This window comes from Hemicordylus capensis, chromosome 10, assembly GCF_027244095.1.
Source record: "Hemicordylus capensis ecotype Gifberg chromosome 10, rHemCap1.1.pri, whole genome shotgun sequence".
In the NCBI taxonomy this organism is placed as follows: Eukaryota; Metazoa; Chordata; class Lepidosauria; order Squamata; family Cordylidae; genus Hemicordylus; species Hemicordylus capensis.
In genome coordinates, this window is record NC_069666.1 from 27082223 (window position 1) to 27143170 (window position 60948).

The window sequence follows — 60948 nt, forward strand, 5'->3', positions numbered from 1 at the left end:
AAATATAAAAACAAGCAACTCATTAAAACAAATAACATTAAAACCAGTTTAAAATAATTTCAGTAATCACTAAATGCCAGCCTAAAAGGATATGTTGTTTTCAGGGCTCTTCTAAAGGCTGCTAAGACTTTTAAGCCTCTAATAATCCATGGCTGGCATCCTTCTGCCATGACTGTTTTACCTCTGGATCAGAAGTGATGTGGAAATGTCTTGCCTGCTGGGGTGCAATTCTCTGAACAGGCAGCCCCAACCCATGTAAAAGGGATGGGGCTTGGAGTAGGAAAGGCAGAAGGACTTGTGAAGACAATGCCAGGAACTAGATAGGGAGACCTATCTTCTGTTGACCTGAGATGGAGCACACCATCTTGTTGGATTTGGGTTGGGTGGGTCTGCCTACTAGTCTACCTGAACCCCTCCCAACCTTGTCCTAGTTCCCAGGATGTGGTGGCCCCAGCGAGAACCACGATGCCCTCCCCAAAATGGGTTGCTCTCCACCCACCTAGGCCACAACTGGCATGCACCGCTGAGTACCTCTGCTTCCTGGCTGTCTCATGGCTGGGCTGGCTCCAGGCTCATACAATAGGATAGGTGAGGCTGGGATTTATGGGGCAAGTTTCTGTTTGGCTTTGGCCAAAGAAGGCTTTGGCTCTTGAGTCGCAAGGAATGCTTCTCTAGATGACTAATTCAGTGTCACTATAAATCTTATACATTTTAACAGCAATAAAAATTGCCACATATAAAAATATTTTTTTTCTGTCGGTTTTGTGTTGCATTTGCAGCAAAACGGTAACTGATATGATATTTAGTATCTTAGCACGCACACACGGATTGTGAGCTTGTTAGATTTAAGAAATCTTCAACAGATGTCTTTAAATATTGTGTCTTTGCAAAAAAAAATCACCTTTTTGCATAAAGGCAGTAAACCCCTCTTTAATTTGAAAATATGATTTCACCAGCCTTTGAAATGGAAGTTGGCCTGCACAGAATTCCAAGCTGTTATTATATTATTATTATATATTATATTATATATATTATATATTATATTATATACTACAATATTATATACCAAGCTGCCAAAACTTGAATGTGTTCCATGTTCAATATTTTTTAATAAGAACTGTAAATAATAGATCATTTTGGATTGCAATCAGTGAACACTTCCAAATTCTAATGGTATTTCATTTTAGTTATGGCCTGTCTTACAGCCATTGGCGGTAAAAGAAACCATTCTTGCAGCCTACACATATCATTTTTAAGCCCTAGAATAAAGTTCTGGAGCAAGTTCATTCATTTAATTTATGGATGTCTGATGGGCCATTCTAGGGATATTGTAGATGATCTTCTCCCATCAATTTATTCCGACTGTGTGTTTTATTTTTCAGCATCTTGTGGGTTTGAGGCTTGGTTCAGAGACTGCCATTCAGCTCACGTCTTACTCACGTAATACTGTGGGCATTCTTTTCCAGACAATGAAATATAGAGGCTGGAAGGTCAGAACTTTAAGCCTGCTGGGTAGGCAAGTATCTTGGGTGCGTAGGCAATGGAAAGGCAGAGTCCAACCGGCACAATCCAACCAAACAGCTCAAAAAACTAATTGCCTAGCAGCACAGAGGGAGAACCTGGTATCAAGACCATAAGATGAGCCCTGTTGGATCAGAGCAAAAAGGTCCATCTAGTTAGTCGAACTCCCCACAGCAGTCAACTAGATGTTTCCAGGAAAAGCACAATAAAGGCATGAATGCAAAAAAGCTTTCTCCAGGGCTGCCCCCAGCAGCTGCTTCATTGTCTCTGAACAAGAAGGTCAAGATCACAGCAAGAGCCCTGCTGGGTCAGACCAACCTGCGTGCCTCTAACCCAGGATCCTGCTTCCCAACATGAAATACCCAATAATCTCCAGGATGCCCGCACAGAAGTGCACCTAGGTAATTTTGGAGCCTGGACCTAAAGGCTTTTGGAGCCTCCCTGCAATATATATATATATATATATATATATATATATATATATATATATATATCGAGAGAGAGAGAGAGAGTGTGTGTTTGTGTGTACATATTTTGTGTGTGTGTGTGTGTGTGTGTGTGTACATATATACATATACACACTGCAAGTTAAGCATCATATAGGTAGGTAGGTATACACACACACACACCCCATGACACATGGTGTCATGACCTGACACCCCCCCCCCCACACACACACACATGCACACACAAAGGTGTCCAATGGTGGGCATTTGCCCATAATGGTGGGCATTTGCTAGTTACAATTTTGTAACTAGCAAGTTACAAAATAAGGAGGGAATTTTGCTAGTGACAAATAAGGAGGGAAGTCTGGAAGAAGTCGGTAATCCCCCCCCCCCCCATTTGCAGGAGTGCAATGACATACCTCCTTCACTCCTAGCTCACTTATGTTTTATATACTTAAGGATAAAATTATTAGCTAGAGGTTTGAACAATCAGCAGAGGTGCACCTAGGTAATTTGGGAGCCTGGACTTAAAGGTAAGAGCCAGTGTGGTGTAGTGGTTAGAGTGTTGGACTAGGACCGGGGAGACCTGAGTTCAAATCCTCATTCAGCCATGATACTAGCTGGGCTCCTTGGGGGAAGAGTGGGTTATAAAATGTTTTTTTTTTAAAGGCCGTTGGAGGCCCCCCTCCCCTGCAAATTAAGCAGCATCAAGCTCTGCCAGACAACCACACCAACCGGGACAGACTATAGAGGATTTCCCCAGGGGCTGTGGAGGCCCTGGACATCAGCCCAGTAGTACAGGGGTACTACTGATGTGTGACAATCACACATCATTTAGCCGTTCTAGGCCACTTCCTTTTTCATTATTCTAAGCAAGGTTTGGGTTGGGATCCAAACAGATGCTTACTTGGGAATACAGGAAGCTGCCTTATACTGAGTCAGACCCTTGGTGCCTCTAGCTCAGTACTGTCTACACAGACTGGCAGCAGCTTCTCCAAAGTTACAGGCAGGAGTCTCTCCCAGCTCTATCTGGAGATGCTGCCAGGGAGGGAACTTGGAACCTTCTGCATGCAGATGTTCTTCCCAGAGTGGCCCCATCCCCTAAGTCAGAGTTTCTTAACCTTGGCCTCCAAGATGATGTTAGACTACAACTCCCAGAATCCCCAGACTTAGCCTTTGTGGCTGGGGATTCTGGGAGTTGTAGTCCAACAGCATCTGGGGGCCCAAGGTTAAGAAACCCTGCCCTAAGTGGAATCTCTGCCAGGGCTCAGACTTCTAGTCTCCCATTCAAATGCAAACCAGGGCAGACTCTGCTTAGCAAAAGGGACAATTCATGCTTGCTGCCACGAGACCAGCTCTCCTCCCAGGAGTATGTGCCTGTCGTACCTGCTTTGAACAAGCAAATTCAGGATTGAGGTGCTGACACTTTACAATGTGAAAAGACAGAAGGTAGTTTAGAGGAACAAAAATATTTATGATGTAAACAATAACGGATGCTCGGCTGGTCTGCAGAACATAATAGAGTTTTAATGTATTCCTCCTGTCTGCATAGTGTATCTGCATGATAATTTTATATGACAGTGTAATTAAATTGGAAAAACATTCCCATTTCCTATGTCTTTTATCTATTTATCATCATTTATTTCTTTACTTTCTCCCTGTGCCATAAATATTATTGTAAGAAGAGTTAAATAAGTTAAACCAATGCAATTACTTTTACAGATTGAAATTAACTTCATATATCAATTTATCCCAGTTCCCTTGCTACTTGCCCTGTGCTGGTTGCAGTATATTTACTGTGTCAGTGTGATTTCCGTGTTTGCATTCGTTTTTGACTAATGATCTGTGTGTTAAAAGCTGACATTTTAACAGTATTTTCAAACAATTTCATTCATTATCAAATAACCATTTATTACACTGTGGCAATTTCAAAGCATTTACCGGACCCCTCTGCACACTGCTAAACAATGATTAATCAACCAGTGTGCACATTTTAATGCTTATCACAGCAAATAGAGAAAGTAACATTAAATAGTGACTTGACAAGAGCTGGGTCTAAATTATTATTATTATTTTTAATCCTGATGAGTCATTCACTGAAAACGGGTTTGCATTTGTTTCTAAGACTTAGGCTGGAAAAAGAGGGAGTTTCCCAAACTTGGGTCTCCCAATGTTGTTGGACTACAAATGCCATCATCCCCAACCACAATGGTTGGAAGAATGCATTAATTCCAAGGTTCCCAAGCTTTGGTCCCTGGCTACAGTCCTATCATCTCCAGCTGCAATGGTCAGAGGCCATTAGAACAGCCCAGCTGGATCAGGCCCAAGGAAGCCCCTCTAGTCCAGCATCCTGTTTCACACAGTGGCCCACCAGATGCCGCTGGAAGCCTACAGGCAGGAGTTGAGGGCATGCCCGCCCTCCTGCTATTACTCCCCTGCAACTGGTACTCAGAGGCATCCTGCCCTTGAGGCTGGAGGTGGCGTTTAGCCCTCCAACTAGTAGCCGATGATAGACCTCTCCTCCATGAAGTTATCCAAACCCCTCTTAAAGCCATCCTGGTTGTTGGCTGTCACCACATCTTGTGGCAGAGAATTCCACAAGTTAATTATGTATTGTGTGAAAAAGTACTTCCTTTTGTTGGTCCTAAATTTCTTGGCATTCAATTTCATGATATGACTCCTGGTTCTAATGCTATGCGAGAGGGAGAAAAATTTCATTTTATCAACTTTCTCCACACCATGCATGATTTTTATGAACCTCTATTATGTCTCCCCACAGTCATCTTTTTTTTCTAAACTAAAAGTCCCCGGGTGTTGTAGTCTTGCCTCATAAGGAAGGTGCTCCAGCCCCTGATCGTCTTGGTTGCTGCCCTCTTCTGCACCTTTCCCAGTTCTACAATGTCCTTCTTGAGGTATGGTGACTGGGAATGATGGGAGTTGTAGTCCAACTACATCCAGGCACCAAGGCTTAGGACCCCCTGGGATAAAGGTTAAGCAAGATCCCCTCAGACCTGGGCTTCCTCTAATGTAATGTGTTGAAATCCCTTCTGAACACTAGCTGACTAAATTTACTTCACTTGAAATTTAGTAGTCCTTTGGAGTAACTCCTGAGTAGAGGCAGTCCAACGTGTCATGGAGAAAAGCAGTCTGTTTCCCACCCTTCATCCTTCAGATGTGTTCCCCTCCAATTCATTTGTGCATACACTCCGGCCGTTAAGCCTCTGCTAACTTGGGAGAGAAAGCTGCCATTTTTCAGGCAGTGACTTCCTCATATTTAGTAGTGGGGGAGCAGCTGTCCCTCATCTGCCTAGCACAACGGTCCCTCCCAGTGGCCGTTGTTCGCGTGTCTACCTTCAGGCTGTGAGTCCTTTGGGGCAGGGAACCTTCTTCCCACCCATTTTCTGCTCTGTAAGCTGCTCGCTCTGTTGAAAAGCAGGTGGGCAGCAACCCCATCAAGAATAAATGAACTCCCCCCTCAGGCAAAGGTTGGCCTTGTGAGGCGGGCCGAGGGGGGGCAGCTCCTCAAAATGGTGGCTCTCTCATAAATAGCAGGGGAAGAGCAACTATCCATGGTCAGCCCAGCTTTGTGCCTCTCCCAGTGGTTGTTTCTAGTTAGATTGTGAGCCCTTTGGGGAGAAGGAACCATTTTTTAAATTCCTTTAAAAAATGAGAGTAACCTGCTCTCTTTGTTGAAAGGAAGAGTGGACGGTGGCTCCATAAATAACAGATAGGCACGGCCCTCTCAGAGAAAGGCCGGCCTGCTGAGGACTGGGCCAAGCAGGAGCTCCTCCTGAAAAGGGCTGTTCTCTTGTGTTTCGCCGGGGGAGAGCAACTATCCCTGGTCAGCACAGCATAGTGTCTCTCCCAGTCATTTCTTGTTACATTGGGAGCCCTTTGGGGCAGGGAACCCTCTTCCCGCCCTTTCTGCTCTGTAACCCTCTCTCTTGGTGGGAGCTCTCTTTGTTACAAAGAGGTGGGCAGCAGCCCCATCAGGAATAAAGGAGCTCCCCCCTCAGGCAAAGGTCGGCCTCGTGAAGGGGGAGCAGCTCCTCAAAATGGCGGCCTCTCACATTGAGCAGGGGGAGAGCAACTGTCTCTGGTCAGTCCAGCCTTTGTGCCCCTCCCAGTGATTGCTGCTGCTGGGGTCTCCCGTGTGCCTTTTTGTTTTGGTTTTGTTTTTTAAAATAATCTGAGCCCCATTGGGAAAGGGAACCATATTCTAATCCCTTGTGCTCTATAAACCACTTTGGGAACTTCTTTTTGTTGAAAAGCAGAGTGGACAGCAGCTCAAGAAGTCATAAAAGAGCAGCCCCCTCAGGCAAAGCTCAGCCTGGTGAAGCGGGCCCTGAACCGAACCAGGCCAAGGGGGGCGCGCACCTCCTGAAAATGGCGGGGCTCTTGAATTGAGCAGGGGGAGAGCAATTGTCCCTTGTCAGCCCAGAAGAGCATCTTTTCCCGTGGTGGCTGCTGGTATCTCTTGCTCTTTTGCTCTTTTAATTAAATTACAAGCACCTATGGGGTAGGGAACTCCCCACCACCACCACCACACCAATTTCTCTGCTGTATATACTGCTTTGTGAAGTTCTTGTCGGAAATACTGTGTGGGTGGAGTGGAGTAGTCTAAATAATAATAACAATCCAAATATAAACATAACTATAATAGAAAGATACTATAAATATTATGTAAATAACTCCCATTCTACCAGGGATAAAATGTTTGTCTAAGCAGATCCCTCAGCTTTGGGCCTCTCCTCAAATGCCTCAGCCCAGGTTAAATCAGTGGCTCACATGAGGAGGAAAATTACTCACAGGAGTGCCATTGAAATGAAAAGGAGCCTCACTTTTTTTTTTTTTTAACATTTTATATCCCGCTCTTCCTCCAAGGAGCCCAGACATACTTAACTACATACTTAAGTTTCTCCTCACAACAACCCTGTGAAGTAGGTGAGGCTGAGAGAGAAGTGACTGGCCCAGAGTTACCCAGCAGGTCTCATGGCTGAATGGGGATTGGAACTCTGGTCTCCCCGGCCCTAGTCCAGCACTCTAACCACTACACCACGCTGGCACTTGTCCTTTTAATTTCAATGGGACTACTCTGAGTAATTTCCCTCATGTCAGCATGTCCCCTTTTTGTCTTAGTTTCTGCTACAGTATTTTTTATTATACCTTGTTAATTGTTTTTCATATGCATTGCAGAAGTTGTCCCTTTTCATGGCTTCTCTCCCTCCCCAGGGGTCTCCTGATCTCAAAATGGATGCCACATCTCTCCTGTCAGCACATGCACATTAATACCACGGCGTCCCGCAGCAAACTCCCTGGGCTTCTCCACCCAGCAGTGGTTGAGGTAAGTTTCTGAGTGGTGCCTAAGATGATGTGGGACAAAATTGGAGGGTGGTGTGTCTGTGTTTTCCAAGTGTAGCTCTGTACCCTCCTGACTTCTAAATCAATAGGAGATTGTAGAGTCAGGAAAGACAGTGCTTTGGCCACTATGAGGAGGACCACACTAGGCGTGACACTGGGCGTTGCACAGTTGGAACTTTTGCTGGGGTTTTTCAACTGACCAAAATAACCAAAAATAACATGCACACTACTGGTGTGAAGAAAAGGAAAACTGATGTAAAACTAAAATGCTATGGATGGCATTTTATATCAGTTTTCTTTTTTTCACAACCAGTAGTGTGCACGTTATTTGGGGGGGGGTTGGCCTGTTGTGCATGCACCCCATTTGTTTGTTTTTTGTTTTCCAGCTGGCAAATACAACTGTAGAGTTATTTAGAAACACAGGGAGCTGCCATATACTGAGTCAGACCCATGGTCCATCTAGCTCAGTATTGTCCACACAGACAGGCAGCGGCTTCTCCGAGGTGGCAGCAGGCAGGAGTCTTTCCCAGAGCAGCCCCCGCCATGCCCCCATGCCTGACATCAGAGAAAAACCTGTTTATTCCAGTCCCTTCAATATTTTCTGCCATGAATTTGTCCACCACATCTCCAAGAACTGCAAAACTACCCCAGGGTTATGCACCCTAACCAGTATGTTGCAAGGCTTCTAGGGTGCAGTCAGAGAGAAAACTTGAGGAGCAACACCTCCCTTAAACTTTTAGAGATGAGTGGAAAGACTCTTTTGTCAGGGGAAAGATGGGTTTTTAGTTTTTTGTTTGTTGGGGGGGGAATTCAGTAAAGTGAAGTGGGGGGACTCTTAAAATGCTTAATGGAAGATCTGCAGCCCTGAATGACCCTCATGTCTCCAGAAAGAAGCAAAAATTCAGTTGCCTGGAATAAGTTTCTCATTGTGTCTGGAAACTGGCGAGGGGGGGGGCGAAGGGTGAGCGACCCACTGAACTTAAGGTAAAAGACTTCACAGCCCTGGACTCGTTCCTCAGAGAGCCTGGCAAGTGGCTGTCATTTCATAATTAACCATGTGTTAGTAGCAACACCAGCCTCCTCTGCAATCATAACACATTGCTAATTACATTAACTTAGCATGCAAAGGAGCACAGGGGAAGCTGGGAAGAGCAGAATGGCCAACCAATTAGCAAGCCCACTAATATGGAGCAAAGCAACTCTCTGGATACACAGAGTGCACTGCCATGTTTTATATTAAAGCAAATACCATGTTAATTGCACTGCATGTATGTGTAGGGGGTGATAGCAAATGGGAAAAAAAATCCCTGCACCTAGAAAATTAGCATGGCAGAGACAAAAAGCCCTGCCTAAATGCTAATTTTTCATACACAAGGGATCTTCTGTGTGTGGAAGAATTCCAGGGATGTAGCAAGGTGGAGTGGGCTCTGGGACAAGAAGTGGAGATGGGTTTTCCACCACCCCCCGCTCTCCAACCACAAATGGCTGCTGCAGACAGATCGTAAGAATATGGTTAAAGGCAAAACATTTTGGGCATGACCTTTTTCTCACTCCTATATGCAAATTTTCATCACACTCCCCACAGATACCTTTACACACACTTGTGCACATGCTCAGAAATATTTAACATATATACCTCCTACAATCCCTTCATATGTTTATACATCAATGCATCTTTCTTATTCTCGTTCTCTCTCCCTCCCGTCAGTTTTGCACAGGAAACTGACCCAGATTTTGCCCCTGAGTGGTAGAGATAACCTGAACCCAGTTGTTGAGGAACAGTTGTCCAGGAAACAGAGGAGGAGTGCTGTATTGGTTTTTCCTGTTCTTTTTAATGAGTGCAGGATTCAAAAAGAGTCCCTGTGAGCCAAGAACATGCCAGGAGTCAGAGAGTGAAAAGGAAGCTCTTGCCCAGCTGATGGAGGGGCCCTCTCACCCTCCCTCAGGAGCTTTTCCCCACCACCCCTTCAGTTATAGCTACATCGCTGAGGACCAGTCAGTCATAAGAGCTGTCTGAAATGGTGCAGTCAAAAAGTAGGCTGTAAATTCTCCAGTAGTAGCCACATCATCTATTGCTCTGTCTCTGTGTTTGAGAGAGACACAGAGCATACATACGCACTTACGTTCTTCCAGCATCCTATTCTGAGAGCATCATCAATACGTATGTCACACAGGTAAATAAGAAGGTTCCTTCCTCAAGAAGCTTGCAATCTAACTACAGGGATTAATCTTCCAAGTTTGTTTACTTTTGTACAGCCTGATCCAACATATTTACTCAGGAGCCAAGTCCCACTGAGCTCATCAGAGATCGTGCACCGGTTGAACATAGAACTGTGCAGAGGCATTTGTGTAGGTAGAGGTCAGATTCCTATACTGCAGCCTTATTTTCCCCCACTTATTAGGGAATATATTCCAGTGGGCCTTACTGCCAGATTGCGTCTCATGCAGCCTTGCATGCCTGGTCTGAAGTTCCAAATGCAGAACCATTTCACATTTCCTCCAGTACCACTGACAAGCCAGAGCAGGGGAAAACCCTATGGCTTTCTTTGAGCGCCCTCTGATGGGAATTGCTGTCTCTGCAATGCTTTGCCAACATATTAGGTCACCATCACAGTATCTACAAATCATTGGGTGACTGAACTTCTTCCCAATTTACTTTTCCCTCCTTAATAATTTTTAAAGCATCTGAAAATTGATGCCACATGCAGGTCATTTATTTACTAGATGCATAGCCTGGAGTGGTATAGTCCATGGCAGTGAACAAGCAAGCTATAAAGCTCAGGAAGTAGGTAAGAAAAAAATCCCATCCCAATCACAGTAAGAGAGACCCCATTTGATAAATGCAGACTCACATATGCAACTTGCGAAGTGGCCCCACATTTCCTCTCTTACCAGCAACTCTGACAGGGCTTTGTTGGCGGGGACATGAGACTCCGAATATCCCAGTTTATTTATCAAATTTGTGTGCCACCTCAAACTTCTGTCTCTAGGCAGCTTACAACATAAAACAAGTTAACACAAAAATAAGAACCTTAGAACAATTTAAAACCACAATTAAATTAAAAGGCTTGGGTGAAAAGGTAAGTCTTTAAGGACTCTTTAAAAGTTGTCAGAGAAGGAGGCTCTCCTCTCAACAGGGAGTGCATTCCCGCATCTGGGGGCAGCAACAGAAAAGGCCCATCCCTACGTAGCCACCAAAGAGGCTGGTGGCAACTGCAGACTGACCTCTCTAGATGATCTCAATGGCAGTGGGACTCTTAGCAAAGACATTCTCTTAAATACCCTGTTTCTTCCCTGTACCCATTTTCTTCCTCTTGTTTGGTAGTTAATATGACATTATTGAATGCAATACAGGGTTGACAAAAATCAATGTGTTTTTTTAATTAAATCAGTCTATTTAAAAACATCAGCATAGCATATTGGTTAGAGTGGACTAGGACCGGGAAGACCTGGGTTTGAATCCCTATTCAACCACAAAACTCACTAGGTGACTCTGGGCCAGTCATGTATCTCTCAGCCTAACCTACCTTCACAGGGTTGCTGTGAGGAAGTTGTGAGAATAGACATAACCATGTATGTGCTCCTCGGAGGAAAAAGCAGGATATAAATGCCTGGATATAATGCATAGGAGAGGGGAGGGGAATAGAAAGTGAAGGAAACGATACTGGAATCTTGGGGAAACCTTCTTGGAGTATAGCCTCCATTATAGAAGGGAAATATCTATCATGGTAGGAGGCAGTAAGAGAGACCCCATTTGATAAATGCAGACAGTACAACAAAAGTAAGGTAAGGCCCAGTTGCCTGAATAAAACAGCATTATGAGAAGTGTGTACATACCTTCTAAAAACAAAACCTATAGCTCTGAATATGTATTAAGGTTAGACAAGAATGTACTTTTACTAGAAAGTTATAGAACCTGACTAATTTAAATCTTTAAGAATGGAATCCTTCTGTGAAGTCATTTAAATCAAATCAACCCTGATGCAATATATGTTAGACATACCTGCCAAAATGGCCCTGTTTTTTCCATTCTCCTGAAAGGGAAAATAGGGACATGTTGGCAGGTATGTTAGATTGAGCTTCTACTTATAACCCTTCTCAATCTAACATACCTGCCAACATGTCCCTATTTTCCCTTTCAGGACAGGGGAAAAACAGGGCCAAAAGATGACATTTTCATCAAACCATGATGCCAGAGGTGGTTCTAACAGTAAACAGGCTTGCAGCAGAAGAAGCTAAGAAGGTGTCAATCTGCTCTGCTGCAAGCCTGTTTACTGTTAGAACCACCTCTGGCATCATGGTTTGATGAAAATGTCATCTGTTTTACTTTTGTCTAGTCACAAGGATTCCCTAAGCAAAGAGCAAGGCCTTTTCATGCCTTTCATATTATGTGACCAGTTAAAACTAGGCAAAACCAATAACAAATAATCTAAAGTGTAAGGGAATTTTTTAAAATCCAGCACATCCTAAAATGCTAAGACTGAGCAATGAAATATTAACAGGGGTGTTTCCATTGCTCAAGCACCAAGTCTGAAGTGGAGCTACTGTGGTCACACCCATGTAGACCTGAGCAGTTCTTTGGATGGGAGACCCTAAGAGTCCCCCTAAGTGCAGAATTAAAGAGGTGGGGAAAATTCTAAAGAATCAAGTTATGAACCCAGTAAAGAGATTGGTGTCATACAGAGGAAGCAGAGATGCCACCTCAGATCCTAAGAAAGGCACAAGGACACGTCTCATTTTCTTACAAGTAAAAATTCCATTTTATTTGCAGTATCACCAGGAACAGAACACACCGAGGCAGAATTCATGCCAGACACAAGTTTGCCTCTCTCTTTTTGGAATGTTAACCTCTTTGGCCTTATTACATCTGCGGAATTAGCCACTTGGGTAAAAGCCAGGCAACAAAGAGCCAAGGTAGGGGAGCTATATGGAAGCAACCAATCGTATCAGTCTTGCAAGGACCGGATACAGAAGTTAGAGTTAGCAAGGCTATTGTGTCAATGGATCTAGTTCTGGAGGAGGAGAAAAAGCAGGGAAGAAGCATATTGCTGGGCAAGGAAGGTTTATCCCCCATCACAGTCTTCAGTCTTCTCCTCCGCACAGGTTCAGCAGCGCCCTCTGGTAATCTCCCTTTGTGTCTTGCTGCAAGGAGACCAAAAAGAAAGAGAATGCAGATTAAACTTTTGGAGGTTTAGGATGATCCCAAATGTGTAAGAAAGTAAAAGTTTAAAAAAATGGAAAGCCATAAAACCACTTCATACACTATAAAGGTAAAGTGTGCCGTCAAGTCGATTTCGACTCCTGGCGCCCACAGAGCCCCGTGGTTTTCTTTTGGTAGAATATAGGAGGGGTTGACCATGGCCTCCTCCCACGCAGTATGAGATGCCTTTCAGCATCTTCCTGTATTGCTGCTGCCCGATATAGTACCAGCAGGGATTCGAACCGGCAACCTTCTGCTTGTTAGTCAAGTGTTTCCCCGCTGTGCCATTAGGTGACTCTCATACACTATGTATACCCATATAGTATAGGGGTCAACTGTTCAGTCATTTTCAGTCTCTCTCTCTTGCCCTCTCTGTGGTGTGTTTAAATGCAAGGATACTAGTTATCACCTCCAAGTGTGTGGAGTGCACTGCACTGCACACATCCAAGGTGCTGGGGTCTCAGTGACCCCGTGCATGGTGAAAATTATACCATCTTGTGGTGCAGTGTAATTATTATCCTTGCTTATCTTATCCTGTGACATCAGGTTAGTAGCTCTTGTGCTCAACCCCACAGTGACTGTTTTGCTGAGGCACCAATTAATATATTAATGATTGAGTATCCACGTCTATGGAGGCTTTGGGTAAAGTTGAGGTTGAATAGGTCAAAATGTGTGTGGGGGGGGGGGGGGGAGGTGGCATTTCTGTTCAATCCTAGATCCGGACTTCAATTTTTTTAAAAAATGCATGGAGTACCAGAAGTCTGTGGGACTGTGTAGGAATTAACACAGTGGAGTCACTACAGATCCCACCTTTACTATAGTTGCATTCCTTTAGTATAAAAATGATCTCTAGCACAATTTCATATTTTTATGCAAAGACGGACAACGTTTTTGTTGCTTTTCAAATCTGATTCTTAACTGAGGCCTATCAGACCCCAATTTCAGATTCCTAAAGTGCTCTGCGGACATAAGAGAGTAAGCATCCGGAGTCAAGTGACTGGGAGGGAGATACTGAGGTCATTCACACCATCAAAAACAGCTCCCAAACTCGGGCACAACACAATTTTGGATTGTGTGAATGACCTTATTCAGTGTGATAGAGATCGGGAGCCCACAGGCAACAAAAGGAGGACACTTCCGAAACCTTTAGAGAGCCTTCATCAGCAGCTTCTGGGAGCATATAAGCTGCCTTGTGCTGTCAAAACACTGGTCCACAAAACTCTATATTGTCTACAATGTAGACAATATATTGTCTATATACAGGTGGCAGATCCCTCAGCCCTACAATCGGAGGACTGTATGCCAGGGATTGTCCCGGGATCTCCAATGCATGTCCTTTACCACCACCCACTGACTTCCCCTTCACTCACCTGAATGAAGTAATAAAGGGACTTTCCATATTTCCTCTTGAATTCACTCTTAATTTTTAGCATGTCCACCTCAGAGCGGGAGACCATGATCCTGATCAAGATCTTGTCTTTTGTTCCTTTGCCCTGGAAATTATTTTTGAGATTTACATTTAGTTGTCTGAATGCTTGAAGTGTTACACTTAAAACATCTGCAATGTTCCCCAAAATCTCAGGGACATTTTTTTTTGGAGGGGGGGCCATAGGATGCTGCAGAAGGAAGAGCGGATTGTTGAAAAGGGCCAATCCTCTCCCATCTGGATGTCTGCTAATAAATATAATGGCATTGCCCTGTATGTCCTTTTAATTTCAATGGCACTACTTTGAGTAGTTTTATCTACTTTATTTCTCTGGATAAAACTGCTTTGGAAATGTTTGTTGAAAAGTGGTATATAAATATTTGTATTATATTAGTAATTTTCCTTATGTCAGCCAATAATTTATTTAATCATATGTTTATACCACCCGATATGTACATCTCTAGGCGGTATACAAAATTTAAGATACTAAAAATCAGATTAAAATACATGAAACAATAAAAAAATAGTATAAAACAAATTAAAATTGTTAGAATTAATTCTAAGTAAAAGCTTGTGAGAACAGGAGAGTCTTGAGGTTCTTCCTGAAAACAGAGAAGGGGATGCTCTTATTTCAGCAGGGAGCATATTCCAAAGCCCTGGGGCAGCCACAGAGAAAGCCCGGTCCCGAGTTGCCACCAGACGAGCTGGTGACAACCGTAACCTGATCTCTCCAGAAGATTGCAACAGGGTCCATGACAAAGGAGACGCTCTCTTGAACAGCCTGGACCCAAGCCCTTAAGGGATTTATAGGTGATAATAATGAGAGTTTTCTTTTTGAGATACTGAAGGAAGTAAGAAATAACTTGCAGTTTAACAAAAACACAAACCCACCCACCACTTCCTGTTAGAAGGAAAAGCCTTCTAATATTTTATCCTAAGTTCCCCAAAGAAATACTCCAACACTTCACATGGCTCTGGGCTCCACTGATTAAAAATTGTCCTTGCCAACTAAGATAGAGGACGGACACTGAAAGCTTCCGTTGATTAATATATAGATTAAACTCGCTGAAGCTTACAACCCTAATATTTGCACAACCTATAAAGCTCCTAACCTTACAGAAGATGGCCCCAATCCAGCTCTGCTGGGGCGCATCTGGTTAAGAACGTGCCTTTTCCAACCCATTCTGTCCTTTAACACACAGCAGAATGTCAGCCAGGGACAATTATTAGGAGCATCTAGCCAGCTCTGGAGAGCCTCCAGTTTAATAAGAGCCAATAACCAATTAAGCAGGAGTGTGAGTACAACAGAAAGAGGAACATTTAGTGCAAGGAAGTAGAACACAGCCCTCTGGGGGTGCCTCCTGCAAAAGCCCCATGGAAGTAAATAAGAGGACTATAGGAGAAAGCTCTGACTCTGCCATTTCAGTGGGGTTTACTCAAGAGAGACTAATCCCAGGGAACTGGGATGCCTCTCAATCCCAGTTGCAGGGCAGTCACAGCAGGAGGGAGGGCAGGCCCTCAACTCCTGCCTGTAGGCTCTCAGTGGCATCTGGTGGGCCACTGTGTGAAGATGCTGGACAAGGTGGGCCTTCTTGGGCCTGATCCATCAGAGCTGTTCTAACTCTGCCCCTAGCCTGCTTTCTGATATTGACTTATAAGATTTAAGGCCATGCTGCCCAAGTGTAAGGCAGTCTTCAAAGACAGTTACTCTACCTTCATTGAGTCGTATAGTCGGTCAGCAAAGTAGAGCTGCTTGTTCTGGATGCACTGGACTGGGGAGAGAGAGAGAGAGAGATTGAGAGAGAGAAATCAGGAGCAGAGGCAGCCCACCACCAGCGGCCCCTCTAGCCACATCTCCTGCATCGGACGTCAGACACGACCAGGGACGTGGCTGGGGAGTACCGTTTGCGCGTTCTTGCCCCGGAAAGAAACAGAAGTTGCAGACACAACCCTGTTTTCTTCTCCTCCTCCTCCAGACTCCCTTTAACCCATTCACCCCCAACGTTAGTCAGTCAGCTAGGCTACATCTGTACATGTACTTACCAAGATTGAGGAAGGCAATCTCAAGGTCCCCTTTGACTTCCTTCTTGATGCTCTCCAGCATATCGTAAGGGCTGTAACTCTTGTACCTCTCAAACACTATCAAGGATAGGAGGCAAACACAGAGCAGCTAGTGAGCTTAGGCAAAAGGCAGGATAACATGTAAATACAGCAGACACTGCTACAGACTGTGGTCTTGTGGTAGCAAGCAGGAGTTGCCAAGCCGGGTCCACCCTGGTTTGCATTTGAATGGGAGACTATGTGTGTGAGCACTGTGAAATATTCCCCTTAGGGCAGGGCTGCTCAGCTTCAGCCTTCCTGCAGATGCTGGCCTACAAATCCCATAATCGCCGGCTACTGGCCACTTTGGCTGGGGATTATGGGAGTTGTAGTCCAAAACAGCTGGTGTGGGGGTCTAAGTTGAGCAGAACTGCCTTAGGGGATGGGGTCACTCTGGGAAGAGGATCTGCATGCAGCAAGTTCCAAGGTTCCTCCCAGGTACGGCTGAAAGAGACTCTTGGCAGCCATCCTGGAGAAGCCGCTGCCAGTCTGTGTGGACAACACTGACCTAGATGGACCAAGGGTCTGACTCGGTAGAAGGCAGCTTCTTATCTCTCATGTGTCCAGGAAAACAAGCAAGCTGTCCTGACACCAGATCTCCAGCTCCTTTACAGCCTCTGTTCTTGTTGGCGTAGTCATAGGAAGACTACGGCCATGCGACCCTGAACACACCCGTCTGATCTCGGCGGCTAAGCAGGGTCAGGCTTGGTTAGAACTTGGGTGGGAGAACACCTAGGAATACCAGGTGCTATCAGTCTGGGATGGATATGAGGGCAGTTGCTTCATACACAGGAGTTCCCAGGTTCAGTCCCTGGAATCCCCAGGTAGGGCTGGGAAATGCCTCTGTCTGGAACCCTGCAGAGCGGCTGCCAGTCAGCACAGACAATATTGAACTAGGTGGACCAAAAGCCTGACTCAGTAGACAGCTGCTTCCTAGGTACTCTTCTCTGATTTTTACTTCAAGGCCCTTCCATAAGAGACACTGCCTCTCCACCCTAACATATCCCTAGTACTGACCCTCCTCTCTTTTACTTTCCTCCTTAAGGAGTCTTTAACTCTTGGTTTATATGCCTGGACCATGCTGTGTTTTAACTTCTGGACCAAACTCAGATATGTTGGGTGCTCTACAAATTAATAATATCAACCATCACCTTAGTTATCAGGCAACCATTTGAGAAAACAATTTTCTCCATGGTCCATAAGCCAATTTGCAATCAAGTGAGAGTGGGTCATGGGAAGCTGCTGTCTACTGAGTCAGGCCACTGATCCGTCCAGCCCAGGATTGTCTCCACTGACTGGCAGCAGCTCTCCAAGGTTTCAGGTAGCAGTCTTGCCCACCCCTACCTGGTGATGCTGGGGGTTGAACCTGGGACCTTCTGCATGCAAAGCAGATGCTCTACCACCGAGCTTCAGCCCCATCCCCAATCACGTGGTTCTCTCTCATCCCGTCATAGGTGGAAGGGGATTGCATGAGAAAGACCCATTTGACTGACCCCTGCCCATGCAGCTGCTTTCTTAACATATACTTGGCAGTGGCCTAGGACTACACCAGACTGTTTCGCGCTACCTTTCTGAAGATGGGGAATGCTCCTTTCCGTCATGATGTTGATCCATTTGGGAACATCCGTTCCCTTCCTCTTCACACCAGCATCATACAGATCCTGTGGTTGGAATGAAAAAGGAGCATCACTCACCAAATAAGGATGCAGAGTTTTGTATGTTCAGTTTAAAGCAATAGTTATGATAGGACAGTCAACACTTTGTATGAGTAGAGAAGAAAAGCAAAATTTAGCAGACACCCAGGCCAATCTAAGATGGATGCAGATTATAGATATTCAGCGTCACTTACCCTGGCATCTTGGTCAATCAGCTCATAATTAACCACCGAAGCATCCTCGCATCTTCTGCCCTTTTAAAGAAGAACAGAAATATCAAGTAAGTTTGAGTGCCAGGCACAACACTTCATGGACCTTTTAACATGCAAAGGGCTTTGCGAGATCTTAGTCAGATCTGAGCTTAGTTACAACTATTCCCATTTTATGCACTGAGCACAGACTGAGAGAAAGTGTGCAGCATCGATCCTCCATTAAGAACTGAGCAACTTCCACTTGCTGCTCACTCCTGATCCCTTAGCTTGGAGATTCTCAGCTTCTACCTAGCAACTGCCAACAAGGGAACACTTGCCACCGGGGTTCTCAAATTTGGGTGCCCAGATGCTGGACTACAACTCCCATCATCCACAGTCACAATGCCAGCATTCAAGGATGTGAAGTGATGAAGACCGGCTTTGTGATTTTACTTTGACAGACTTTGGTAAGCCCCTTCAAGAGCCTCTTTGATACAAGTTTTCAAATGCACAAATAAATGGCTTTCAGCGGTTGTTAGCTGGGTTAATATACAGACTGGTGCATCCACTCTTGGATGCAAGCTCTCTCTACCCTGCTTCGGTTAGCTTAAATCAATGTGCGGCAGCTGTGAAAAAGGACAATTCATCATTAGGAAGGAGATTGAAAATAAAACTGCTAATATTATAATGCCCTTATACAAAACTATGGTGCGACCACACTGGAGTACCACGTACAATTCTGGTCACCACATCAAAAAAAGGACATTGTAGAACTGGGAAAGGTGCAGAAGAGGGCAACCAAGATGATCAGGGGCCTGGAGCACCTTCCTTATGAGGCAAGGCTACAACACCTGGGGCTTTTTAGTTTAGAAAAAAGACAACTGCGGGGAGACATGATATATCATGCATGGTGTGGAGAAAGTGGCTAGAGAGAAATTCTTCTCCCTCTCCCATAACACTAGAACCAGGGGTCACCCCATGAAATTGATTGCCGGGAAATCTAGGACCAACAAACAGAAGTACTTTTTCACAGAACGCATAATCCACTTGTGGAATTCTCTGCCACAAGATGTGGTGACAGCCAACAACCTGGATGGCTTGAAGAGGGGTTTGGATAACTTCCTGGAGAAGAGGTCTACTATAGACCTCTACTAGGACATCCTACTACTAGGATGCCTCTGAGTACAAGTTGCAGGGGAGAAACAGCAGGAGAGAGGGCATGCCCTCAACTTCTGCCTGTGGCTTCCCGTGGCATCTGGTGGACCACTGTGTGAAACAGGATGCTGGACTAGATGGGCTTCCTTGGGCATGATCCAGCAGGGCTGTTCTTATACCACCATGTGGTGGTAAAACTGCCGCCCTGTAACCAGAAGGTTACAAGTTCGATCCTGACCAGGGGCTCAAGGTTGACTCAGCCTTCCATCCTTCCGAGGTCGGTAAAATGAGTACCCAGAATGTTGGGAGCAATATGCTAAATCATTGTAAACCGCTTAGAGAGCTCCGGCTATAGAGCGGTATATAAATGTAAGTGCTATTGCTAATGCTTGCGATGTTTATAAATGGTCTCCAGGGGGCAATATTGTGCAGTTTGCATCACTTGAACTCATAGAACCAGGAGGCTTCCCTTGAAAACAGCCCATCTGTCTCTCATTCTCTATGGCACCCCGCCCTCCCCCCAAAAAGCAACTACACCAGTTCTATGCAAAAAGATTGCACAGAAGTAGCCAAAAGGAAAAATTCAGATGCTATCTATCATGAGAGGTCACTAATAAAAATGACTGCTTTTCATGGGAGGGATCTGCTCAACTGAACTGAAGTGAAGAATCAAGATCAAACTAGGTGATACTTTGGAGATTCATAATCAGGTCCCTCAAGCCTCTTTTAATTTCTTTTTTAAAGCAATATCTGTGAGTTTTCCTCAGCAAAGCAAATAGTAGCTTTTGGGAAGAGGAGGACACAATCTACACTGGCAAAGTGAATTGGGAATAAGTTGTCCCTCCAGCACCATCGTCCTGATCCAATTCATCCCTAGGGGTGTGCACAGAAAGAGATTTGAGCTCTGTTCTGAGCTCAGAACAGGATGCAAATCCCCAGAACGTTCCACTGGTCGAGCCGGCTGTTCCGATGGAACAAGCTCGGACTGTTCTGAGTGCCGGGGGGGGGGGGCTGTTTTCCCCTTTGACTCGTTTTGGCACTGGCCTCCAATTGGCTCACAATCTCCTTGCTTTTTGGTTGGCTTGTGATCATACAACTCAGCGATTTGAAGTTAAAATAAGCATAGGAAGCAACTGCCAGATCACGAGACTCATACCTTGGCTAGAGCAACCATCAGCTTGCGGAAGTCGCCAGATGTGTCGGAGATGATGTCTTTTTCCAGCTCAGTCTTGTACACTGGGGGGGGGGGGGAGAAAAAAGAAAAAGAATACCATAGGAATGAGAAAACAGCCTTTTTGGGTTTCGTCAGGGGTTCCCAACCTTCGGTCCCCTCATGCTGTTGGATCACAACTCCCACCATCCCCAGCCACAATGAACCATTGTGAGTGAGGATGATGGGAGCTGCAGTCCAACAGTATCTGGGGATGCAAAGCTGGGAACCCTTTGGTTAGACCAATGACTCAGGATCATAGGTAGGAGAGCTAGGGAAGCCCGTTCTCTGCCCAAGACCTTGGAAAGCTGCTGCTAGTCAGAGTAGAGTGCATCGGGACAGATTCTAGGAGGACCAATGGCCTGACTCCGTAGATGGCAGCTTCCTATCTTCATACAAACTTACTTTCTTTGTAAACCTTATTGATTAAGGCAAGCTCCTGGTTTGTACGTGAACAGATGATCTCGATGAGCGTGTCTTCGTCCGTTCCCAGACCCTGAAACGCAAGCAAATGGATTTAATTTGTATATGAACAAGTTTGTTGCTACTGCCCAGTTTGGTTTGTTTTTTTTAATGTCATCCAGGTATAGCTTGAAAATGTTTAAAAATGTATTTTTAAAAGATCAGTGAAAAAGTCCCTATGTAGAGAAGCAGCAGTATCTTACAAAAGGTGACTGGTGAGAAAGAGAGAAATGGAGATGCCACTTTTCAGGTACTAGAGGTTCAGGTTCTTGTAAACCACCCAGAGAACTTGCATTTTATATAAACAGAGCTAAGCTCTGGTACTGAGAATAGATTCTGGACAAGAATTCTAGGGAAACCTATCTCTTGGAATAAACCAAAATGCAGCCTCAGTTTCTCTTTGCCAAGGGTGGAGCTATATTTGAATAGATGGATTCAAAGCACCCAGGGGCCCCCAGCTCCTGAGGGCCCCCCAGCTCCACCCCTCCCTATTTTCTTCATTATCTCCCTCATTCCAAGGGGCTGCCAGGGAGAAGGGCAAACATGGGCCCCCTCTCCCCTAGCTATGCCCCTGCTCTTTGCAAAGGACAGTTGGAACTAAAATTAAATATTTTTACTTTGAAATGAGTGCAATGCACACACTACATTCAGAAGGTGTTTTACAGAAGTAGAAATCAATACTGTGCAGACCCTTAAAAATAGGTGCCTAACTTATTATCCCTGCTAATCCTGAAGAACAAAAATTATATTTTGCATGACAGACTAACATTCAGATTTCATACATTTTGAACAAGCTGAATGAGTTCAAGGGACAGATATTATAAAATATGTATTTCAAAGTCTGGTTTTATGATCAAAGTCAAGATTTAATCAGCAGGTTCCTATATCGCTCGTCTTCCCTGCATGGTGAACATATAAAACTGAATACAGAAGCAGAGCTTTGAACTAAAGTTGAATTAACGGTATAAAGTGTAAATCAATTATGAAGCTGTTAATACAATAAGAAAATTAGTAATCCACATGAAAAGGTGTCAGGTGTTAATTAAACTCTTTGGGACCTCTGATGACCCTTCCAAGCAGAATTCAGCCAGAATGATCCCAGCCGAAGGGTGGAAACTGACGATTAATTTCAGTTCCGTTCCACTTCCAGCCGGCATTATTTATAAGGCAGTTTGGGCTGACAAGATACTGGGACATTTTTAGGCAGAATGTTTCATTAACAAGACTTACTTTATCGGCCCCTCTTTCTAACCTTTTTTTTTTTTTTTTTTTAAAGAATTCAAAGAGTGGGGATAAAAAAAAAAGACAAAAGACTCAAGATTTTGTGGGAGAACTAGTTTTGTGGTTGATTGGGCCATCGAGTCAGTGTTTTATTTATTTATCTAACATTTTTATACCACCCAAAACTTGCATCTCTGGGCAGTTTACAATTAAACCAGTCAATTCCTGGCGACCACAGAGCCCTGTGGTTGTCTTTAGTAGAGTACAGGAGGGGTTGACCATTGCCATCTCCCACGCAGTATGAGATGATGCCTTTCAGCATCTTCCTATATTGCTGCTGCCCGACAGAAGTGTTTCCCATAGTCTGGGAAACGTCCCAGCAAGGATTAAAATCAGCAACCTCTTGCTCCCTAGACAAGTTATTGGCTGTGGTGCTGCCTTAATCTTGTTTTAGATTAACAAGCTTAATACGTCCTGCTTTTGTGACTAGAGAGCTCCCTGCTCCCTAGGCAGGTTGCTTCCCCTCTGCACCATTAGGTGGATTGGTTTTGTGGTAGCAAGCATGAACTGCTCCCTTTGCTAAGCAGGGTCCAACTTGGTTTGCATTTGGATGGGTGACTACATGTGAGCACTAAGATATTCCCTTTGGGGGATGGTCTCTTCAGTAATAGGATACTATTACTATTACTCACACTGTCACTCTGGGAAGAGCAGAAGGTTTCAAATGTGTCCTGTCCTGTCCCATCCCATCCCCCCCCCCGCCCCGCCCCCCCCCCCCACAGCTTCTCCAAGTTAGGGCTGAGAGAGATTCCTGCCTACACCCTTGGAGAAGCCACTGCCAGTCTGTGTAGACAATACCGAGCTAGATAGACCAAGGGTCTGACTCGGTATATGGAAGCTTCCTATGTTCCTATAACGGCATTTAGCAGCATTACACATCTGTGACAGGAGAGGGCAGCACAGATTAAAAACATAGCAAGGACTGCACACTCCTCTACTAGACTTACAATGAAGAACGTACATGGAGTTTAGGAGCATAACAAGCAGAGTCTGGCCTGGGTTGTGTGACTGAAGGGAGTGAAACAAGATGTGCAGCTGATCCTGCAGGCCACACCAGAAAAACGTATTTCACTTTGGAAGGCAACAGCTGGTCTTTATGCAACTCTATGGTGTTCTAGAATAGCTCCTACAAAACACCTGTGGTGCAAAAGCCGAAATTGGGATAAACAGAGGCAATGTGGTACCAACAGAAAAAGTGGACAAGGGGCAGCCAACACCTACAAGTTCTGTAGGTTCAAGTTCTGTAAGTTCCAAGTTCTGTAAGGGGTGTCTAGCAGAACTTGGAAGTATCTGGAATGCCATTCCTTTCCAACAATGGACCAAGGGCCGTAGACCTGAGAGTCCCATCTCCCAGCTCTCATTTACCTTCATGGACCCTTTCAGTTCAGAAGCATCGTACTGAGGCGCTGTCTTCATCAGACCCAGGATCACCGTCTCCAGGTGCCCAGACAGAGCAGACTTCAGAGCTGCAGGGAGTTCCTAAACAGAGGAGAGAGACAGAATACTTCGTAGTCACTGGCCTCCAGACAATTGGACCCTCACGTCTAATTCTGTCATTTGTTCTCCCAAAGCTCTCCTAATGTAGCCTCTTGTTAGCACAGTTTTTAGCTGCTGATGTTTTGTTGTTTCGTTATTGCATGCTGCCTGGAGTCAGTTTCCGGAAAAGGCAGGATAGAAACTTACAAAAATAAGTAGTGGCAAGTTAACCTGAAAGCTGAATTTACGCAGTTATGTATAAGCTCAGCTGAGTCTGCATTGTCAAAGGATGCTCTCCATACATCCAGTCTGAAAAACTCAGAATCCTGGCTATCCCCTCAAACAATGTCTCCAAGAAAATCCACTGGAAATAATTTCCTTAGGGAACTCATCCAGGGAAAGCAATTTTCTGCATCAGCTTCCTGTTTCTCTACAACTGACTCATATTTTTCCATTGTGGAATTGGACAGGCTCCTGTCACACTTTCCATGGTTTCCTGGAGTCTTTTGGCATCTACACATCGAATCTGAAGAGAAAGGTTTATCCGGACCATTGGAAGGAATGAAGGACAATGATTGTAAAGGCATTTAGCTATAAGCAAATACGCCCAACAGCAGAACAGTGACAGATGCATAGCTGAAACAAACTTCATGGATCCTGGATTACAGATGCTTGGCTTGCTTTAATGCAGGAGGCCATGCTCTGTAGATATTTGGAAGTCCAGGACCAAAAGGGAAAAAATCCAACTGGCATTTCTTTTCATGAATTTACAATGAGCAGCATCTAACAATAAGTTCTCTGTGCATTTTCACCAGTTTTTGCTTTGCTATGGTCTAATGACTAATGCCAATCAAGCCTATCTTGCATTCTACGATACGTTCTCCCATCCAAGCCTCTCTAACATAAGTGAGAACTGTGGTAGGGAAACATTTTCACAAATGTCAGCATTTTAGGGACTTTTTCTCTTGGTTTATCAGACGCCAAACCAAAGATAAGGAAGCTTAACTGCAGTTTCGTGCAATGCCTGAATTGACTAATCCTCGTTTGCAAACAGATTGGCATGCCAGAATCAAAAGTGTGGTCTGAAGCGGGGCTGCAAAGCATGCGCAAGTCTCCAGGGAGTGGGGCCTTCAGCACCACTGATGTGCCGCTCCGGCTGGGTCAGGCCAAGCCGAGTGCTTCAGGAATGCCATCCGGGCTACAGGCCCAGCCTTGCGGAGCATTCTGTCAGCTGACCCCAAGAGCAAATCAACAGGCATTGTGGATCAACCTGGCAGGCTAATGTCGGGCAGTAATTTAAACAGGAAGATCCAACTTTCTCCCCCAGCTCTTGCGCAACTATCTGCTTAACTAGCAGCAGGTCTCTCCGAATTGAAATGAAGGGTCTTTGGTCTTCTGCTTTATAGTTTCTGCCATCTGCTTGTTTTAAGAGTTTTGGCCACCGAAGGATTCTGAGAATAGCAGGGGCGATGCAGCAAAGGGCTAAGAGTGAGCCACCGTGGGATAGGAAGTCTTGAGTTCAAGTCTTACACAGCAGCCTCAGGCCTCTGTTGCCAGATTTGGCTTTTTTAAAGCCAAATTTTGGGTTACGGCCCATTTGACTCACGAGTATACCCCTGAGGCTCAGGCCACGATCAACTCCACCTCAGCCCCACCATCTGCAGCATGACGTTAATAATAATACCCATTTCCCAGACAGGGCTGTTGTCAGGATTATCGACAGGATGTACGTGAAGCATTTTGAATGCTTGGCAGACAACACAGAAGTGCCAAGCAGGATTATTATCTGTGTTAGGTAGTCAGCACTGGTGAAGGATGGAGGATGAGGAGGAGGAGGAGAATAGAGAAAGGGGTACTACAAAGAGGGACAACCAAAATGATCAGGAGCAGCTGGTCCTAACAAGCTGGGAAGGGGGGTTCCCAACTGAGGCACAGCTGCCACTGGTTCCTGACAGCTCCTCTCTATCCCACCCTGGCCAGTATTAACACAAGCTGTGCTGCCTGCAGGCCGGCTATTCATCTGGTAGAGCTGTGAAAGTTCAGCCCACTCAGCTCTACCTGACAAATGGCCAGCCTGCAGGCAGCCTGGCTCACATTAACACTGGCCAGGGTGGGATTGGGGAAAGAGGAGCTGCCAGGAACCAGCAGCAGCTGCACCTCATTTGGCCGACCCTCTACACACACACACACACACACACACACACACACACACACACACACACACGGCTTGTTAGGATGAGCCACTGCTGATCAGGAGGCTGAAGCATCTTCCCTGCAAGGAGAGGCTACAAGGTTTGTGGGCTTTTGAGTCTTAGAAAAATAGGTAGCTAAGTAGGGAAGGGATAGGGTAGGGTTTAGCCTCAGGAAGTAGCAATGGCCACAAAGCATGCATGGCTTTAAAAAAAAAAAAAAGGAGGAGGAGATCTCGATGCACAGTCAAGTTCTTTATTGCTTATAACCAAAGGCCTATTAACCAAGAGAGCCAAATGGAACCTCCATGTTCAGAAGCAGTACACCTCCAATACCAGCTGCTGCTTGTGGGATTCCTGGAAGCATTGTCTTGGCCACTGTTAGAAACTGGGATCAAATCTCATTCTGAATGCCTGACAAGATCAATGCAAAGACCACAGAGCAGGGCTGTACAGCTTTGGTCCTCCTACAGATGCTGGACTCCAACTCCCATCATCCCCAGCTATTGGCCACTGTGGGCGGGGATGATGGGAGTTGTAGTCCAGCTTCCGTAGGCGGGCCAAAGCTGTGCAGCCCTGCCGTAGGCTGGGCTAACTGAGCAAAGAGGCACCTTTCAAAAGTGGCGGGTCTCTTTATTTAGCAGGGGGAGAGCAACTGGCCCTCTCCATTCCCAGCACAACATCCCTCCAGTGGCTGTTGCCGGTGTCTATCTTGTGTTTGATTTTTAGATTGTGAGCCCTTTGGGGACAGGGAGCCATTTTATTTTTGTATTTATATCTATGTAAACCTCTTTGGGAACTTTTGTTGACAAGCAGGATATAAATATTTGTACAGAGAGTCCCCCCGCCCCTCCCGGTACCTTCTTAGTTCTCCTCTGGTAGGCAAAAGCAATGTCCTGCCGCTGTTCATTGCTGCGGTTTGTCAAGATGTTGACAATGGTCACCTCATCCACGCCTGCAAAGAGAGAGATTGTTGGCAGATGACTGGCAAGTTGCCTCCTGCACTCAGACGGGGAGCACATGAAGCGCACGTGAGCAATGCTGCATCTCCTGCCTCTGCCCTAGTACTGACTGGGCTCCTGAATCACACCAGGTCAGGATTGGATCCAGACATTTTGGCGGAAAAATGCATTCATATCATCCATTCACGTTCACCCCACCACGGCATTTCTTCTATCCTCAGAACAATCCAGGATTGCTTGGGGTCCCCAAATGTTGTTGTAATACAACTCCCATCATTCCCAGCCTTCAGCCACAGAGGCTGGCCATGATGGGAGATGTAGTCCAACAATATCTGGGGTTTCTGACAGCCCCTGCTGTAAGGAGGTCAGGGAGAGAGAGAGAGAGAGAGTGTGTGTGTGTGTGTGGCCCAAGGTTACCCAGCACGTTTCATGGCCAAGCACGGATCTGAATTTGCATCTCTTCAGTCCATAGCAGGCATCCTGGCCACTATGCAGGTCTAGAAAGGACCTTCAATGAGTTCAACCAAGTATACAAAGAGAACCCACCACAATATAGTGGCCCAAAAGACTACAATAGGCATGGGTCTTAACAGACTATAAAGCCTGTAAGTGATGGGAGTATAAAATGCCTCCAAGTAACAATAGTTGTGGGGGGTGAGATGCAGGGGGCAGAGTACTATGGCAACCCAATCAGGACCCTCCACCCCGCAAATAGGAATAAAAAAGATGAAAGCTTTCTTAATGGCGTAGCTTGCTCTAAACCAGGAGTAGAAAACATTGGCTCTCCAGTTGTTGCCAAACTACAACTCCCAACATCCCCAGCTGCAATTTGTTGCCAAGGTTGTCTACCCTTGAGCTAAACCAGGCCTGCTCAGCTTAGGCACCCCCCCCCAGCTGTTTTTGGACTACAACTCCCATAATCCCCAGCCACAGTGGACAATAGCGAGGGATTGTGGGAGTTGTAGGCCAACATCTGCAAGAGGGCTGAAGTTAAGCAGCTCTGCTCTAAAGCCATGTAACACTGAACTGAAATGAGTACATATTCTTCCTCTTTATATTGTAAGCCCTTGGGGCAGAGGCCTGTCCTCTTGTAAGGCCACACACACTTACAAAGATATATGCATGTGGAAATGAGCCCACAGTACATATGCAAACCCGGCTTTCATCCATTCATAAACACAACTTTTCCATTTCAACCACGTTTCAACAAAATTCCAGGATACAGACCAAAAAACAAACAAACCCACAACTCTAGCTAGCATCTGAAAATAGTTAAGCAACAGTTTGCAGCAGAAAGAGCGGGGCAGCTTTGGAAACCCCCTACAGACCCAGGCTCCTCAAGCAAGAGCAGAGAGCTTTTCTGTTCAAGGTCTGCAGAGATAAAGAGACAGGACAGCTCATTCATGGCACTGGCATTCTGTGGGGAACGTCCCGCATGCATTTCAGGGCAAGAAGATACCATGGGCAGGATGGTGAGTCACAGCTACCGAGACATGGGTGGGGCGGACGCCAGTTGTTCAGTGGAGAATGGGTGTGTGTGTGTGTGTGTGTGTGTGTGTGTGTGTGTGTCACACTTTCTTATGAAAAGGAAGGAGTGTCCAGGCATTGTGGCTTTTCCATTCTCATGTTGCAACACTCCAATCAGTTTTGTGAACACTAGTCTCCCTGGAGACAGGCGTGTGTGCGTGTATTTGAAGTTAGCACTTTAGCAATAAAGCACTGGCTTTATTGCTGAGTGCATGGCTTACTGGGCCTTGGAGAACAAAGCAAGAATGATTTTGTGGCTGGACAGAAAGCACAGCATTTAAATAACCCAAGTACAAGTTTCCAAAGAAGAGGGTTATTGTCGCTCTCCCTCCTGGAGTCCTAGTATCAGTTCTCCAGTTGCCAAGCTCCTGGCAGAGAGGTGGTTTCTGTTGCATCCATCCATCCCCACAGAAAACATGCACCATGCCACACCCAGGAGCCCTCACCCTAGACAGGAAAAAGTTTTTTGACTGTATCCATTTTATTAAAATTGTAAACTGCCCTGAGCAGTAGTGCACTGGAGGAGTAGAGTGCAAGTATTTTCAACAAACAACCACCAGCGTGGTGTAGTGGTTAGAGTGCTGGACTAGGACTGGGGAGACCCGAGTTCAAATCCCCATTCAGCCAGCCATGAGACTTGCTGGGTGACTCTGGGCCAGTCACTTCTCTCTCAGCCTAACCTACTTCACAGGGTTGTTGTGAAGATAAACCTAAGTATGTAGTACACCGCTCTGGGCTCCTGGGAGGAAGAGTGGGATATAAAAAAATGTAAACACAAACACAAAACAAAAAAAACCCAAACAACCAACCATGGCTTCCACCAACTGTAACTTTTCCCACACGGTCCTGCAAATGCTGATTTCCAAAGTCCAAGATTGTGAAAAAGGGAGTTCACCAGGCTACCAGAGTTTCAGTGAGGTCGTTTTTGCAGCTGGCCCTGGGTGAACTGGCCAGTGTGCATAGTAGGTTGGGCCCTTTCATGCAACATAGCTGTATGGAAACTAACTCCCTCGTTGGGGGGGAAAGATTCTTTGAAACTTGAGAGAGATCAAGTATGTTTGGTGTGATTTACTGTTTGGCAAAGCAGAAAATGAATAACCTGAGCAGAGGAAGAACTGCCCCAGGCAATTTACACACCCCTTGGCCAGAACACTCAGACACAGATTTTACTGTAAACAGCAACAGGAGTGTCCAACAACCACCAGGAAGCTTTGAATGGTTATAAAAACTGGCTTCCATAATGGGACACCCCATGCCAGCTAAAATCAAGTCATGACTTAGGCCCCAACTAGATAGTGATGGAGCAGTCACCACTGGTTGCTGAAGTGCCCTCCCTATTGACAGGTGAAATTTCAGTCTGACATTTCAAAAGTCCAGTGGGTTTAATTTAAAAACTGGAGCAATGGCACAGAAGTAGAGATGAAAACCCCAGGTTCTGTTGGGAGCTCTGTTGGGGTCTGGAGAGCTTTCGTTCACCACCACCACGATGAGGAATAGGAACATGCTTGTTCTTTTGCAAAATGAACCTTGAAGATGCCAAAAATGGTGCATTTAGATTTATGGGATACACGAAGCCTTGATAATAACTATGTCTGCCCCTGTTAATTGAGCGCACTTTTTTTAAAGGTTTCAGGGAGTGGTTTCCAGAGCATGCCAGGAAGTTGGTTTCCTACAGGCATTCCATTCCTGGAGAGGAGGAACACCATTAAGCTACACGAACATGCAGCCATTTCTCCCCACACTCCAGAAAGTGTCCAACTGCATCTGCAACGTTCTGAGGAGCAAGTGTCGAAGTCATCACAGCTCCTCCAACTTTAGGCAAGTGAATGCTTCTTTCCCACTACTCTCCCCTTTTGGTCCTGCAAGGGAATAACTGTGCCATTCCATAGAATTAACCCCCCACACACACACACACCAGCTTAAGGATCAAGCCACACCAAGCCAGCCTGGTCTGCAGTGCCAGAGACTGAGCCCCAGGGTGCCACACCCAATTGGTACATGATCAAGGCAGTTGCCGAGAGGCCTCTTCCCTGTGCTTCAGGCTGCACACCGCCACCTCCGTAGCATATTTATGCAGCACCATTCGCATGCATGGTACCTGACAGCGTTTGTGAGGACAGGTCTCTGGCCCAAGGAGCTTCCAATCTGGAATGCAACAGTGGGAACAGAGGAAGGGAAGAGAAATGGAGGTGGAACCAACACGAGGAGAGCATATACTGCCATATACCGAGTCAGACCCTTGGTCTATCTAGCTCAGTATTGTCTACTCAGACTGGCAGCGGCTTCTCCAAGGTTGCAGGCAGGAATCTCTCTCAGCCCTATCTTGGAGATGCCTTCAGACAGGGAACTTGGAACCTTCTGATCTTCCCAGAGCGGCTCCATCCCCTGAGGGGAATATCTTACAGTGCTCACACTTCTAGTCTCCCTTTCAAATGCAACCATTGTGGACCCTGCTTAGCTAAGGGGACAAGGCATGCTTACTACCACAAGACCAGCTCCCCCCGTGCATCAAAGGAGGCACAGCTCTGGTGGCACTTCACTTTCCCATCTCGCCCCACCGTTAACAAGACCTGCACGGCCTGCAGGCTGGCTATTTGTCAGGTAGAACTGCATGCTGTGGTATATAAATATTCTTAACAATAATTCAGACAGGCTCTATACAACTTATCTGTGCCCGACAATGATGACTGATTGAAATCAACGAAGTTGATTTCCTTGCATATTATGGGCTGCTGCTAGGCAGGGTGATATGGGTAGCTGGGATACCATGATACACGTACGTTCTACTAGATATTACAGGGTGGGGCAGAAAAGGGGGAACTGGGCACACAGCATCCTCTCTCAACAGCAGCCATGCATTTAGGATAGCCTCTCTTTCGACCCAGCGGCTGCAGCTTGATACAGACATTATCCTGCTGTTCCCAGTAGTGGACAGAAAGAGATGGTGTGACTTTCTTGGTCAGCCCTGAACTAACAGGTTGGCTGCAAACAGATGACCAACATCTGTGTTCACAAGGGCCAATCTATTCTCCAGGCAGTCTGGAAGCCAGAAGAATCTTTTGCACACAACCTGGCCTCCTTGGGAATAAGGTTGGTGCCACGTTGCATTAAGAACTTGACAGTTCCAGAAAGTCTGGCATAGCAGGGACTGGTTTCTTCAGATTATTTTTGAGTTCCCCAACATCCAGCTGGGAATGAGATGGACATTCAGCCCGAGAACATAACAGCCCAGCGGATTCAGAGCAAGAGATCCATCTAGGCCAGGGTCTCCTTTCCAACAGTGGGCAGCCAGAGGAAACTGTCATTCCCAAGGAAATGAGGAAGGCTCTTCTGCACTCCTACCTTTGGTCTTGATGGCTGTCTCAAGGGCTGCAGCGTCCCTTTCGGGATCAAAGTTTCCGTACGCCCTGACTGTGGCATAGACACTTGGAGGGGGAACATGCTATGGGAGGAAGATCCAAAAAGAAAAAAGCAACATTAGAGCCTGATATTTCTAACTGGCTCATCAGTATTAGATAACTCTTGCATACGAGGAGGAAACAAGGGCTGTTTGCACGATCGTTAATGGGTAGGACAAGCATCCCACCAGCTTCAGGAGTTGTGCATGCTCCCGACTTTCAGTTCTGTGCTAGAAAGAACTGGGGAGGAGTGATCATCTGCGAGACAGGAGCTGGGCAGGATGGCGCCATCCCACCTGGCCCTTTAACAAGAGAGGAGGGAAAGACGTCCTCCCCAGCTCCTGTCTCACAGGTGACCACTCCACCCCACCTAGGTTTTCACTAGCCCCTGACTGAAAATCAGAAGCACGCACAGCTCTGTCCTGAAGGTGGGTAGGACACCTGTCCTACCCCCATCATTGACTGTGTGAACAAGCCGATAGCAAGACCATGCTTCTCCACTTTCTGGCGGTGGGGGAAGATAAGGGAGAAGAAGAAAGACAGATGCTTTTGCTCCTGGCTACTTTGTGTGTCCTAAACCCTGCCGTTTATGGTTTGTTGGTTCTTTTTATGATGGTGTTTATAGCTCAGGGGTAAAGCCCCGGATTTGCATGCAGGAGGTCCCAGGTTCCCTCCCTGGCTGAGCATATCCAGTTAGGGCTGGGAGAGACTCCTGTATGGAACCTTGGAGAGCCGCTGCCAGTCAGTGTAGACAACACTGAGCTGGATGGACTAAGGGCCCGACTCAGTAGAAGGCAGCTTCCTATATAATCCAATAAATCTTTATCTACTGGCTGCCTTGTGGGGTTTTTTGTGAGAAGATGGCAAATGAGCATTTTCCATCAATGAAATCAGTTTCATTAAAGGTACTGCCAGAAAGCCCTCTTCCAAAGGTTCCGTCTCTCCTGCAAGGCTGTCTCCAGCCAAAAGGCATCTGTGTCTATTGTAGCACATTTAAGGCCAACAGGAATGGAATGGCAAAGGCAGAGTTGACTGTTTTGTCCTCTTGTCAGACTTGCTAGGGAGGTTATGCAAGCAAAGTTGTCAGTCCCCTCCACCCAAATCTGAGCCTCCAGGTGGAGGGAGTGAATGCATTTTTTTAAAAAAAATTAAAAATACCAGCCACACCAGCAGAGCCTCTGCTACATTCCCACCTCTATCAGCCAAAGCAGAATTTGGCCTGCTGCCACCCCAAGCAGTGTGCAGAGGCTTTCCAAAAGAATCTGCTCGTTTTAACTGCCAAAACCAACAGTAAGTGGAAAAGTTAAATGCATCCCCAGAGAAGAAGTCTATGGGCCAGAAAAGTTCCTAAAACACAGTACATTCTTTTACTAGTGAATACAGCACATCTGGGAGGTATGTTTTTGGATAAGAGACTGAGGGCACCCCCGGGAAGCAAATTTCTGATAAACAGAATCACTTGTTTCCTTAATTAAAAAGGAACTGTTAGCCTTGAAGCCAAAAAGGGGTGGCGTTCAGAATGTATAAGGGGAAACTGCACAGGATATTAAACGCATAATTTGTCCTGGTGTTTTCCTTGACCAATAGCATCTTTCGAGGCAGGGGGAAATGTAGATCAAAAGCAAAACAAAGCTATACCCCACTTGCATCATTAAACCTACAGAAGTGTTGCCCTCAGCAGAGGACATCATTACTGAGAGTCACTGTTCAGGGTGTGAAATGGCCCTAGACAGAGTCAGGCCACTGGTTGACCTAGCCCCAGTATTGTCTTTCCCAACCTGGAACTTTGTGCATGCAAAGCAAGAGATTTAGCACTAAGCTATGGACCCCCTCCAAATAGGGAGGAGGCCAGCTCAGAACAGGAACTCAAACAGAGATACACCGGGCAGCCTCCTGTGGGAGTGGGCATTTGGCCTAAGAGCACATTCAGCTGCGCATGGTTGCCAATGGCAGCATCCTCAGGAAGGTGAGACACTGGTTGAGGATGCTGCATTTTGAGAATAACCCACCAGACAGTGATTGAGAGGTGCTGGAAGTTATTCAGAGGAGAGGATAAAAACAGGGGTGGGGGTGGGGGAGAAAGCCAAGCAATACTTACATCTCCCTCAAGGGTGAGCTTGCTTAAGATTTCGTGGACAGTAGACATCTTGAAGAGAAGCTGGGGGGAGAAACAAGACCTTGGTAAGCCTTTATTACTGTGGCAATCCACACAGACATGGGCTGTAGTTGGGACCCAGATTCAATCCCCACTTGCTATCTCTCAGCCTAACCCCCCTCGGAGGGTTGCTTTGGGTATGGGCAATTAGGAGAGGGGAGCTGGTCTAGGGGTAGCAAGCATGTCTTGTCCCCTTAGCTAAGCAGGGTCCATCCACCCTGGTTGCTTATGAATGGGAGACTAGATGTGTGAGCATTGTGAGATATTCCCCTCGGGAGATGGAGCCGCTCTGGGAAGAGCGTCTAGGTTCCTCGTTCCCTCCCTGGTAGTATCCCCAAGATAGGGCTGAGAAAGACTCCTGCCGGCAACCTTGGATAAGCCACTGCCAGTTTGTGTAGACAATACTGAGCTAACCATTGTGGCAGAGGATGATAAAGAGTTGTAGTCCAATATCATCTGGGGACCCAACCTTGGGAACCCTGGCATAAGGCACAGAGATCCTATGATAAGCACACCCAGCTTCTCTACAAAATTAACATTCTTTAAAAAGACAACTGTTGTAGTCAGTTTATCAACACCTTCTTGCAGAAGACTGCAGATCACTGGCAGTCCTGCTCTTGTGGTGGGGAGTAGCATCTTTACCATCCACAAATTTCCTTATCCCACCCTCTTCTGGAGATAGACTCTGGAAGAGTCGAAAAGAGGGGTTCTTCAGCCATGATCCACACACCACCAGTGGCCTCTGAGCTCCATCCTAAGTGGTCCATGGAAAGGCTGAAGAACCACCAAGAAGCTGTAATGGATGCTGTACTTCACTTATTTTATGAGTTATGTGCTCTGATTTGTAGAACAGAAGGGGGGTTAAGTGTTCACTGAGCCCCGAAGCAATTTTCAAATTGTTCTTGAAAACGTTTGAAAAGTCCCTCATCTTGACTTTGAGCAGTTCACACGATCAGTACTTGCGTACGAGCTGTCTGAACTACATACCCAAGTTCGGGAGCTGTGCATGCACAGGATTGTTTGGGGATTTCTTACGAGTGTAAAACAAAGCAAGAAGTTTGATCATTTGCTAAGCCCCCACTGGGTAGGGCTGTTTTAGCTCCTACTTCGTTCTGAAGCTGGGGAGGGCGTGCTGGGCCTACCCAACTGAGCCTAAGCAGACGATCAAGCTGCCTCTTACTGTGTTTTTCCACTCAACAAGTTAGGACAGCCATGTTTCCTATCCCAGCACCGATCACACAGATTCCATTATGTTATCAACTTCAGGGAACTGAAGACAGCCACATATGCAATTATAGCCAGGATACATGGGGGGGGGGGGGTATGTATTTTGTCAACTTGTTTTGGGAACCAATCTAGGTTGGCACGCAGGGTACAAATATGCACAAGTGTCCAAAGCAGACGATTACAGAGAAAATGAATACTGCAAGCAGAGTTTCATTGTTATGGTTTGTCGGCACGTGTGTGTCCTGGACAGCAGTTCAGGCGTTGCTGGAACAGGAACAGGAACTCAACATCAGAAGTATCGCTCTTCCCTCAGAACTTTTACATTCCCCAACTATCCAAGCAAATCTTTGTTTGGAAAGAAGTTAAATAGCCTAGGATACAACAATTGTAGCAAGAATTCCAACAGCAATAAGATAGGGAGAACAAGGGCATCTCTGAACACTGCAGAAATTCTATTAAAACACCTGGAAAAATACAGGAGCCATTAAAAATAACTACTTTTATCAGCCAAAAAGGTGGCACAACAGGTTTAAAAAATGCCCCTGGGATTACTCTATGGTACTTAGCAAGTGTATACCACTTAGCACTTTTCTGTGTTCAAAGTGCCTTACGTAGGTTATTTGCAAAAAAGTGGTACAGAAAATCGATTCAGTCAGATTCGACATACACCACTTTATTTTCTCCAGTGGAAGTTAATTGCCGCCTTTGGTTTACATTCCATCAGGATGCTGCAAACCCCACCCCACCCCCACCCCAATACAGCTCAGACATTCTGTGCTCCTGTTGAAGGAAATATTTATCGAGTGCAAGTGAGAAATAGCACATAACTACACAAACACACTATTTCATTTATAAACCTCCTAACACCTGGATCTCAACTTAAAATAATAAAACTCAAGAAACACAACTAAAACTATTTTTACAGTTTTAGGATTTTAAAAATGTTTTAACAAAAAAGCATTTAAAATAGTTTGAGCAAAAGGACTGAGACAACAGGCAAGTCTTGTGATTTTCTTTTTTTTAAAAGGCAACCAGGGTTGGAGAAGCTCTTCTACTGACAGGGAGCACATTCCAAAGCCCTGGGGCAGCCACAGAGGAGGCCCCGTCCTCCACTGCCACCCAATGAGCTGAGGACAGCTGTAACCAAACCTCCCCATGTGATCTCAGTAAGCAGTGGTGTGGGGTTCGTGACAAAGAAGGCTCTCTCTTAAATACCCTGGACCCAAGCTGTTAGTGGATTGTGTTTATCAGTTCATGAGACTTTTTTTTTTTTAAAGAAAAAAGGCCAATGGATCAAATATGTGTTATTATCAGCAAGGATTATTTGCATAAGAGATTTTGGCTGATGAATCGGACTGGTATGTGTCCACAAGCACAGGGAAGGGCTGCATGACGGCAGAAGACTCCAGGTTCAATCCCTGGCAGCATCTCTGGGTAGGGCTGGGAAAGACTCCTGCCTGGAACCTTGGAGTGCTGCTGCCAGTCACTGCAGACATTACTTAGCTAGGTGAACCAAATGGCCAGGGAATGCATGGAGTTTCCAAATGGCCAATGGCCATTTGGAAATTCCATGCATCCCTGTGGCCATTGGGGAGGAAACTGTGCATTTCGGTGGGCATTCCCTGTCATTCATTTTAGGGTGAGGCTGTAGTGCTGTGGAAGAGCATCTGCTTTGCATGCAAACGGTCCCAGGTTCAGTCCCTGGCAGGATCTCCAGGGCATTTTTCACTCCTGGCTTTTAATTTGCATCTCCTTCCTTAGAGAAGCCACTGCCAGTATGGGTAGACAATATTGAGCCTTATGGACCTGTGGTCTGACTCAGAATATGGCAGCTTCCTATGTATGTTCCTAATGGAAATGTGGGTTCACATATCGGCCAAGTTTACCCCAAAGTCGCTGTGAGCTACTGGGGAGCACAAAAACACAATTCAAGTTTTCCACTGCACGTTGGAGTGTAGCTTGGTTTATATCTGGGGTAAAAAAACATTCACTTTTTGCATCAGTTTTTGGGGGGCAACTTGGAACTCGTAGTAAACCGATGGTAAAGCCTGCTGTCTGGGAAAGCTCCCAGGGCTGGAAAAGGAGAGAGAGGAGAGCCGCTCTTGTGGTAGCAAGCAGGACTTGTCCCCCTAGATATGCAGGTTCTGCCCTGGTTGCATTTGAATAGGAGGCTAGAAGTGTGAGCACTGGAAGAGATTCCCCTCAGGGGATGGAGCCGCTCTGTGGCTGCTCTGGGAAGAGCAGAAGGTGCCAAGTTCCCTCCCTGGCAGCATCTCCAAGATAGGACAAGATTATTATTATTATTTTTTTAACAGGACAAGATTTTTTTATTGAACCAACAAACTACCAAAGCATATAGTACGTTGCCAAAGCACAATTATATACAAAGTGGTTGTTTGTACATGATATATCTCTACAAAGATTTACACACAAGGATTTGGAAACCCACAAGGTTATGAAGTATATGCAGGTAGTACTGTAACTCGGGGGTGGGGGATTTCAAGGCACATCAGGTAATCGGGGCTGAGAGAAATTCTTGCCTGCAACCTTGGAGAAGCCGCTGCCAGTCTGTGAAGACTAGATGGACCTATGGTCTGACTCAGTATATGGCAGCTTCTCATGTTCCAAAAGGCTCCTGCCTGAAAGAGCTGCTACCAGCTAGCACAGACTAGGGCTGCACCACTTTGGCCCTCCAGTTCCAGTTGCACAACTGTTCCAACGATGCTTTCCCACTGCCTGGGTCACCTTGCGCAGTAGGTCAGCTGCTGACTCCACAGAATTTATCTGTTCCCCAGCAAAGACTGAGAGGAGACAAGGCCGAGACTGTGGCACAACCGTCTCTGTGGCTTGATACTTTGGACTCCCAGGAGCCTCTCATTTAGAAGTCATGTTGCACAGCACACCAGCAGTTCCCTGGATTTACTGTTCCAGCAAGACAGAATCGATTTTACAAGAGGCCTGCGAACAGACACTTCCCTGGTCAACTATGCTAAGAACTGCCTTCAGACCATTAGGAAGAGAAACTGCAGAAATTATGGTTCTTCTAAAACAAATCCCAAACAGAATGCATGTTTGTTTATTCAAAAGCCTAGCCTATAACATTAGTTCTGAAATAGCATTATTTCACTCTCCAAGTGGGTCAGCCAGCAAAAAGACTTAAGCCAATGCACCAACATCAGTCCACTTTTTTCTCACAAGACGTTTATTCCATACTGTTGGGGCATCTGGAACAAGAGGCAGTTTTTAGGAAGGGCGTTGTCTGGAAGGAATTCAGGCCACACCGTTGCATTCCTGAAGACCAGGCACGAGAACAGAACTCCCAAATTCCTCAGGTTAGAAAAATATTCCAGCTGCCAGCCAGCTGCTAACAGGAAGACGTGTTCTGCTGCAGCTAGCACTAGGACAACGAATATATTTATATACGGCTTTTCAACAAGAGTTCCCAAAGCAGTCTACATATATATCTATGTATGGCTCCCTGTCCCCAGTCTAAAAAGGAAACACAGGACAGACCCCAGCAACAGCCACTGGAGGGATGTTGGGCTCACTTAATAAGAGGCTGCCTTATACAAAGTCAGACCCTTGGTCCATCTAACTCAGCATTGTCTACACCGATTGGCAGCAGTTCTCCAAGGTTACAGGCAGGAGTCTCTCCTAACCCTACTTGGAGATGCTGCCAGGGAGGGAACTTGACACCTTCTGCATGCAAGGCAGAGGCACTACCCCTGAGCTATGGCCCCATCCCCTAAGCAGAATATCTGACAGCAGACAGGGCTCATATGTAGTCACCCATCCAAATGCAAACCAAGGCAGGCCCTCCTTAGCAAAGGGGGGGAAGCCATGCTCACGACCACAAGACTGGCTCTCCAACTCCCAACCCTGGATCCCCAGGCGCTGGGCTGCAACGTCTTGAGAAGTGGGCTTCGACCACATCGAGGTGGCTTGGGAAGGGGATAGGTCAACCACAGCCAGGGTGCTGCTGTGTATTTTGGAATGTGGTAAAGGCTACAGAATGCCTTGTCAGCTAGAAGAGACTGGCTTCTTCCTCAGAATCTCAACACACACACATGCACAAACTTGTAGTTAGCCCTTACGATTTCCAAGATACTTGAGAATGTGCGAGGAAGATCTTGCCTGGTGAAATCTGAGAAGTCAAAGGGGTGGTCCAGAGCCCACCACTGTGTGTACAGGTCCTTGTTCCTCCCCAAACACGAGAAGCAGAATCAACTATGCATGGTAGGCACTATCCACGGAGGCCACAGTATTCAGCTTTTCTTGCTGCAGAGCATGGGCTACTGTTCCAATTTTAAGCATAGAACGCAAGAACCATCCAGTCCAGCCTCCTCTTGTCAAACAGATGCCTCAGAAAGACTACAAAGCAAGTACTATTGACCAAACTCTGCTTCTCCATGAATTTGTCCAAAGGCCATTGTGTCTGGGGATGATGGGAGTTGTAGTCCAAACACACCTGGAACCCAACCAGTGTTCTCTCTCATTTGTTTCGTCTGTGTGCAGAATGAGTTTTGTTCTGGCAGTATCAAGGCAGTGTGTGCGCATATGCATTCAGAGTGGGGCCGTCCCGATTCAAGCGGAGCAGGTTCTAGAATTAACTGAGTGGACCTCAAAAAATGTGTGAGCATGAGCACACCTTCGAGGGAACACTGTACCCAACATCTGGGTCCCCCTGTCTAATCGCCTTCTGAAGACATCCAAGCTACACAGAACTCTGGCTGTGATGCACCATTAACCTTAATACAGCAGTGTTTGCTCACTGATAAAACTTTTCTCAAACTAGAAAGAGTTATCTTCCACTGCCTGGTTGTGGCAAAGCCCAGCGGTTGCCACAAGAGCTGGCAGTGTGTGCCACAAAAGTAGCTTAATCTAGAGCACACCCATCAGCAACTGATTTTTGAAAAGGGTTTCTTACTAAATCAGATGAAAGTCGCAGGCAGGCAGGCATGCTGGGACAGGAGAAGAAAAAGCCTAGCTCTGAACCACAATTCAGTTCCCACACCCTCCATGAACAGTTGAAGCTGGGATCTTTGTTGCATTGCCACACAATCCTGTAGTCAACAGAGGTGAGGCCCACTAGAGGCAAGTTCTTACAAGCTAGCCGGGAGATTGTGCAATGAAGGAAGCTCTGCAGAGATGTCTTTCTTAGAGAGAAATCTTTGACCAGAGACAAAGAAAGCTTAGGGCATAGGACCATAATTCCACAGTGAGCTGCAGAACCTTGCTATGAAGAGAGCATCTCTGAGGAGCTGCATAATCTTGAACAGGAGGCTACTAGTCCTCATGGCTGAAGTGGAGATGGGAATGCATGATCTTTTAGAGACTTATTAAGACAGCTAGATGGGGACAGCTTGGAGTTTAGAAGAGGCAGAGAAGCCCCTTCTGGGAGGTCATTAGGACAGATACAACATGCAGGGGGAGTCATCAGTCATTGCCCCGCCCCATCCCTGACCATCTGCATGCCTTCCGTTCAAACAACTGCAGAGAGTCCTTGCATGTTTGGCCTTTGCAGGTCCCCAATTGTGCAGGGAGAACCCTCTGCACATGCACATGTCTCCCTACAGATGCTCTTCTAATGAACGCCTGGAGGCCGAGGCAGAGCCCACTCTCCACCTACTCCAGGGCTGCACAACTTCAGACCTCCAGCTGCTTATGGACTACAGCTCCCATCGTCCACAGCAGTAAATAGTCAGGAATTACAGGAGGTGTGGCCCAACATCGGCAGGAGAACCCAAGTTCTGCAGCCCTGCCCGACACAGGTGGAAGTTCACTGCACTAGAAAACTTCAGCCCTCCTACAGATGTGACCTCAAGCATACCCAGCCACCCTTTAAAAAAGAAACCAAAAAACCATTAACCTTTAATTAACACACTCGTAGAAAACACCATGCAAGAAGGTGTTACAATCTCCATATAAATCCCTGCTTCCGACTCAGTATACAGCCGCTTCCTAGGTTCCTGCAGCCATAAGAACCCCCACCTCCACCCCCCCATTTCTACTGATTTGCCCCCCTTGCCGTCCTTCCCTCTGCTGTCCTCCGCCTGCAGAGCCCCCATCCCTCATCAACACAAATGAAATCCCTCATTCTGCATGGCAGCCAAAGTTAGAGTATGCACATCAAAAGATTTGTGCAAAATATCTAAAATGCATTCCAGGAGTGTAACACACGCACACACCCTTTTTTTTTTAAAGCACAGAGAACGGTATGCCCTGCAAGCAGAGGTATGCTTAATAACTTTTTATAATGGCGGTTTTGACTGCTTGTCTGTCCTGAGCCTCCAGGTAAGGCAGGCCAACCCTTATCTGCAACTGGGCTTGAAATGCTGGAGAAAAGCATGCAGGGATCTGCTCCCTCTTGTTCTTGGAAGGAATACAGGCATTTATTCTGCATGGAAGCCAGAAGTGTCAAGCTCATTACATGCTTGTGCTGTGGCTAGAGATGATGGGAGTTGTAGTCCAACAACCTCCGGGGAACCAGGCTTGAGAATCCCTGGGCTATGGGTTTTGGATACCGCACGCCCTCCTCGTTGGCATACTTCTGCTCTACCGTCTCAAGAAATTTATAAACCGCCCTTCAGCACAGAAGCTGTTCACATGATTAGGCAGACAAAGCTGGAGCCAGTCTCACATGGCTGGTCAGTGGGCCCAGAGCTCCGGGTCCCAAGTAGGGATGTGCAAATCAATTCAAATTTGAGTTGATATGACTTGAATCTGGGTGGTTCAAATTTGAATCAAATCACCCCTTGAAAGAGCAATTCGATTTGAATCTGAATCAAATTTTCAAAAGTTGATTCAGTTTCGAGAGCAAGTTGGCACCTTTTAAAAACCACTTAGGCCCCCGCTTGGATGAAAAAGGCACCAAAACTGAGTCGAATCGATTCGAATTTAACTGAAAGTGAGTTTTTGGACCAGATTCAAATTCAGAACACATCGAAAAATTCGTTTCAGGCACATCTCTAGTCCCAAGTTCAGTCTCCAGCACCTACAGTTAAAAGGGAGGAGCAGGAGGAAGAACAGCACTGCCCAAGACCCTGGAGATCCGCTGCTCAGACTCACCCCTCCGGCTCTGAGCAGGGGGCTAGGCAGGGAGGCCGCCAGTGCAACCTCCAACTCCAACGTCCTGCAATTCTCCCCCCCCCCCACCCTGGCTCTCTAGGCACACGTTCCTCATCTTTGCCAGGCGGTCCATGGCCTGACCTCCACTTATCTCTCTGCTCTTCAATCCCAATACACCCCGTCTGTGACCTTTGTTCCTCCAGCTCCACCACCCAACGGCCTTCTGCGCCTTCAAACTCCACCTGTGCTGCCCCCTATACGTGGATCTGCCTCCCAGAGCACCTGCATGATGCCGTCTCCCACAAAACTCACCTTTTCTAGAATGGGAAACCCCTTAGTTCCCACTCACCTCACTGTATTCAATAAGTGGCACAGACTAACAAGCAGAAGGTTGCCCATTCAAATCCCCACTGGTACTATGTCAGGCAGCAGCGATATAGGAAGATGCTGAAAGGCATCATCTCATACTGCATGGGAGGAGGCAATGGTCAACCCCTCCTGTATTCTACCAAAGACAACCACAGGGCTCTGTGGGCGCCAGGAGTTGACACTGACTCGACGGCACAACTTCACCTTTACAGGACAACCAAAATCAGCACCTCTTCCCATTTGTTCATGTCGCCAACTCCTTCAGCGAGTTTTACATGGCAACCTTCACAGGCAGAGACTTATCTTCTTGTGCTTTGAAAAGCACTGTGCACACTGAATAATCATACAGAAATCCAACAGATGCTCCTATAACGGCACATAAAGCCAGTGCTGAGAACGTAAGGACAGCCCTGCTGGATCAGGCCCAAGGCAGCCCATCTACTCCAGCATCCTGTTCCCCACAGTGGCCCACCAGATGCCTCTGGGGAGCCCACAGGCAAGATGTTGCGGCTGCTCCCCTGCGACTGGCATGGAGAGGCATCTTGCTGTGTCTGCTAACTCATTCAGCACCTTTCCCCACTGCCCTCTCCCAGTTCTAAGCCTTCTCGAAGTCTGGCTTAGCAGGTTAAGGCTTAGGCCCTTTCCCAGTGAAGGGCTGGGCAGTGAGTCGTCATCAGCCAGTCTAGGCAGAGAGCAGAACTGAGCGCCTGGAAACCTCTCACAAGGTGTGGCTGTGCTAACTGTGCTCGCCTGCAGAGGAGTGTCCCTATTATGGATGAAGGGGAAGACGGGTGTTCCTCAGTTTCAGAACTGGGCAGCATGAGAGAAAGGAAACCCTGAGCCCACGTACACCAAGTCTTCCAACTTAAGGCTGGGTGTGGCCATGGAGAAGGAGGAGGAGGAGGAGGAGAGGAGCAGCAATTCGAGAGCGGGACAAGGACCAAGAAGGGAGCCCCAGAAGGAGCAGCTAGCTGCACCTCCCAGCCCAAAGCCCCTTCTGAACCCAACAGGGCTGCTTGGAGATATTTGTTTTAACAAGCTGCCACAGGAAGAAGCAGCCCTCCCTGGCCGCAAACGGAACCCACAAAGGTCGAAAGCAAATGAGATCATGCCAGGCTGCTCAGCAGAAGAACCTCATTAACGGCTGGTGGGGGGGGGGGCGGGAGGGAGGAGCCCTCTTCCTGCACAGAAGCTGGAGCCGTTACTGGAGACTGACTGGGCTTCTGGCTCCATCGAGAGCCCTGCAGAGGAGCAGAGAGACAGCCTATCCGGAATCACTCGGCGTCTACATCAGGGGGTTCTTAACCTTGGGTCCCCACCCGGATGATGTGGAAGTGCAGCAGCAGCTGAGCCTGGGATGGGCCTCCCCTGGACTAACACACTTAATCCAGTCCGAGCTTTCAATGGAACAGACCCAAAGTCTACTTCAGCAGATGCAAAATGCACATCCCATAAGGAGCGGGAAGAGGCATCCAAGCCCTTCTCCAGGTTTCCATGCAAATCCACCCCCAGCCGCCTCCTGCATTTTGGCTTATACAGGGAGAATCATCAGCCGCAGAAGAAGAGTGTCCCACCACAGATAACATCTGGCCATCAACAATGCATAGGAGTAATTGGATCTTTATGGCTTTATCACATTAACATTCTTCCATTCTTTGGCCTGCAAATATGCTCTTGCCACACCTCTAGATAAGCTACTAGTCATTGTCAACTGTCTCACCTAAGTTTGCAAGCATGCTTTGCTCTGGACTACACAAAAGCAGCACTTCTGGGGCCCGTAATGGACATCCTGGACTGGCACCTCCAAAACTTAAAATGGGATCCCAACCCATCGGGAAGTTCTCCTGCAGAAGGTCCACTGAAATGCCCAGGAACTGTGCAAGAGTGAGCAAAACCAACTCGCAGGCCAATGTGCCTAGAATGCCAGGCCTAGCTTAGCTTCTCTTCAAGAAACACCAACATCATCTGCTGCCACAGGAGAGACATGAGTGGAACCAGCCTTGCAAAGCAGTCTCTTGTGGACTAGTCACACGGGTATGGTTTTTTAGCACCACACTGATGTGCAGATTGCCATTCCAGTGCCAATCACAAGGGGTGCAGAAGGAGCCCAGCCTCATTAGCTACAGTTTTTAGAATGCGAGGGGGGGCATGATTGGTTAAAATTGGGGCAAGTCAGGAGATGAGGGCTTGGGGAATTCATTGAGGACCCCCTATTCCCCTCCCCATAATTCAAGCAATTCATCAACAGCCTGATTTAAAAAGTGGAAGACCCACTTGCCTCCAGTTTGCACAGACTTCCCTATCATCCTCACAACAACCCTGTACGGTAGGTTAGTCTAGTTCACCCACAGAACTTTGTGGCTCAGCAGGGACTGGAATCCAAGCTCAAGAGTCCATGCAAGGCAACACACCAGTCCTCTCTGTTCAAACCTCTTGCTTTCCTCTGCAGAGACAACCATCTCCACCAGAACCCAAATGCGCGAGTTCTCCTCCGCAGTTCTCCCAAACTGAGCACACAGAAAAGGTGTGGCTTTCTTGGCAGGCCTGGCTGCACAACTTGCAGTGACATGCAAGCAGGCCTCGGGCAGGGGGAAAGAGCATGACATAAGAGGAGACATGTGCAGAGGAGAGTGAGGACACACCCAAGTACGGCGCTGCAAGGAAAGGCTCCCAGCCAACGTCTTCAGAGCTAGCAAAGGCAGGCCGGGCAAACTCACAGGGCATTAATCACAGGGCTCCTTTGAAGCTTGTTCTCACGGCCAGCCAGCTGGGGGTGGGGGTGGGGGGAGGCTCTCAAGGAGACCATTTTAATTGCTCTCCCTCCCTTTTCCAATCCTGTCTCCTGCTCAGAATCCATTGGCAACTGTGCATTGAATATGGAAAGCATAATGCACTGGGGAGTTCTCTTGCCCTAGCCCCACTGAAAAGAAGGAAAGCTTTATGGGGGGGGTGTCAGCAGGAACATGGGTGTGGGGAGAGACGGGGCTTTCAGAGCACTGAGCCCAGATCCAGGATTGTTTCTTTTAAAACCAAGTTCTTGACAGAATACGCAATCCTCCTTGCCATTTCAAGAATGCACAGAAAACTAACAGGGCAATAAGAAGCTGGAAACGGCACCTCTTTCTGCTCTCTCTGCAGCTGGCTCTAGACCACTGCTGCAGCATTTCGCCCTAGGAGGAGGAGGAGTGCAAAAGCAGTTTTCTTGGCATCAGGAGCCAGTGCTGTCAAAAAGTAGGCTTTCAGGTTACACAGAACTCTTCACCAGAAGCATCACCTTCTTGGGCTGCATATAGTCCTATATAGGCCTCATATCTAATTTTTTTTTTTTTTAAAACTGTGTCTCCATAGAGATAGAGAAGTTGGGTTTCTTAGCCGCCGCCACACCACTAGCTAAAGGGGAAAGGACAGGCAGCTGTAACAGAGGAGAGGCCCTGAAATGATCCTGGATGGATGAGCGGAGCAAATGCCCTGCTGGGTGTGTCCAACCCCAGAGCAGTGGAGAAGAAGCAGAACCGCTCCGAAGAGAGAGAGATGGGGAGATTTGCCTCTAGGCTTGCCGTCTTCCGGCACACTGAACTCTGCCGCACAGCAAGAAAGACAGGTTGCCCTCCAAACCTGGAATTTCCCAGAATCCTTTGGAACACGGCAGGAGATGCTAGGGAGCAACGCTGCAGTCCACACCCAGGGTTGCCCCCCCCCGGCCGCCCCCCCGCCTCCCAGTCCCACAGGGAATCCTGGCCGAGGCGCACCTCTGAGGGGGTCCGGTACCTGAGGGCTGTTGGTGAAGTAGCGGGGTGAGATTGGGGCCGGGGGGGGCCCATGCAAGAAAGCGCAGAGGAGCACTTGGGAGAAACTGCTCTACTCCGACAGCTGCACGGCCCGATCCTGCGCTTTTCCTCGGGAGCAAGCCCCGCTGCGCTGGGGGGGGGCCCTTCTCCCCTCGCCAGGGGGCGCGTGGGAAGGCGCCCTGCTCCCCCCCGACGACCCTCGTGCGCAGGCTTGGCTTCCCCATCAGCAAGCCCCCTTCCGTTCAGAGGGGCTTGCTGCCCCGGCTGCCAAGGGAACCTCCGAAGCAGACTCCCCCGGAGCAACTGGCCCAGCCGGCAGCAGCAGCGCCGCCGCCACCACCAGAAAGGAAGGGTCGAGCAGGCGGAGCCCAAAGCCCGGCGCTGAACTCAACGGCTCCCTTTCCGCCGTCAGCGTGCACGGGCGGCTTGGGGGCGGCAAGAAGCCACAGCAGTACGGACGCACCGCCCTAGGAGCAAGCCGAGCCCCCCTCGAACTTTAATCCGGAGTCAGACCAGGGGGGCGCGAGCAGGAGCCCCCGCCCTCCCCCGCAACCACCCCGCGGGGACTCACCTAGCAGGGAGCTGCAGACTCCGAGTCCGGCTGGGCTGAGCACGAGCGAGAGGCGGCAGGGTGGGGTTTTTGTAGCGGCAGCAGCAGCAGCGGAGACACTGCCACACCCCCTCCCTCCCTCCGGCTCCTCCCGCGTGACGCCCGGCCCAGCCGCCTGACTCATCGCTGCCTCCCCGAGCCAGGCACTCCCTCCGCCGCTGCTGCCTGCAGGGATGGGCAAAGGCGCTCAGCAGCAACCCGGGCGGGGCAGCAGCAGCTCTGGGGCGCAGGAGGAGAAGAGCGCGATCCTGCACTGCAGCCGGGTCCCCTCCACTGCCTCCTGGCAGCCCAGATCATCCTGTGCATGTGTGGAGTGTTTTATAGCGGCTTCCCTCATAAACTCAAAGCAGTCGTGGGGTTGTCGCTTTGACTAAGGTTCATTCAGCAACAAACTCCATTTGCTTCTTCTCCTCATTTCCCTCCCTTTCCCTTTCTGACTCCACCCCCCCCCCACTGGGACAAATGGCCAAACAACAAACCACAAACGATTACTGGACAGAATACAACACACAAACCCCGTCATTATGTGCCTGGGGCAGAACGCCAGAGCTCACCCTCCAGAAGCCAATGAGGACGTGTGTCCCCAGTCCCTCTCGGGCCATTGTGCTCCTCCCAGCAAAAGGTAGTTGTCCCCTGTGCATGGAGGTTCGACATAGCTATGGCCAGACCTCCAAAAGAGCCATGCAGGAGTAGAGCAAAGGTCCCTCAGTCCAACATTATGCTTCCCACACAGTGGCCGGCCACTAGAGATGCCAACCAACCAGGAAGGCACAAGCAGGAGATGAAGGCAGCCGTCTTTCCCCACTGCTTGTCCTTCAGCACCTGGTGTGCAGATACACTGCCACTGAGCATGGAGGCTCCACTTAGCTCCTCCTGTCATGGCTACATGTCTGGCCTCCAGGAGCCTGCCTATTCTCTTAAAGCTGCCTAAGCAAGGGGCCATCCGGAGGTAGCACCCGCCACCAGCTGATTGTGTGAAAGGCGCTTGGGTGATACCAGAACCGTAGACGAAGGCCTGTGCAAGATGCCATCCAAGAGCTGAGCCCTGGGGAGCCTTCCAGCATCCCAGAACCATCATGCAATTCTCCCCTCTTGACAGAACCAGAGAGTCTGGTTTTTAGGCAGCCGCAGAATGTCAGCCACACCTCCTCTAGGGAAGGGGCCCCCAGCCTTGAGTCCCCACAATGGCCGCTGTGGCTGGGGATGATGGGAGCTGTAGCAGTCCAACAACATCTGGGCAGCCAAGACTGGGACCCCCAACTCTGGAGTAAAACGCTTGTAAAACACACCCACCCCTCCATGTCATTCTTCTCCCCAGTGCCTTTAAAAACGGAAGGGGGGAAAAAGCTCCTTTACAGACCAATTAACGCTTCTTTTTTAAAAGGAGAGTTTGCAGCACCATTTGTTAATCCTGCTTCACAAAGAACAGGAAAGGGCAGAGCCAAACGATGACTAACTGGGCGGGCAGCCAGCCAGGCTCTGCTGTGGGCAGGCGGGGAGAGGAGGACTCTGGCACTTTTGCCCGCAGTGCTCCAATAATTCAGCCGAGTTTGCCAGTCAAGGTGTTCCTGCGGAAACATCCAAGCACGGCCTGCAGAACCCGCACATCTTGCGGCTGGCCAGGCCTTGGGCAGCATGGTGGAACTTCACCCACCCCTTTGGAGCAGCCTGTTCATGGCCGGTGGGTGTCGTGCTGTGCAGACCTGCCAAGACCGTCCATGAGGGAGATCAAACCTAGGCACTCCTCCTAGCTGCACGCCTGTCTCTTATTTATTGGATTGGGCCCCGGTGGAGAGGAGCACAGCCCGTGGGGGTAAACCCTCTGCCTCCTGACGCGATCCCAATCCATATCCCCCCCCCATCCATGGCTGCTTCGTGCAGGATTCCAGGGGGGCTTCTGGGGGCTTGCTGCACAGCCCTGTCCTCAACAGGCCCTCTCCAGGGGTACCCCTTCCAGGAGGCAAGGCTTTCTGGGGCCGCAGCAAGGTGGCCAGATGCCCTCCCTCCCACCCCTGCTTTTTAAACAGTGGGGAGAAAGAGAGGAGGGGGCACACAAGCGGGTGTCATCGGGCACCTTGCCTCGAGCCTCTCCTCAGCAAGAGAGCCACGCTGTCACTGCCACGACCACACAGAGGCACAGAGGCGGTCTTGGGGTTCAGCAATGGGCCCTCGGCAGTGCCCTGGGATGCCAGCCCTGGCATGACCCCCTTCCCCACACGACAGTCCCGGACAGTCGAGGGGCACATGAATCCAGCTGCTCTTTCCTGCATAAAAAGGAGCACATTCGCCCCAGTCCCATGCTTAAAGGGGCACAGGAAGCTGCCGCCTACTGAGTCACACCCTTGGTCCCTCTAGCTCGGTATTGTCTACACTGACTGACTGGCAGCATTTTTCCGGGTTTCAGACAAGGGTCTTTCCCAGCCCTACCTGGAGAAGCTGCCAGGGATTGAACCTGGGACCTTCTGCCTGCAAAGTAGAGGCTGTACCCCTGAGCGTTATCCTCTACATCTAATTAGAGAGCCAGCGTGGTGTGGTGGTTAGAGTGCTGGACTAGGACCGAGGGACCCGAGTTCAAATCCCCACTCAGCCATAAAACTAGCTGGGTGACTCTGGGCCAGTCAAGCATCTCTCAGCCTAACCTACTTCACAGGGTTGTTGTGAAAGAGAAACTCAAGTATGTAGTACACCGCTCTGGGCTCCTTGGAGGAAGAGCGGGATATACATGTAATAATAATAATAATAATAATAATAATAATAAGAAGAAGAAGAAGAAGAAGAAGAAGAAGAAGAAGACGACTCTGAGGGGCCATTTCACGTAAAGCCAGATTTATCAGCACACATTGAGATGGGGCCGCACCCACCTCTCTCCATACTTTCCTGTCTGTCAGAAGCTCCTGATGACTCCTTTTAACCAAAATGCAGCCAGGAGGGGTGGGGTGCCTGTTGTTTTGAGCAGTGATGCTGAAGGAGGGATGCTTAATCCTTTCCTCTGTGCTGGTTGCCTAATCACACACACACACCCTCTCTAGGTACAGTAAGTATATTGTTATACTCACAGACCAGTCATTATCCAGATAGTTATAGATAATAGAAATCACATTGATTGATTGATTGATTGATTGATTGATTGATTGATTGATTCAGTGTGCTGTCAAGTCAGGGTCGACTCTTAGCAACCACATAGATAGATTCTCTCCAGGATGATCAACTTGGCCTTTGAGGTCTTCTTCAGTCAGTGGTGCTTACCCTTGGACTTTGGGGCCAGAGTCCTGGGGCTCCAAATCCTCTTGAGTCTGTCCTGGGTGGTGTGGTCGCTGTTGGCCTGCATTGCTCTGGGCGGCCGAATGTGATTGTGACCTGTGCCGGGTGCTTTAGAGACAGAGGGGGAGTGGGGAAAGAAATATGTGGGAAGGGAAGATGTTAAGTTGTTGAAATGTTTCTGCTAATGCATATTTGCAACATTATACTTGTTTTATATTCTTACATTCTTGTGAGTTCAGTTGCTGTTTATGCCCTCAAGAACCCACATGCTAAAAATATTCCATGTGTATCTGGGTGTGTGTGTGTGTGTGTGTGTGTGTGTAGGGGGATGATACTTCACATGCAGTAGGGGGACCTCCAGCAATGTGTTTGTGTGTGTGTGTGTTGTGTGTGTGCTCCAAAGGCTTTTAGGTCCAGGCTAAAAATTGACCTAAGGTGCGCCTTAGGTTTGCAGTTGGGGGTGATGACTGGAAAAATAGCAAGTGGGTTGAGCACCCCCACCCCCAATCCCATTGCCGCTGCTCCAAAGAAACTGACCTTGTGGTCTCCCCAACTGTATTTCCAAAATGGAGAAAAAGATCTCAGAAGGTGAGCCAAGAATAGTTTGGCTACTCCATTGCATTGCAAAATGCCATAATGTCCGAAGATGCCCGAGACCTGCTTGAAGCATTTCTTCATATTTTTGTCTCTGTTCCCTCGGTTTTTGTTGAGAAAGCCTGCATGAGTCAGAAAGCAGATGCCAAAAGTATTACAACACTGGAACTGTGATGAGCTTGCAAGATGGAGGACATGGCACACCAAAGCCAGCTTTTGATCCTACACAGTAAGCAGAACCACAGATCTTGTTAGGTGCTCCACCTAGCAAACTAATCCCTCAGATCAAGGCTCTCTTTGCAGTCAGAGTACCATGTACACACACACACACACACACACACACACACACACACACACACACATGCATTCCAGCGCCCGCCATGCACCAGCTAAGAATTGTGTTTGCACTGTGTAATCCCCTTCAATGGAGCATCTCTCATCCTTGGAAGAGGGAAAACTACTTTAAAAAGAGTTTGTTTTCATAGTAAATCAGGCTTGTGGGAGAAGGTATGCACAGGGCCTTGTCTTAAGTACTTTTTAGGGAGGGGTTGTAGCTCAGGGGTGGAGCATCTGCTTGGCATGCAGAAGGTCCCCGGTTCACTCCCTGGTCGGGCTGGGAGAGACTCCTGCCTGAAATCTGGGTGGGCCACTGCCTGTCAGTGCAGACAATACTAGGGATGTGCATGGAACCAGCTGGCCTGGTACGGTTCGAGTCCGAACTGGACTCGAACCTGACCAGACCAGTTTGGTCTGCCACCCCTTCAAACCCTGCCGGTTTGATTTGGTCCGGGGGGGGGGTCACGATTAAAAAAAAAAGTTAGTAAGAGAAACAATTTTTTTTAAACCAGTCAGTGTAAGCAGGGCCTGACCCAGTAGAAGGCAGATCAGTGATGGAGTCAGAGTTCAGTTTACAGGCAGAAGGTCCCAGGTTCAATCCCTGGCAGCATCTCTAGGTAGGGATGGGGAAGACCCTTCTCAGCCTGAAAACCTGAAGAGCCATGGTGGGTCAGCAAAAAAAAGATGAGAGTTGTTTGGTTTTGTATCAGATTATAAATGCCAAAGCTACTAGTGGGCACACACCAGACAGCGAGAGAGGAGAGAGATGTGATCTCAGAAGCCTTTTCTCTTATTTGGAAAGCAAACTAACAAATACTTGCTATGGGCTATAACCAGGCAAAAATATCCATCAAACAGAGGATAAGGGACATGGAACGCCAAACTGATATAGGCAGGGCCCCAAACTTCCTCAGCTCCAAAAGACTCAGATACTCTGCCTCTCCCATCGCATACCTAACATAGCTGGAAGTCCCAAACCACTGGAGGGCCTTTACTCTCGCTCGATGCCATTCCTCCTGTCAGCTGTGCAGTTGCCCCTCATCAACCAGCAACCACAGGTTTGCCAATCGCGGATTTGAGTATTCACGACTGGCAAACCTGCACCCCCAGCGCCAACTGCAACTTGAGTATTTGCGGTTGGCACCATTTTAAAAAATTTGCTGGTTTTGGCCGATTTCTGGGGTCACTGGGTCAATCTGAGGGTCAGGGGGTCATTTACGGAGGTCCGGGGTCATTTATGGGGGATTGGGGTGATTTTAGTCAGCAGAGGTGAGGAAACGTCCAGCTACTTCCCCCTTCAGTGCTGCCTGGGGTGAGGGGCCAGGTGAGTGCTGGGTGAGTTGAGTTAATGTGTCTGAGTCTGTCTGGAGATGAGGAGACAGGGGGTGTACCCACTGATTATGGGGCAGGCAGCTATTCCAGTGATGGTGAGGAATAGAAGAAGTAACATTGACAGGTCAGCAGGCCGTTGCAGGGGAAGGAAAATCAGAAACTTAATTGCTGTCTCCCCTTCTGGCTGTCGTGCTAGTTTTTGACCTTGGGAAGGAATGCTAACCACCCACAGAGCCTCGTCTTGCTCCTCTGTGGTGCCAGGTCGATCCAGAATAAACCTGAAATCATCCATGATTTGATTCTGGATGAAGGGGCCAATCTGGTATGCATTATGGAGACTTGGTTGGGGGAGGCTGGTGGCCCGGTCTGGTCGCGGTCTAGTCTCAGGGAAGTGGAGTGGCTGTGGTCTATTAGAATAACATCTTACTTGCCAGGATCCCTGTTGAAGTGTCTGACCATATTGAATGTGTGTACCTACGTTTGGAGACTAGGGATAGACTGGGACTTCTGTTGGTTGGATTGCCCTGCTACCCGACGGAGTCCCTAACTGAGTTGATACACTTGGTCTTGGTCTTGGCGTTGGAGTCTTCCAGGCTTGTGGTGCTGGGGGACTTCAATGTCCACTTTGGGACCAATTTGTCCGGGGCAGCTCAGGAGTTCAGAGTGGCCATGATGACTATGGACCTATCCCAGGTGGTCTCGGGACCTGACGCATATTGCTGGTCATACGTTTGATCTGGTCTTGCAACTCTGAACAGGGTGGTGTTCCGTGGGTGGGGACTCCTGTGATTTCCTCATTGTCATGGACGGACCACCATCTGGTTAAGGTTGGACTCATGACCATGTCCCACCTCCACTGGGGTGGGGGGGCACATTAGCATGGCCCGCCGAAGAAGGTTACTGGGTCCAACAGGATTCTAAGAACTATTGCATTTTATCCACACCCCACATAACATGCTATGCTTGTACTTATTTATGCTGGTCTAAGACCGTAATAAAGATGTTTTGATTTGACTTGACTATAACTCCCATCATCCACCGCCACAATAGATTGTAGCTGGGAATGATGGGAGTTGTGTCTGGAGTACCACAGGTTGGGAACCCCTGGTCTAGAAGGTACCCCCCCCCAAATCTCCCTCCAAGGGCATAAAAGGTGGGAAAATAGGAAGGGATATACCAGGGGCAAGTACCAGAATGTTAGGACTATTTCTAGCCAAATGAAACCCTTGGAATGTATAATTATCTGTGTTTAGGAGGTTAGGTTCCTACCCAGAAGCAGGAGTTGTGTCATCTCTCTGGAATATTCCTGTATCATCATGACTCTTGGTTACCCAACGGCTGCACTTTCGTACACTTACACATACCCCAAGGCAAGAGAGGCAAAGATCCATGGAGAAATGATCCTCAGCAGCCTGCTAGACCACTGGGCTTAGTTAAGTCCCAATTTGGGATAATCAGGCCACATTAGCCCATTGCCAGCTTGGCCTGAGTGGACCTGAGGCTGGTGTCTTTAAAACTGGATCATGCAAAATAACAAGCAAACAAACAAACAAAGCAGCAAACAAACAAGCAAGCAAGCAAACAAAACAACAACAACAACCCCACGACACACACCAGGTTTTTTTTCCTTTTCCTTTTTGTTGTTTTTTTTTTAATTATTATTTTTATCTGTCCAATTGTCTTCCATGGGAAAGATCTCTGCATCTCAAGACTTGGATTGACCACTTTCAGCTTTTTAAGATGATGATGATTTTAGCATCATCATATATAGCACTTTCTAGAGAGTCACAGAAAGACCCCTCCTTGTTCACAAAACATATGGAAATGCCAAGGATAAAATGACCTAAGAAAATCAATTTCTATAGAAGAAAGTCAAACTGTCAAAACCAGCCTCTGACTGCCCTTCCTTCCTCATCCTATGTTGCTCCCAACTAAGAAATTAAATAATTCTTTTTTTCACATCTGTCCAATGCTCCCCATGCAAAAACATCTCATCCCCTCTTAATAAGCCAACTTATTTTGGCTGGGGGTGATGGGAGTCGTAGTTTAGCAATAGCTGCAGTGTCAAAGGTTGCCTACCCCTGATGTAGGGTGTCAGGACCAGTGTTCCGTGTAAGAGGGATTCCCAGATGTTGTTGACTACAACCCCCATAATCCCCAGCCAAAGGCCTCTGCAGCCCAGACCCACCCAGATTCCAATCAGGAGGAAATCTTCTCAAGGGAGGAGGAGGAGGTCCCACCCAGCCAAAATTGGGGACCAAAAACCAATAGCCCCCTAGGTGCAACAGACTGTCAACAGCCTGGTGACAAGGAGCTCTGGAGCTCTAGGAACCTCATGTTCCCTGCCCCCAATAGAATTCACCCCCCACCCCAATCACCTCCTGGAGCAGAGGCAACACTATCCCAGGGCTGAACGCCAGCACCAGAAGTGGAATGCTCACTCGGTTGCCTGAGGCTGTCTTGGGAGGAAGGGGGAGGCCAGCTCAAGCACCTGCTTTGGATCAGGGCCAGCCTGAACTCCAGGAAGGGATGGGGCTCCTGGCTGGTTCTCAGATCACACCTCCACTGGAAGCCAGCCTTGTTGGTTCAGCATCTCCTTCTCTTGCCTCCGGGTGCATGAAGCACAAAGGTGCCCTTGCACATCTAAGGGAGGGGAACCGTGGACTGCTGAAGCACTTCTCCTTTTGCCACGGATGGCAACTAAGCACGCAGGGGAGGCTGGAGTCAGTGGCAGGTCCCCTGTGACAGCCCACCACTTGTGTGAGCAAGCCATAAGCAATGTGTTACCCCTCAAAAAGACATCCGGCCAAACATCTTGCTACATCAGATTGCAGTTATTTCCATATACCCTCTCAGTTGTTTCAGCTACACCCACATTGTTCCCACTGCATGCCGTCAATGGCTTCAGGATCCAGGTCGACCTGTGTTCAAGCAGCCTCTAGAGCACCTTCTTCCCGCCAGACAATGATATCACTCAGCACATTTGATATCAAAGCTCCACGTTTCCCACCCTCCTGCTGGTATTTAGCATGGCACCCGGTTGTTCTTGTTGCTGTGAGCCTGTATCTGGGATACCTGGGCTGCAATTTGGCAAATAAGCCCGGAAGAGCCGTTGTGTGTAGTCCGTAAACTACCACTGGTGCTGAATGCAGCAGCCAGGTTGGTCTCTGAGGTCTCTTGAAAAGACCACATAATACCAATTTTAAAAAAAATGTTTTATCAGAAATACAAACAAGAAACATAAGAAAGCGGGGGGGGGGGATTAAAAAATAGAATAAAATAATCAAACAAAGCCAAAACAAGTCTGTATACATCAACCTGAATTCTTTCAACCAGCATCTCTCTTCCCTCCTTCCCCTTTTCTACTCTGAAAAACATATAACTGCAAAACTAAAATATTGATAACAATAACAAAATTGATGCTCCTGCTATCTTTACACAACAGTCTGCATTAACTTTCTCTACAAATAAAAACCAAATCTAGGATGAGGTACTAAACCCTGTGATATAGTATACTGAATAAATGGTTCCTATGTCTGAAAGAAAAAGTCTTCAGTATATGATTCTCTTTATTTAGCAGGGGGAGAGTAACTGGCCCTATCAACCTCCCGTGACTGTTGCTGGTGTCTGTCTTACGTTTCTTTTTAGATTGTGAGCTCTTTGGGGACACGGAGCCATTTTATTTGTTTGTTATTTCTCTGTGTGACCCTGAGCCATTTTTGGAAAGGTGGTATAGAAATCGAATAAATAAATAACAATAATATATGCAGTAATTTTAGCCATTGATGCATATTCCCAAAGTGTGAGTTGCCAAACATCTAAATTTAGAATCAGATTTGTTTTCCAACAGGAAGCATAAAGGATTCTTGCCACTGTTGTCATATATAAAAGAAAGTTCAGTGTGTTTTGCAAGAATATAAGGTTTAGTAAAATTTAACAAAAAATTTTTGGGAAGAAAAGGAAAATCTATATACAAGATTAACACCAGTTTTAAAAGAACTACACTGGCTACTGACATGTTTCCGTACAAAATACAAAGTGCTGGTTATTACCTATAAAGTCCTTAATGGCTTGGGTCCAGAGTACTTAAGAGAGCACTTTCTCTGTCATGAACCCTGCCGCCTTTGATAGCATCTGGAGAGGTCCGGTTACAATTGCCACCGGCTCGTCTGGTGGCGACTTGGGACTGGGCCTTCTCTGTGGCTGCCCCAGGGCTTTGGAATGTTCTCCCTGTCAATACAAGAGCTTCTCTATCTCTGGCTGCCTTCAAAATATCACTGGACACTTTTAAATGTGTTTGTTAAAAATATTTTTTAAAATTTTATGCTTTTAACAGTGCTTTCTTTTTGAGTCTTGTTTATTGTTTTAAGTTCTGTACACTGCCTTGAGATCTAGGTCTTAAGCGGTTTATCAATGTAATAAATAAATAAATCGCTTAGCCCAACCTAAAGTAATGCAAAGCAGCAAAAGCTGACCTGCATAACTCTGCCTGCTGTGGGTTTAGAAAAGTTGTCCAGGCATTGATTATATGTCGCAAGTTAACAACATTCTTCTCTGCTGTCTCATCCAACCTCACTGGATCTAGTTCAATCTATAAACTGAAGCTTAAAAAACTGAGATATAAACTCTTCTTTTTCCTCTTCCTCTTCCAGGCCATTTTCACTGAAAAGCAATATCTAAATAATAGTATTAATCCTGTGCTGGGTGGCTGAGAAGCTTGAAGTGGACTCTGGATGTTGTTGCTAATATAACAATGATATGATTCAGCAGCTGTTGCCGCTGAATAATTAAGACCTGGCAACATCTTTGCATTGAATGCTGGGAATTCCATCCTCCCCACTCCCCGCTTCTAGCATAGCAGCCTTGTACAATTTCTCAAACAGGAAATTGTAGAGTTAGCAACCTTACGTTTGATTTCACTTCAATTCTGGTAGAGCAGAGTTCTTTGTTTCCTTCCGCTTGGGGTGTGATTTCTGCAATGCCCTACACACTTCGATGAGGTCCCAGTAACCTCTGTGTGACCGACAACAGGCCTGTAAGTTGGGTTGCCAACCGTTCCAGCTCCTGTGCCTGTAACAAGCAGATTGATATGCAGATATTAGCGCAAGTGACACAGTGCTTGTCTCCTCCTTGCCATCAAAACTTCACCTGTTGGTTTCCACAGATCTTAAATCTCTGCATAGGAACAGACCAGGCTGCTTTTTTCCTGATTATTATTATATTATTATTATTAATTCGATTTCTATACCGCCCTTCCAAAAATGGCTCAGGGTGGTTTACAAAGAGAAACAACAAACAAATAAGATGGATCCCTGTCCCCAAAGGGCTCACATTCTAAATAGGAACATAAGATAAGACACCAGCCACAGTCACTGGAGGTCCTGTGCTGGGGGTGGAGAGGGCCAGTTACTTTCCCCCTGCTAAATAAAGAGAATCACCACGGTAAAAGGTGCCTCTTTGCCCAGTTAGCAGGGGTCTGTCTGCTAGTTTGTCTGTCTGTTTGTTGGTTTATTTATTAAATTTGTACACCACCCCAGACTTTCATCTCTGGGCAGTTAACAATAGCATAAAACAAGTTAAAAACATATACAAAAAAATTAAAACAATTTAACAATTTAAAAATAAACCAAAGATTAAAACCTAAAAATTTTTTAGGAAGCTGAGAAACCTTAGACGAAAAGATGGGTTTTCAGGTGTGTGTTTTTTAATTGCCAGAGATAGGGAGGATAGTATCTCAGCAGGGCGTGCATTCCACAATCTCAGGGCAAACCGAGAAGGCCCAACGGAGATTGTAGATGTACGATGTCACCACCTTAGCACTGCACTAAATGGGGAAGGGAGATCCACCCCCGCCGACCACTCTTAAAAACCCAACTCCCATCATTACAACAAACTATATACTTGTTTTGCGATATGGCAGCTATGCTCAGGCTGTGATGTTTCGAGAAATACTTTATATTATTGAATAAAAGAAAAATGGTTGTTTTTAAAGAAGACCATTCCCAACAGTTGCGGCTCATCCTAAGGAGGCGCAGCTGCCTCTGGTTCCCAGCAGCTCCTCTCTCTCCCAGTCCACCCCACCCTGGTGTTAACAAGAGCTGCACTGCCTGCAGGCTGGCCATTTGTCAGGTAGAGCCGCACAGTTGTGCAGCTCCACCTAATGAATGGTCAGCCTGCAGGCAGCATGGCTCTTGTTAATGAGCTGCTGGGAACCAGAGGCAGCTATGCCTTGTTTGGCACAAATACACCCTCCCCACTCCTGGCAGTGGTTTGTCAGGGTGAGCCACTACCGCCCCCAGCAGAAAGTCAAGCTCTTCACTCGACGCAGGATGCACAACGTCTTGCAAAATGTTGGTCCCTATCAGCCCATCCATTTTAGAGGTTGCCTAGAAACACCCACGGAAGAAACAACACACACCTGCCAACCACTTGATGCCATGAGACAGATGTCAACAAAGACAATGGTGCAGACGCAGGATATCCATTTCCACAGCATCTGTGTGGTGCATTGCTAGCCACACTCATTTCCTGACACATTTGAAGAGGGGGGCGGCGGGGAAGAAGACAAAGAAAAGAACTCTGTTCATTTCTGGGCATCTGGGAGCCACACCAACAGCCCTCCTGGGGTGGGGGTAAAGGAGCCACTAAAAATGTCTTAACGTATACAGTAAATCGGTTCCTCTTCTTCTCTCTTTGAAGGGACCAAATGCTCAAGAGGTGCAGAGTGTGTGTGTGTGTGTGTGTGTGTGTGTGTGTGTGCCTTCCATTATTTGTTTATTGGGTCTTCAGATAATGGTGCCCACCCAACCTCAGATCCCCCAAAGCTGGTGGCCTACAACTCCCCACCCCACCCCCACCCTCAAAGGCTGAAAGTCACTGCAGCAGCTGGGGACAATAGAAGTCATGATGGATGATGGATAATGATCCAGCATTATCTGGAGACCCAGGTTGGGAACCTCTGGGGAGACAATTATGGGAAGGAAAACCTGCCCCTACCACCTTCCCCAAAAGACCAACAATGAAAGGAAAAAAGGGGGGGGGGGACATAGTGACTTAGGAGAGGAGAGCTGGTCTGAATAGAGGAGAGCTGGTTTTGTGGTAGCAGCAAGCATGACTTGTCCCCTTAGCTAAGCAGGGTCCACCCTGGCTGCATATCAATGAGATACACTGTAAGATATTCCCCTCAAGGGATGGAGCCACTCTGGGAAGAACATCTAGGTTCCCAGTTCCCTCCCTGGCAGCATCTCCAAAATAGGGCTGAGAGAGATTCCTGCCTGGAACCTTGGAGAAGCCGCTGCCAGCCTGGGTAGACAATACTCAGCTAGATGGACCAAAGGTCTGACTTGGTATATGGCAGCTTCCTATGTTCCTAACATGGACACTGCAGGCATAACATTATGCAGCTTTCCCAGATAACCAGTTCTGTGGATCTGGCAGAAATCTTGTGGCAGGTTGTGTCATAAACAACCTTAAAACTGTGGTGCACATGCTGGTAACATCCAGGTTTGACTACTGCAATGTGCTCTATGTTGGGCTGCCTTGTACAGAAACTGCAAATGGTGCAGAATGCAGCAGCCAGACTGGTCTCTGACTGGGACAACCCAATGAGACCACATTACTTCCATTGGTGAACTACACTGGCTGCCAATACGTTTCCGGGCCAAATGCAAAGAGCTGGTTATTACTGATTACCTATGCAATATTATATATTATTATCTATACAATATTATAGATAACTGTATAATAAGTGCTAGTTGTTACCTAGAAAGCCTTGAATGATTCTTCTTCATGAACCCCGCTGCCTATTAAGATCTGGGGGAGGGGGTGTTGGTTGCAATTGCCACCAACTCATTTGGTAGCAATCCAAAATCATTCCTTCTCTAGCGCTGCCCCAGGACTTCGCAACATGCTTCTTAACAGAATTGGAGTCTCCCCATTTCTGGTTACTTTTAAGGTTGCCCTCTCTTTTCTCACTTTTGAAATCTAAAATATCAAAAACATCCAGTTCACAAATCATAGCACTGAACATCGTTTGCATGTGTGTGCAGAATCTTGCTCTTTCTCTTTCCAGTACTGGACCAACAATATCCATCTATAGATACAAAACTGGAGTATCATGTTCCAAATGTATTTTAAACAGCTAGTAGTCTTGTTAAAAGCTCTGCTTTCCCCCCGGCCTCTGCAATACAGATTCTGGTTTCTGTTAGCAGATAAGTGATCCTTCTACATCTTCTTATCTGATATGTCCCAAAAGAATGGTCTTTGCACAAAGGTGTAGTCGCAAATCCAGAAGTGCTGGTACATTAGCTGTACGGCTGTGGCTCTCGCTGGTCATGCATGGTGTAGTGTAGTGACCAGCGTGGTGTAGTGGTTAGAGTGCTGGACTAGGACCGGGGAGACCCGAGTTCAAATCCCCATTCAGCCATGAGACTTGCTGGGTGACTCTGGTCCAGTCACTTCTCTCTCAGCCTAGCCTACTTCACAGGGTTGTTGTGAAAAAGAAACTCAAGTATGTAGTGGGCTCCTTGGAGGAAGAGCGGGATATAAATCTAATAATAATAATAATAATGCTGCAGAAGGTGAATCTCTCCAGGTGGAGTGGGGAGCCTTCTCTGCCTGAAACCCGGGAGAGCTGGCGCTAGTCAGTG

At 47.3% G+C, this 60948-nt stretch overlaps 1 protein-coding gene and 1 long non-coding RNA gene across 2 annotated transcripts; both read right to left on the minus strand.

Moving 5' to 3' along the window:
- Window positions 1–12064: 12064 nt before the first annotated feature.
- On the minus strand, window positions 12065–46842 carry ANXA2 (annexin A2). The gene is made up of 13 exons (XM_053273022.1): window positions 46739–46842; window positions 33659–33718; window positions 31505–31604; window positions 26534–26628; window positions 23374–23487; window positions 20671–20761; window positions 20212–20291; window positions 17904–17963; window positions 17622–17715; window positions 15998–16093; window positions 15668–15726; window positions 13899–14021; window positions 12065–12470 (listed from the first exon to the last, which is right to left on the minus strand). Exons 2-13 carry the CDS (start codon window positions 33704–33706, stop codon window positions 12411–12413), a joined length of 1020 nt encoding a protein of 339 aa, XP_053128997.1. The 5' UTR covers window positions 33707–33718; window positions 46739–46842; the 3' UTR covers window positions 12065–12410.
- A 3073-nt stretch (window positions 46843–49915) lies between these two features.
- Window positions 49916–57327, minus strand: LOC128334729 (uncharacterized). Its single transcript, XR_008311379.1, has 3 exons — window positions 57209–57327; window positions 50576–50754; window positions 49916–50146 (listed from the first exon to the last, which is right to left on the minus strand). It is a non-coding gene; the product is annotated as an uncharacterized LOC128334729 (long non-coding RNA).
- Window positions 57328–60948: the final 3621 nt, after the last annotated feature.

Coding starts and splice junctions, on each gene's coding strand:
- ANXA2 (XM_053273022.1), bottom strand. CDS start 33,706: ATGTCTACTGTCCACGAAATCTTAAGCAAGCTCACCCTTGAGGGAGAT. Junction 31,605..33,658: donor AGCTCACCCTTGAGGGAGAT/GTAAGTATTGCT, acceptor TTCCTCCCATAG/CATGTTCCCCCTCCAAGTGT. Junction 23,488..26,533: donor ACCAGAGGAGAACTAAGAAG/GTACCGGGAGGG, acceptor TCCTCTGTTTAG/GAACTCCCTGCAGCTCTGAA.